This window comes from Lytechinus variegatus, chromosome 5, assembly GCF_018143015.1.
Source record: "Lytechinus variegatus isolate NC3 chromosome 5, Lvar_3.0, whole genome shotgun sequence".
Taxonomy (NCBI): domain Eukaryota; kingdom Metazoa; phylum Echinodermata; class Echinoidea; order Temnopleuroida; family Toxopneustidae; genus Lytechinus; species Lytechinus variegatus.
In genome coordinates this window covers 48130974-48203062 of record NC_054744.1, presented here as the reverse complement: position 1 = coordinate 48203062, position 72089 = coordinate 48130974, and the positions used below count along the sequence as shown (strand labels likewise).

Below are 72089 nucleotides of genomic sequence, written 5' to 3'. Positions count from 1 at the left end.
TCCAGACAGAACAAGTTCGTCAGGCGTGACACGGCTCAGGAAATGCGTTATGAAAAAATAACACATTGTCACCGTACAACATTAGTGCTCTATTACACTTGTGATTATGCAACTATATATATAGGTATTGGTGTTATGGATTAATTTTGATCTGTAAGTGCGTCCTTACCAGGTATCAATGATGACATATTTCTTGGGTTCCCCTCACTGACTGTGACTCTAGTCACTGATCCTTCATCAGTTACGATTGTACTCCGCGTCGACTCTGACGGCGTCGACATGGTGTGTCCCATTGATATCGACGATGTCGTGTTCGTTCTCGAAGGCGTTTCTAAAGTTGATAATACAGTATACTGGTCGACGCTTGGTGTCGAGGGTGAGGAGACACAGTCTCGCCGCACAGGCCAAGAAATCGTCTCACCTAATAGACATAAAAAACCAAAAACAAAGATGAAGTTTGTCCTATAATCCCTATAATTTTTATTTATAATTGGAATGAAGGCTAATAATGATGATGGTAAACCATTCTTTCTATTTTTGAAAGGTGATTTTTAGTATAATCTATATATATGCAGTAGGGAAAATGAATAATCTTAAAGAAGTATACGTATTATACTGTCGGCTGTTTCAAAACTCTCTATTTTACAACTTACTTCTCATTCTTCGTCATATTTTTCTCAAGCTCACTAGAATGCTTCAAAGATTTTCTTCATGCAAAAGGGGTCTTATACTCGAGCCTTTATTCTCATTACAAAACAACAATAATTACTTTGATTTCTGCATCGATCCAGGAGTTGGTTGCCACATGGAAATATCTCCATCAGGATATCATAGAGTTGACGGTCATAGCCATAGAGGGCTTCACGGGTACTGATGTTATTGTGGAGGTCGTCATCGGTATCTTGATGGACGTTGACGTTGAAGAATGACTGCGCACCCTCGGCCAAGTACTCATTGATGTTGGTTCCACCCATATGATTAGACCAAAGCCCTATTAAGGTGTTAATAAACTTGAGTAAATCATTGTGAAATGTATACATGAAAGGGGAATGATAACACGCCATTGATCGCCTGTCATATATATTTCTGGAGCAAACCCTAAAATGGCACCCTTTCTAACGTATACGGTACCAGCTTTTTAGTTGTCCATGCACTTATCATTAAAAATTCGAGTACCTATTCTCGATTTTCTCCTCATTTTTTGTGTGTGTTTCCCCTGACCACACCAGGGAACGTGCCCCCTTACCTCTGTATAGATACACCACGGTCCAAAGAATATCAGCATGGATTCAATTTGGTGCCGGTGTTGGGTTGTGTTAACGTGTTGTCACTTTGATTTTTGAGTAGTGTCAATGAGGTGCCGATGTGGTGTCATATTGTGGAGTATTCGTGTGTCAGTGTGTCGTATCGCTAACACTGTGTCAGCACAACTTCAGTTGTATTGCTATACATGTACAATACCTGAGCGAAATGCATCAAGAAATGCGTTTTTTAGCCTATCCTTAAAGCTTGTATCGATGAAGTCGATAGCGACAAGGTGGATGGCGTGGACGAACTCGTGTACGATGATGTCTTCCTCAGACCATCGATCGATTGATTCATCAGCGCAGATGAGGTTTTCTTCAGCTAGACGGTGCAGAGGGAGATCAAACAAAATGTCTTTTAAACAATATTGGCAATCATTATTCAGTCCTTAATAAGTTAATCTATGCACTTCCTTGCAAATGAATATTTTGGTTTACATTTTTTAATTGCATTTGTTTCTGTTCAATTACATTATATTCCTCGATATTTCTACACAGGGCGCGTAGGAAAATGTTGCAATTTTGGAAAAGCTGTTAAAATTAAATGTCGAAAAGACATATTTTTTTAAACACTAATATTGATGTTCTGAAGTCAACATTGCCTCCAATTAATATGCCTTTAGGTCCTACTATGAAGGTTCAGTTTGAAAGAGATAAAGGGGAAGGGAGATTATTATAATAGTCAAACATCATTACTTCACAAGATAAAAAAAAAAAAGAAATGAAGAGAATAATATAATTCACCTGTCACCGTTACCGGATTTTCAGGTGTTCCTCCGAGACTGCGCGTACGTTCGTTCCAAGAATCATCCAGATATCTATATTCAGGTATCTCATTAGTTAATTCATTAATACCAAGAACGGATACCCGTGCTCCTCCGTTGTGAAGAGCCTCGCGGATATCCGCTCTATCCATCATCAGAAACCGAACAGTGTAGCAGGCTCTTTCAAGCGCGGTATAGGATACCTGCCTGGATGAGATGATGGGTATCCGGTTAGCATGTGTGTATTTCTCATAGAACGGATCCAAATTGTATTTTTCTCGAATAAATCGAGGAATTGCTGAAACGGTCTCGCAACTAGAATGGCCCGTGTTGGGTCGACAATTCGTTGACCTGGTTCGTCGGTGGACGTGTCCTGTCAATAAATGAATAAAATTGATGAATGAATGGCGAAATTAGTGATTACATAATCACATACACAATAATTACAAAATAAACATTCCCAAAGGAGTATCAACAGCTACCCCTAATAAAATTGTACATAGATTCGTTCAGTGTGGTTTGAGTCATTTGAGTCATGATTACCACAGGGGAGCACTTAATAGAATTTATATTTTGAAAAAAATCACTTTTGATTCTGGTCAAGAGGAATAGATTTAATATTTGAAATGACAAGAGTTCGCGTCATCTTGAAACAGCATATCGAATTTGAAACAAATTATACAATGTTCAGAGATACACTCTAAAAACAAATCAGTCAAAAATGACTGGTTAATAGGGTCAGCTGGGAGCAACTGTTATTCCAGTCATATTTGACTATTTTCTAGTCATATTTTACTAGAACAGAGTTATTTCTGACAAGAATTTATGTCAGAAATGTAAATATCAGTGATTGCCATATCAGTTGCTCCCAGCTGACTACTGGTCTAGTCAATTTGACTGATTTGTTTTAAGAGTGTACTTCTTACAAAACAAAATCTTACCTTTTGTAATGAATTTATCGTTATCCAGGTTGTCATGTTCCCAACTTTTGATGAGCGATGAATCATCAGGTGTTGCTCCTACCAAAGCACCACTTCCACTAATGAACAGAATGTAGTAATTTAGACAAGGAAGAGTCAGAATAAAAAGAAATATTGAAATCGACACGGATCCTATCGCTGACATCTCTTCCTAGTAGTCCTTAAATTGACCCTTATCTCCTTTCACTTGCTATATGGAGTCATATTTTGATGATAACGAATGGATGATCGAAATATATTAAAAATAATCCGATACTCTGACTGATTACATGATTCTTCCGACAACAACAACGACGAAGACGACGACAACAACGGACGACGACAATGATGATGATGACGACGACGACGATTGTGTTATGACGTCATAATGAGGCGAATCATTTATGTTTCAAGACGTTACTCTGTTCCTATTTACCAACGTTGTAATTTTAAGCTTTGTTTTTCATTCAATATCAGTCCAAAGTTTTTATTCTGGTCGGGTGAAATCCAATAACACCATTTAACTATATAACCAAGTTTCACCGAATCAGTTCTCCTCATCGAATATTTTACCTCGGGTTTTAAAGGTTTGTGAAGTAATATAGGCCTATCATGGAAACAACAATTTATATATTCCATGAAAGGAATGCCCTTACCTTTTCAAAGACCGGAAATGCAAAAAGATTCAAGGTCAAGAATTTGAATGCTCTTTTTCTCAGTGACGCACAGTCATAACAAAAGATACTTCTTGCGGTTATTGTCATGCACTGTCTTGACAAATATATTATTTTATTACGTCAATCATAAAGTTCAAAGTCGTCTATCACAAAGTTGTTATCAGTTACAAACTTCTGTTATGCTGAAATCCCAAAGTTTGATTGTACGAGAAGGATTTCTTATAGAGAGCATGATATTGGAACTTTTAAGAGAGTCAAAGGCAGGAGTCGCAGAACCAAAGAAGTGGGAGAGGGGGCTTCAGCCAGTGGCATACCTAGGATTTTCCAAAGGGGGGGGGCCGGGGCAAATTCGTCCGCCGAAAAAATTGTGAAAAAATGCCTTCAAATGCAAATAAAGGACATGGCATTAAAAAAAATTACAAGCAAAAAAAAGTCTTCAACTGCAAATATAGGACATTTTGCACCAGAATAAAACTGACAAGCAAAAAAAGGGGGGTTTCAACCACAAGGGAGGCAGGGATACGTCTCTTGCATGTGTTGTGACTCGTCAGGGGGGCAGTCTGCCCCCTGCCCCCTTAGGTACGCTAATGGCTTTGGTCCTATTTTTTCTTTAAACATACAGATATAATAATCTTTATCTAAATGTTTGAACCAAATTACTCAGATAGTGGCATCATGGATGCCACTATCTGAGGAAAATCAGAATGATCAATCGAGTTATGTACGAATATAGACAGATATGCCAATGAGATGTCTACTTGCTAAAAGTCACGATTGCTATACGAGGACAATCCTTGTGAGTTTGCCAACCAATCTTCGTTTGTTATCAACACAAACTCAGTTAGGGATGTAAAGATCGAATTGAATTGGTAAATCTACATTTCAATGTCTTGAATCTTAGATCTTAGGCTGAAAAGTGGTAGAGCGTCCGCATCATGAACGGGAGGTCGTGGGTTCGATCCTCGGCCGAGTCACACCAAAGACTTATAAAAATGGAACCTTTTGCCTTCTTGCTGGGCGCTCAGCTTTTAGATTGGAGAAGGGTAATGATAACATTTTATATTAAGCAGGGCCAGCTGGAAGACCAGTTTTCTAACTGAAGTGACTACCCTGGGTAAATGAAAACGTTATTATTATATCAAGATTTTGAATTCAATACTTTTAGAGTCTACCAAGAGATGATTAATTGATGAAACAGCGCGTCGGCATATGCTGTGCAGGTGTTACATGAGGTTGAATATAATTTTAATAAAAAGTCATGTTCAAAAGAAACAACCATCAAAACTAAGCACCTCGAGTTCAAATGAACGCATCACATTATGATAAATACAATGGAGATGCAAACACAGATCTGTTCGTGGTTGTGTCTCCATGATAATATTCAGTGACAGCATAATTCGATTGTAAGTGTCTCTTGCGGCAAATAAAACATGATTGGCCTTATCGTTTCATTGATACTATTAAATACCAATAAAATGAAATGCATAACAACCTTGACCACAACAAATCATTCTGAATCAACGCATACGATATATAGAGCTTGAAAATGGGGTGATTTCACGGTTCAGAAGTTGAATTTTTAGAATTCTAGAAAAATTGGACCAGAAAACCCCAAACAAAACCAGAGACAGCTCAATCACGGTTTTTATTTTAGATTTGAAAGAAATACAGTACAATGCTACATCTGAAGAATGGAGGATTTTTATTTGTTATTTTACTGATAATAATGCTGAAAAAGATGAGTATTTTGAAGTAATAGAGGGTGGGATGAGAAACAAAGGAGAATGTGTGTGTGTGTGAGAGAGAGAGAGAGAGGGGAGGGGGGAGATGCATGTAGGCAGAGAAAGACATACATGGACATTGATATGATGATAGCTGACAATGATCTGATGGCCTGCATGTATATCATATCCTTATTTAGCATATGGAAACAACATGTCAATAACATTGATAATAAATATGTATTTATGACCAAAAAAAAAATCATCTCAGTGGGAAAGGGAGTTATTAATTTTTCTCTTCTAGAAGTGATGATTTCAAGATGAAGAATGAGATAATACGATTTTCATACCAATTTATGCATAAAAGATGTATTATTCATGGTACAGCACTTGGTACATGGCAATGCATACTTTCTACCAGCTGGAAAGAAGGAATATAATTTTCTCTTCTCGAAATAATAATAACACAAATGAATAATACAATTTTCAGACTAATTACAAAATAATCCTTTTCAGGATTTTAGATGCCGTCTGATCCGGTTACTTCCCTGTAACATTTCGCGATTACAAATCTGGTTATCCGGTTGGAGGCATCACAATCTCCAACAGAATCTGCCCGCTGTCCACGAAAGGTGGCGCTGTTATATGGAAGTACTACACTGTATCAATTTAATTTTTGGATTCTTCTTCTAAATTTATTTATTATTTGTGGGAGCCGAGGCATACAGTGCGATGCAAAACTAAGTTGGCCGCACTCAGGAAATATGATTCGACATCAAGTACTATACTGTACTTTTAACTTTTAACCAACCCTTGGCAACATACTGTCCACACATCTCTTGGTTAAAATCTGCTCAAATTGGGTAATAAAAACTAACAATTTGGTAATAAATTTGCTCAATATTGGATAATAATTGCCCAGAATATAATATATATATTTACCAACATACATTACCCGACACAATGGACAGTTGCCCAACGTTTTAAGTGTGTATGAAAAAAAATGTCTACCAACTCCAATCCGAGTCCTAAAAATAATTCACCTTACTCGAATAAATAATTTCGATATGAATTGTTGGTCTGCTCCCGAACAGGGATCAAGCAGGGTTTCCAATTACTGAGCTCTTCTGCTGGTGGTGACTCTATATCTGACTGATAGTGCAGAGCTGAGATGACTTCATTGCAAAATTATCCATGACGAGTTTTTATCATTATTTTCAGGTTTTATTTTTCAACCATTACTACTGAGTTTGTATTATGAGACTAATATTGTGAAGATAGAATTGCAGTGCGGAGCCGAACAAAAACAAAAACAAAAAACCCATTAAAATGCTCACTTGGACAATATAGAGTCTGTTCGTGTAGACTAAGTTCCACCTGTCAAGCTCAATTACAATGTACCTCGCGAAAAGCATGAGGTCTACATCATGAAAACGGTGGTAGGAGGAATATATACATCAAAAGGAGAAGAGAAGTAACATTTAATTGGGACATCTGCTATGATAGCGAGTTACTTAGGTCACAAGGTCGAGGTCGAATCTGAGGGCAGAGACATTATAGTCTTTTTTCCTATCTTGTCTACTAGGCCTTACTGAAGAAAATAAATATGAAGTTTACCACCTGTAGCCCCTGTAGACGTAAGATCAACAGATGCTCGGAAAATCGTACGTAGTTCCACCAGTCAAAGCCAAATACCAGCGAAGTGGTACAGGATTTTGGAATAGGGAGTCTACATCATTGTTCACTCTCCATATGATCCTACCTCCTTGCTTGGTGCCTTATTCTTTTGATTAACGTTGTGGAATCCTTTGCAAATATGGTGGACCCATCAGAAAAGAACCAACAAGGAGTATAGATAAAACCTGAATCGGAATGAACTCGTGGGGGAATCTCACGCATCTGTCCATGATACTAGACAGAGCTGAGTGTGGCCAAGTCGATATCCTTGGTGTGACATCGAAACGTCATCGGTGGTCATTGGTGGATGTCTTCACAAACTGCTTTTGATGACAGCACCAATTGCACCACCTGTACACATTCTATATGAAGTCACCTCGTCTTAACTCCTTGTATTTGCTGCGCTTGTGAAACAGGGTATTGTTATCATCTTTTTGTGTGTGTGTATCAATGGGATCACGTGAGTTTTCTTTTGTTTCTTAGAACATTCGGACGAATCTGCGAAAGATGTCGTTTTGTTAGATGTCTCTTTTCATTTCTTGGCTCAAAAACATGTTCAATATGTGTTATCCTTGACCTGAATAGAGGATCTTCTTGGAGATGTAACCAAAAGAAGGGGGAAAATGTGCCGGAATCTCCTTATAATTTGGATACTCTCACTTCTCTAAGTAACAATCAGTCGAACATGGACCTGGATTAATACATATAACTTCTATCACAATTTCTCGTTTAATTCGGAAAATGAAATAGTTCATAAAGAATAAACAATCACTGATAATTTCAGTCCATAAATATCGCTTTTTTATGTCTTTAGGTACCCGAATCCTTACACCGACGCTGACGGGACAGTTCTTAGATTATTTATATTTTGTTGAGAGGCCTACTAAATAACATCACTTTAATTGAGCTGAGTGTACGGTAACACCCATAAAACTCGAGACTGGAAATTTGTGGAAGAATATTATCATTCCTGATCTTACTGGTGGAGTTTGGAACAAAATTTGGATAGAATATCAACAAGAAACTAGTTTCTGTGGACAATGAATATGACAGCGTTAAAAAGAGGATGCGTGTTTTCTGTATTACTTGTTATATGTGTCATCGGAGGGTCATCTGCAAGACGGAAACAAAAACAGGTAAGAGAATTTCCGCCGGTATGTTAATAGACAAGATTACTCGGCTAATTAGCGACACACTCTTTCAGCTGTTTAGTGTCTACATTTATAGGCCTACATGAATGAAATGTTGTACAAAGTTGTATGTTGTACCATGGAGGTAGAATGGTTGTACAACGACTAGATTGTCACGAAAGACTTCGTAATGAAAGATCGAATATTATAGGCCTTGATCCACTATGCCCCATACTGTGGTTATATACTATTTTCGGCCACTGAAGTCCTAAATCATATCGCTATTATCCCCTGGATTCGGTGTTTGTGTTGGGTTGTGCTAATGTTAATGGACCAATGTTGGCCCCGAAATGTGACTGAACATGATTTGATCAATACTGTCAATATGAAGCTTAAAAAATATTAAGGATACTTGGTTTGGAATCAAGATGCACTGAAGTACTTGGGATGCTGGGGGTGTCCAGGGGGGGGGGGGTTGAAGAGGCTTTCCCTCGCCGAGCATCAACGAATGCCGACCCGTAGGCTATTAACCCCTTGAGACGTTGCCATAGCGATTAAAACCCAAAGATGATCGTTGGATCTAGAATCTAGATTATATATCAAAACTCTCTCAAAACTTGAAGGGCAATGCCCTCAGTTATATGTTCATTTTTTAATAGTTATCCAGTAATTTAAAATCCATAGCAGCAAAGAAAAACAACCAGAAACAACTTTTGAGTTTGTTCCAGAGTTTGTATCTTCAGACCACTTTAAAATTGGGTTGCTAGGCATACTCGACCATGGAGGCCTAAAAAAACGACCTGACAGCTAGACACGCATGCATATAGACTTTATTCATCAGCTTTTTACTTCTGGTTCGACTCCGAGATTCAAACTCCCAAAAGGACTTATAACCGCTCACCCCGAACACCAAGTTCAAATTGCCTCTATGCATTCAACATGTGTTACATTACTTAATACGTTGTTTGATGTGAAACTGCTGTGCAGGCGATTATTTTTTCTATGAAAACCTCAATTCACTGTGGTCTGTCAACTGGAGTTGTGTTTAGTTTACATGTTTTCAAGTGAAGGTTTACTCTTGCTCCATGCTGCAGCAGGATATAAACAAAATAGGCCTATATTCTATTTGGTGACTTTACTACTAAGATAAAATATGCAATTTCCTTCTTGAAAAAAAGTTATTTATAATACAAGTTATGACAGTAATTACGGAAGACATTCTATGTACTTGAAGTTCTCTTTTCCAAAAGAGCTACTCCACATAAGAGTATACAGGCACGGTGTACAGGGGGGGGGGGGGCAACTGAGAGATGGGACCACCTGTGCCCCCGATAGAACTATATTCGCACCTGTTCGAGGATCGACTCTATATTATAGTTGGAAGCATATTCACCCCTTTCCTCCAAGTTTATAGTCAACTTGAACATCGTAATATTGAGCGAGAAAAATCTCTTCATTTAAGTTATCGATAAACTTCATTTAAGTTATCAATAAACTTGTTTCACATCAAGCCATTTTCACGGGGAACATCCAAACCCAACCTTGATCTGGTCCACTATGTCACTATCAATTTTTTTTTTTGTTTCCTCCATAACCATTGTTATTTTTCTACACTTTCTCTGAACTTGACAAGGAATTCGACATTTGAATTCTTCCTCCATAATGAAATCGTCTTTCGATCCAATCAAATTTTTCCTTTTTAAAGAGGACATGACGCATAATTATTGTGTTGGATGCTAAGCCTCCTCCGTCAGCACATTGAGGGGATGACTCATTTATCTTTCTATCAATGACCACATGGATAAAACTATACCTTAAAGGACAAGTCCACCCAAACAAAAACTTGATTTGAATAAAAAGAGAAAAATTCAACAAGTATTACACTGAAAAGTTCATCAAAATCGGATATAAAATAAGAAAGTTATGGCATTTTAAAGTTTCGCTTCATTTCACAAAACAGTTACATGCACATCTCGGTCAGTATGCAATTGAGGAACTGATGACATCACTCACTCACTATTTCTTTTGGATTTTATTATTTAAAATATGAAATATTTTGATTTTCTCGTCATTGTCATGTGAAATGAAGTTTCATTCCTCCCTGAACACGTGGAATTCCATTATTTTAACATTTTTCCTCTATTGATTCAAATCAACGTTTTTCTGAGGTGGACTTGACCTTTAAAGAATACTCCGGGCTGAAAATATTTATATATAAATAAATAGAGTAAAATTCACAAAGCCAAATGCTGAAAATAGCGAAGTTATTGAACTTTAAACTTTAGCAATACGTTTTGGAAATAATTACAAACACGTCGTCATGAATATTCATTAGGTGAGTTGTTGATGTCACATTCCCACTTTCACTTTTCTTATGTTATTACATGAAATCATATTGTTTCAATTTTTCATTCATGTGTGAATGACAATTATGTCTCCATTGTAATGAAATATGTTGCAGCAGATAATATATAATGCACTAAATCAGTTGTCATTCCTTTTTTTGTTTTTTAGTTCTTGAAGTAAAATTTTGAATTAACCTACAACCTACAAAAGAACACGTGGGGATATGACATCATCAGTTTGCTTATTGAATATTCATGACACATGCCTGGAACTGTTTCACCGGAATATTGCAAATCTTTAAAATGCATAACTTTGTTATTCCTTGTCCGATTTTCATCAACTTTTCAGTGTTTTGTTAGTCTGATTTTTCTTTATCTGTTCAAATCATATTATTTTCAGCCTGGAGTACCCCTTTGAGTGCCCATAATTTTTAATAACAGTAGGTAATGATTCGTTTCTATATAGTTGAGAGGGGTGGATAATAAAAATTGGGATTTACTTTTACACTTTTACACTACAAGCACAAGTGAAATTCCCGTCAAGAATTAAAAATGTACATTGTTTTAATGAGCAGGAATGGCAAACTGGGGCTTAATTAATTTTCTAAAAATGGCCTTTAAGGGCTGATCTCAATCAAATTAGAATTGAAATAATCCTTAGAGGTAGATTTCATTAAATCATCGCCAATTACGAATATGGTTTCGATTCGGGAAAAGCTGAGAAACGTCAGGGTCAGAACACCCGCCTCCCAAATATATATGAATATGAAAAGAATGAATAAATGGAAATAGATTATATAGATAAATGAATAAATTAGTAAAGAAAAATGAATAAAATGAATAATAAAAATGAATGAATTTCTAACTGAACAAAATAATAATGAATCATTTCCCGATGGATATCTTAGCCGCAGATCTAACAAACACCAGTCTCATTTACAGACACAAAAAACTGAATACTTTCACTTGAAAGAGAGTGAATATAATATCTTGTTATTTATTTATCTATTTTCCCCTGTCCTATCTAATTATAATGTTGTGACAATGAATCAACTGGCCATCATGTCAACAATCATCATGTTCATGATTCAGGACTCAGAATTATAGTCTTCCATCCCCGATCCATCCAATCTTCCGATTGTACCTTCACAGCAAAAACTGTGGTGTTAACCGGTGTACATAGAGGACCACACCAGTTATTTTACACCGGTGTTAAATTGGTGGTGTTAGTTTTACACCTATAGGTGTTATTACAACACCTATGGTTGTTACATTTACACTCTTTGGTGTTATGTTCAATCTCTAGGGTGTAATTTTAACACCTCAGGGTGTGATACTCTATTAACACCAACTGGTGTCAATTTTAACACTACAGTTTTTACAGTGTTCATTTGTTTCCCCATGACCAGGGTCATGCCTGTTGTTATAAGCTAGTGAAATCATGCAGCTTAATTGGCTGAAAGTAAATCTATCATTGAAAACAAACCTTTAAAGATTGGGCACAGGAAGTCCCCGGTTAACCTAGATCTGTTAATTAACAAGTCTCTAATGCGAACCATCTGAATACACTTTCTCTGTAGTTGCAAATGACCTTGGCTGTTGCTTTTAATTCTATAGTTATATCTTTCACTGTTGTCATAGAATTTGCTAACAGTTTGATCAAGGCCTACATTTTTTTCTTCAGTACGTTTCCCGTTTCCTGGTTTCAAGGCGGTATAGATACAAGTTATAGGTCGAAATATATTTCGCATTGTTAACGAAATTTGACGAAAGTATTGAATTAAAAAAAAAGCAACAAATACATGAGATTCAAATTCAATATTAGAGAAATGACTTTTTAGAAATGTATGGTAATTCAAGTTAAACTATATTTCTTTGTAATATAGAGATAAATCTAGTTGCAACTGTCTTAGTTTTACCATGGACCTGGTAGGTCCATGGTAAAACCATGGACCATGGACCTACCATGGTTTTACCAAAGAGCTATAGCTCTATGCATGGTTTTACCTTCATTGATAAGAATTAAAAAATATATTTATGTGTTTCATGTATTTTCAATCAACTATTTCAAATCAGTATTTACTAATCATTGGTAATAAAACATCAGTTTGGTTTTATGACAGGAAGATCCTGTCCTTCATATATACTTCCTCTTAACTTCGGTAAACACGCAAGGTTTATTAACATGATTAAGTTGTTAATTGTATGTGTTTTTATATTGAGTACATACATGATATAGGTAACTGTAAAGATAACTTCTCGTGCATTGTTACCTAATAATGAATCGCAATACATTTATACAAATTGAAGTCGAACACCTATTCGTGCATGAATGAAACAAATAAGTGGGTGGTATTTGCAGAGAAAAGGTACTTCAAATTAATGTTAAAAGGTATTCCTTTTGTATTCATTAATTTCTCTTTGATCTTTTCTTACAAAGACCAGACCAAGCCCAGCAAGAATTGATGAGCCATCAGGTAAACTGCCATTTGGTCTAATTCATTGTTTATAATACACTAATCGTCCACATTGTCTAATCTAATTTCACCTACAACCAGTTCGTCTACGGTCTAATGGCATTAGAGCATGAACAATATCGTCAATTTTCCAGTACATATCCATTTTACCCATACTCATAGTACCCCAAATCAGGGAATTTCAAAAGACCCTGGTAATGATCAAGTGGGTTTAACGTAGGCATATATTTATCATGTATATTGTGGTTATATAAATGTGGATATGCTTATGGGTTTGGGTGTGGGCGATTAATAATATAAATATTTCGAACGAAACATGATTAAAACTATAAGTCGTCATGTCAGTATGTATTTCTTTGACGAATCTTGAACAGGCTTATACACCTACATCTGCTACCACGTCTATTGAACCTTTGTTTGTTTTTAACTTTTAACCATTGTAACACCTGTGCCCTTTCTATGTTTCTCTTAGATTCATGCCAAATTACATGCGATAGAAATGAGCATGTGAACACGTCTTTATGCAGGTGTGAATGTGACGAGGGGTACAGACGTTCCAGATATCAAAGATGCGAAGGTATTCTCATAATTTTTGTCAGTGGCGGAATCAAGAGTTTTAAGTTATGCCGAGCACTACAAAGAAAAGAAATGACAGGGATGGGTGGGTGTCGACGCCACTGACGCCACTTGAGGGCGGCGGGGGGGGGGGGGGGGGTGGGGAGGAGGGGGTATTGCCCTACAATGTCTGAAACCTTGGTATACCGCCACTGATCCCTACGACACTGTGCTAGATTGTAACCACGACCATGATGACATCATTGCTAGTTTTATATCTATATTTGCCCTTCTTATTCATGCATTGTTCTATACATTGTTGCCATGATTCTGTCCATCTAGCTTCTTTCCAGCCTCTTCCTCCTTCCTTTGTTGGGGACACCATCATCATCCCCCGCTTTCGAAGAAATTTAGTGTCTTCCCTCCCCACATCTCCTGTGGTTGTAAGGCTCACCCTTTTGAATGTTTTGAATGGAGTTATCCATCTTTCTTGCGTGGGTTTTGACATTGACTGGTTATTACGTGGGTTAATCTCCTCACCTCACAGACCTTGTCTCATCCGCTTTTATGAGATAAACATGACTTCTATAATGTCATAATTCCATTGATAGCATGGACTATACGGCTTCGGAACGGAGCAGTGATGGGGTGGATGCAAATAGGAGAGATGGGGAAGTGGAATACGATGAACTTGACAAGAAGGGGAAGGGTGGGTGGGAATGGCAGAGAGGATTATGGAGGGGAGTGGAAATGGTGGGAGTGGATGTAAGTGGTAGCGGTGTCTATACAACTTCGGTGGGCATACCATTTCAGATACCAATCGTGAAACTTTGACAATATTAAATTAATCTTTAGGCATATATTATGTTAAGTATCTACATTACGTAACCGTGTTATGAAATAAACATTTCAATTTTTATACACTTGTTTTTTCTTTCCAATTTACACTCTTCCCCTTCAATATTATAGATATTAATGAGTGCAGAGAGCACCCTCGACGTTGCAAAGGAACATGTACCAATAATCCTGGTTCTTTTGAATGTAGATGTCGCCATGGATACGTTCTTCATACTAACGGCTGGGATTGTTATTTAGCTCCAAAACCATTATGTAAGTTAAAACTCAGAGTCAGCTTACCTTCAAAATGATAATGATAATAACATGGTTATCTTAATGATAACTTTTCCACAAGATAAAAAGCCTAACCGCATATCATTATTAGCTCGAGATGCCGCCTCTCATAATTAGTGCATTCAAGGAATCAGTCTTGGGGAAAATGTAAATTTATTAATCTATTTGACTAGTGTATTTCAACCATGAATCAATAATCAGTCATTTATTCAATTCAACCTTTGCTTTCATTCTTCCATGTAAATATTTATTTGTTGATTGGTTGATTATTAAAAGAACGGATTAACATCAGAAGCACCACCACCACCATCATCGGTGTTATCATCTTGATTTTAGGCTGCTTGTATTAAGAGCAAACTAGGTTGGAATGAAACAAAAATAGCTTCTTAACATCCCTTTTTTTAATCTTCAGTATGTTCAGGTTTGGCTTGCTATGATAACTCCAGACTAGATATCAATAGATGCGAATGTAGCTGCGGCCATGGAATGAGGTATAATTTCATCACAGAAATTTGCGAAGGTGAGACCCCCCGGTTTATTGTGAAATGATGTCAAATGATCGACAGGTGCCATTATTTAAAATTTATGCAACCCACCCGCCCCTTTGAAATAGTTCCATATTTGAATAATAACAATTATTCATATGTCTTTCCTACGATATATAAAGCGCTTTAAGATGCCATCCCTGCAGCGTAGAACATGTATATAAAAAGATTTACAAATTACCATTAATTGACAGTTTTGTTTTAAGTCCAGTTCATACATGATCTGATGTCAGACAAAGTACGTCTTCACGTTTTGTTTTAAAGTTTTTAAAGTTGTTGAGTATACATTATTGAATTGAATTGAATTATACCACCCAAAAGCGATCTATATAGTTTTCCTAGTTCCCAAAAGATATGAAATTATGTTTAGGATGCATGATCTTCGCCACCACAATCATCTCCACCATCACCATTACCACCACCATTACCACCACCACCACCACCACCACCACCATCATCATCATCACCACCATCACGGGCACCATCATCATCATCATCACCACCACCACCACCACCACCATCATCATCATCATTATCATCATCATCATCATCACCACCATCATCATCATCATCATCGTCATCATCATCATTATCATCATTATCATCATCATCATCATCATTATCAGGAATTAAATCTACATTTCTTCTCTCTTTGAAGATATCAATGAGTGTGCTGAGGGTCTGAATAGCTGTGAGCAAGGTTGTATCAACACCCATAGGAGTTATATATGTTACTGTCACGCGGATTATCTCATTAACCAAGATAATAGAACATGCTCTCGACTCCCTGCTAAACCAGAATCGCTCCGTGAGTTAAAGACCCATTTTTCTTGTACATTTATGATATAAATTCATTTGTAAACAATACTGAAAATAAGAAGGGAACATGAAGCCATGAATCACGTTGGAGTGTTTTCACATCATGCGTACTGGTTATGAGGGCCGAATAAAGAAATTCGAAAAAAATATTTTCTAGTGATGTTTTTTTGCAAGATTGTTACAACAAAAACAAAAGAACGTGTCTTCATCACACAATATAAAATTAATACAATATTATTTTATAAGGTCGATAGGAGAATATGAAAAATGACATTGCATGTTCAGAAAATACTTGATGGTATCCGAACTCATTATTACTAAGCTAGTTGTGACGTTTTTTCCTCAAACGCTGAATAATACGGTCTAAGTATATCTTTGTTTTATATTTTTTCTGGTAATGTTGGTTCTTAAAGGCACTTATTTTTAAAGAAAACCATTATTGGCAGTTGCTTTCCCGCAGTGAAATTAATCGCTCTTGAATTATCAATGAATGAAAGCTTGTCGGGTGCCAAGATTATGTCACAATGATAAGATTTGAATTTTATTATTGATTTTCTACAATATGCTTTTTTTAATAGCTTGTGATGGAATGCAATGTTTGTTTGGAATATCGCTCGATAGATATCACTGTGAATGCATATGTGAAGAAGGTTTTTACTACCATGAACGCCGAGGAACTTGTGAGGGTAAGTCCTTTAACAGTGACAATTCCACAAATAAAAAATATGAATATAATGCCAACATCATGTTTAATGATAGTCCTAATGATAGTCCTAATCCATGTTCATAGGAATATATTTTGAATAATTTGTTGATCTTACATTACTTTATAATGGCTGAATTTTCATGAAGAGATGATGCCCATTATGATAACATATATTTTTTTACATTTCATGGTCAACTCATAATGATCATGGGTTTTTATATGGCATGATTACTTCCTCACCAATATAGAAATGAACTTCAGAGAGATTGAGGAAAGGAGGGAGGAAGGGGAGGAAGGGATAGAAGGAGAGAGACGGGTGGGAGAGAGGGAGAAAAAGGAGAAGGGGGGGGGTAGGTGCCGATAGAAGAGGAATTCAATTCAATTGTTTTGATGCATGTAGACTATGCTTGGTCTTTTTGGACTGTACGGTTTCATTATGCATCATTTGCTTTTCTTTTACCTTTTAATTTTAATAACTATATAGCCTTTTATCTTATCTCATTCTTCCATTGGGGCCTATAACTCACAAGCTTTGCTTTCAACTTAGGTCCCTCCATTTTTCACTGATTTAAATTCTTATTGCGTATAAATTTTGTCTCAAGAACCATTTATTTCAACTGAAGATAATTATGTCATACTCATGTCAAGCATGTAAATGTCTGTATATGAATAATGGAAAATAAACTGAAACTAATCTGAAACTGAAATTAACAAAATACATACCTTCATATTTCTACAGATATAGATGAATGCCTAGAATACGATGATTGGTGCGATGGTCCATGTGTTAACGAACCCCATGGCTCCTACACATGTTCGTGTCCTAGTGGTCAGGACCTTGATAAAGATGGATGGACCTGCAAGGATATAGAACCGCCTCCTAAAGGTATATGTGAACGGATAGCCGAACCGATATATGCCATTCAAAATAACGGTTTAACCCATTCCCTTCTGGAACCGGGTGATCTCTGTAGGCCTCTAGGACTTAAAGAACTCAGCAATCCAGATATTAAATTTGATCGGTCGGGAGTCGGGTTGGTTGATGTGACGAGGCACAAGCATTTTGATTCTTGAGAAAAGATCAACAAACGATCTATCTTATACTTCTGAATTTTAAGCCTTGTACCTCTTACTATATTTTGCAAGAAATGCAATATATGTACACACATGCATGTATTTGTGGTATAATACTTCATGGCATGATTTTGGCTCCACCTAAACCAAAGTAGATATAATTTCTGCTGAAAGGCTGATGTCATTTCAATGTCTGTTCAGCAATATTTTGAAGAAGAAACTTTACAAAATTCTGTATGCTTATTTGTAGTAAATGTTATGAATAATATGAATATTCTGAAGAAAAGTCGTATCAGTCATTCTCATTAATGAACTAATATCATGATAGAGATGTATAAATAATTGAATCGTTTATCGAACCCTCCAACTAGGAGCCATCTTGGATGACTGTACGGATCAACATTTCATGTGCAAGAGCAGAATGCAATGTATGCCAGACGAACTGGTGTGCGATGGATATGGCGATTGCGGTGACCGCTCCGATGAGAAAGACTGTAAGTATGATGACGACATCGACGAGGACGACCATAATTTATTGACAAATAAGTAAATGATACCTGTGATAATTACGATGACCTCGACGACTATGATGATGATAAAGAGGTTAATATCATACTGATGAAATGGATGTCGGTGACGCTATGATGGATAAATTGTTGCTACATCACAGCATCTTGACCAAATTTATTGAGTAATATCTCATTTTGAAGCTAGAACTATAGGCTAAATATATTACTATGAATTAGATCAATACAATATCAGGAACAAAAACTATAGCACATTAAGTTTGAAGTAACAGGGGTGGTGGAGCCGGTGGATGCGGAGCCGGTGGATGCGGTAAATGATAAAATATTAATTAAACCTAATTAACAACTTACTATAATCTGTAATATGACTGTTATCCTCATATTTCTGGGTGTTTTAAAGCAGGGAACAACTAAATGTCATAAAAATTTGACAATTTTGAAAATATGCAGCAATTGAATACATGTGTATGTCAGCTCTGATCTGCAACCTAATCAATTAGTAAACTGGAGAGATTTGGTTAATTATCTAATTTGTAATCTAAATTTTTAGCACAAATGTTGTGTATCATTGCAACAAACATTTCTACCCATGATGTTGTTGTTTTGCCAAGCATATAAATACAGTGACAGGTATTTTGGGGGCAAAAATGTGAAATTGAATACTGTTAATTAATTAGTATAATTAATATGCATACAATAATAGATAATTATTCGATTTTTTGTACAGATTTAATCATTGATGTTTCAAGATTATAACTGCAATTTACTAGGCTGATCCAATGTTGCATTAACTTTTGACACCATTTTATGTGCAGCAGGTCCAATTTGAGAAAAACACATTTCAAAATTCACATTTACATTGATGTCTATGTAATAATTAGCTGTTAATTAGTCATTTTAAGGAGAAATAAAGGTAGTCGAGACTTCAAACTTCTTTATTATTTAGAGAATGGTAATAGCTATAACATATCAAAAAATAAAATTTTTGACCATTTTTACCCTGTTCGCGAAATTGGACCACCTTATGACATGCGACCATATATAACCTCTGTAGGCCTAAACTCCTCTTCAACTCTTGATTCTGAGTGTCTAACTAAAAAAATCTTCATAGCGATATTTAAGTATTTATGCTAGATCTGTTATTTATTCATTTATACTTACTACAGACAACTGGATTAGTACCCCCCCCGCCCCTGTTTTGTCGTGTGTACTTACCTTCCTCTACCCTACTCTAGTTAGTTGTTCTTTTTTGTTATTACTGTATATATATGTATATATACTTTTTTTCTTGCTTCTTATCTGCTTTTTTTTCAATGCAGACGTTTAATTATATTGTATCATACATATTTTGTTGTTGTATCAAAGGTGATCTGTGCTTAACAAGCGTTGCTTCTATACAGACCACCTCTTTCCCATATTTTCGATATCTTTTTAGCTCATTGTCCACAAGCTTTTATTCCTGTTGTGTTTTTTTTCTTTTAACCTTATTGATATCGTACATGTATGCATTGTATTTTGGTTGTGGAAAGAAATAAATGAACTTGAACTTGAACTTGATGGTGATATTGTGATGAACATCATGACAATGTTGACAAGGATGATAATGATGACACTATCATAGCAACTATCATGAAAGGTATACGACTATAGGGCAATGATGAGGAGGAGGATGGAGCTCTGATGACGCTATGAATACGATGATGACAAGGATGATGATGGGGCTATAATGACGCTAACCATAAGGGAAGGTTCGAAGATTTTAGGCCTAAAAATGTTTTTTTGCTCTCATAATTAAGGCCAAATGTGAAAATTTGATCCGTCGGTCGGTTTTCTTGTTGTCTTTATTTTTTAACCTTTGCTTTTGCCCCTACAGATAAAATCACGTTTGGGATGATTTATTCATGCAGTCATTTTGTCAAGACACATATCAAAGTGCTTTGAATAAAAATTTTAGCAACTTCTTCACCCAAAATCTGACATTTTCTCACAAAAACACTTCATTTGAATATTTTGGGTGTACTAAAAAAAAAATTGTGACCGCGTTTTCTCTTTCAGCGGTCAGATAGGGTCAACACATTAGTTTTTGAAGGTCTTATAATGTTACACGTCACGTGACAAATCGTGGGATCAGATGGACCTGCTGAAACACATGCGTGCAGTCGATAGAAAATCAATCATATTGATGTTTAATATATATTTTGACGACATCACTTGAATTCATTGGAAAAATTGACGAACGAAATTATATGATAAAAGAAGTTCCATTTTTTGATACCGAAATTATTGAGACTGTAATGTGGTTTAGTGAATTGAAACTAAGTGTGTTTAGCCACCTTTTGTCGTAAGGTATGAGTGTCAGAGTGTGTGTTATGGTATGGTGTGTGTGCGTTAGAAGTCTCATTTTAATAATAGCTAATTATGTTCGGTCGATTTTTAAACTTGACAGGCAAACAATCGTGCAATTCTCAGGATTTTCCATGTGCCAATGGAGAAAAATGCATCCACAGAGATTCAGCCTGTGATTCAACTAACGACTGCGGTGATTGGTCAGACGAGCTAGAGTGTGGTAAGTATCAACCAATCAGCACAATCCTATTATCATTATATTCTACATCATTTTCTATAGGTTCTGTAACTTGAGATAAATGAGACGATTCATGAAAGCAAATTACCATCCCCTAAACTTTAATAGGCCTTTCATGAGTATAATTCGGGAAAAATCTTACAAAAATTTAAATTCTTTACCTTTATGCGCACTTAATGCAAGATTCGTAAAGATAAAAAATGAAATTGAAATAAATTGTAATATCAAGTTGATATTGTAAGATTTCTTAAATTTTAGATTTGTTATTTCCTCTTTGTCCTGATACAAATGACAATTTTCATTTGATTTGCAATCACTTTTGTGAGAGTTGGTGTGTTCAACTGTTGAAACAGATATCTCGCTATAGAATTAAGCTAATCATTGCCATAATTGTAATCACCATCCTCATCATCATCATAATCATCGTCATCATCATTATCATCAACATCATCAGCATCATCATCTTTATCATCATCATCATAACTGTCTTTTCAGCACCATCATCATCACCATCACCATCATCATCATCATCATCATCATCACCATCATCATCATCATCACCATCATCATCATCACCATCATCATCATCATCACCAACATCATCACCATCATCATCATCATCACCATCATCATCATCATCATCATCATCATCATCATCATCATCGTAATCACCAACATCATCATCATCATCATCACCATCATCATCATCTTCATCACCATCATCACCATCATCATCATCATCATCATCATCACCACCAACACCGACGTCGTAGTGTCATCATCACTCTCATTTGTTGTTTTTTATCATTTAGGATGTCGAGATGAGAGGGATGAATGCAGTGCTTGGCAGTTCCGAGGAGAATGTGAAAGCAACCCTGGTTGGATGAACTGGCATTGTCGTATGAGCTGTGGACAATGTACAGAGGGGGATGGAACCCGTAAGTTAACCCATCTTTACACTTGAATATTTGTTTAATTTTTGTATGATCAAGATAAAAATCACCAAACCCGGATATAAACTTATCATTTAATTGTCAATCTTTTCTTTTCACCCTTGTAATTAAAGCTAATGGAACACTATCAGAGGAAACAGAGACTGGAGCTTACTTTATCAGAAATTCAGCACAATATTGTAAGTATGAGATATAAATATCATGAGACAGGGGTAGATAAAAAGAGCAAGTATTTTTTTAACAAGAATAAGAAGAAAGTTTATTACAATGATCCTATAATTCTTATATCAACTAGTACTAGTGCACTAACGATTTTAGATTGTGCTTTTGAAAACAGATCCATGAATCTAATCTTATACCCATCTTCTAAGGGTTTCTTAATGCCTATATTGTGTTCATATCAGCTATCACACACCAGAAAAAATGAATGTGGATTAAGAAGCCGCCCTTGATTAACCCTATATTGTCTTCTCAAACTCTTTGCGAATGAAAATAGGGTATATTATTCATATTTTTTTATTTATTTATTTGTAACCTTTTCATGTTTTACTTTGTTGTTGATATTCAGCTACGTATCTTCAGTATACGAGACGTAATAAGGGCGATCGACATGGTTCTGCACTCAACTCATGGCGATGTGATCATGTAGGTCCAGTGCCTGCACATGTAAGGGTCAACATGGGTCTAAGGTTAGTATCACAGGTCAGAGATCAAATGTCAAAGGTCCGTTGCAATCAAATGCATCTCTAAAAATCATGCACAACTTCATTTTCAACCAATCAACAGCGCGCATTTTGGACTTACGATTGATTTTTTGACTTGCGTTTAAACGCAACTCTTTCTGCAACGGGCCCCAGATGTAAATGAACGCGGGTCAGAATTCCATCAGTCATCGAAAAGCAAACAGCATTTCATGTGTGAATATTCTGATCTGCTGTTCGGTTGAAAATAATATTCGTGTCCAGTGGCGTAACTACGGGGGGGGGGGGCATGGGGGGGCACGTGCCCCCCCAATCGGCTGGCAAAAAAAAACGGGGAAAAGGAGAAAAAGAGGGAAAAAGGAAGAGAAACGTATAGTGGGGGAAAGAAGAATTTGTTGTTTATCATAGTGTTATATTATGTTATATAACATAAGAAGCATTTTTTCACAACTTTATTTGCTTAATTGTGTCTTCATTGTTCCTGGCGCTCACATAGACTTTTTAACGAGATATATAAAACTGCTGTACTAAAGCCTCCGGTTTTCAAATCAATATACAACAAAATAATATATTTCCTCGCAATTAGAGTCATTATTGTTTTAAGTAGTGATATATTCTTCTTTTTCATGACTACTGAAAGTTATTGCCCTATTTTAAGGTGTTGATATAAAACATTTCCTGTCCGTGCTAACGTTCGCATTACTAGTGGATTGGTGAGATTTCTGCTCTTCATGAACTCCTGAAATCAGTCCTTAAAATGTCAATTTTTCTGATCTGAATATCAAAAAATTTTAGCTCGCGCTTCGCGCTCGCAGTGTTTCATTAGTGAGATGCGTATGATAATCATGATTACAATGACTTAAAAAAGTGCTCCATGTGTTTAGATGTAATTCTAACAAAATCAGCAAGCGCTTGGCACTCGCATTAGATTACTATGATGAGATATGTATACTCTGACTTAATGGATTCGTAACTATAGTCCTTAAAATATCCATGTTTGGGGTCAATATATACAAAAATTTCAGCTCGCGCTTCGCGCTCGCATCATTTGGTTAGTCAAATACGTAGGGTCTTAGAGAATTCCTACAAACAACTCTTACAAGGCCCCTCTTCAGGTCTATATTTCCTAAATTTTCAGCTCGCGCTTTCAGTATTTGATTAGTAAGATACGTATGATAATCATTACATGACTACAAAAGGTGCTTCATGACTGTGTTTAGATGTAATTCTAACAAAATTAGCAAAGGATGGCACTAGCATTCGATGACTATATAATCCTTAAAATGTCCTTGTTTAGGGTCAGTATATACAAAAGTTTTAGCTCGCGCTTCGCGCTCGCATTGTTTGTTTAACGAGACAGTTAAGTATCATGATCACAAAACAATTTGCTTATAATGTCAATTTTTAGCCCTCAATATCAAAAATTTTCAGCTCGCGCTTCGCGCTCGCATTATTTAATCAGTGAGATACATATTCGTTTGATGGCACTGCATGTCCTTAAAATATCTCTATTAGGTCAGTATACCTGACAACTGAGCGCGCTTCGCGCGCTCCCTAAGTGACCCGAAATTTTTGCTGGTGCCCCCCCCCCAATGCCGTGACCCACGGTACGCCACTGTTCGTGTCCATCTGAAACCAGTGGCGGACCGTGACCCGAGGAGACAAAGCATTGGAGGGGCACTGCATTGTTTGTGAACAATGCTGTGCCCCTCCAATGCTTTGTTTCCTCCAGGTCACGGTCTGCCACTGTCTGAAACAGATTACATTAATGTACCATAACAAATGAAATATGACAATATACAGGGGTGGTGCTACAAGGGGAAGCCCCCCACCATGATTTTTTTTGTTCAAGTATTAAAAAGGGGAGACGAGGGGGATAAAGAAGCAAAAAAGGAACAAATTGGAGAGTGAAGAAAGAACCCAAGAAAGAAGTTCATAAAAATGAGCAATCATTAATTTTTTTGAGCAATTACAAACATTTAGATTATTTACGCAGACAGTCAAATTATGATTCATAAATTGGTAATTTCATGTTTCCTCCTTTGCAGTCCCTTCTATCAGAAGTACACGAACGCTTACGCAATCCCAATAGTGGCGTCATCACGTGTGTCTGACGCTGCAATCAAACGTGCATGTTACGTCGTACGCGTCATGTTGGCAGATCGGAGAGACCTCAGGCAAGAGATGTATAAGAAATTCATGCGTGTCGCCATCTTAGCAGAGAATGAACTCACCATTCATTTGCCTGAACACTCGCATCTCGATGAAAGTTATAACGATCGTATTCGATCATTAGGAGGTAAGGGCGCTATTCATTTAAATGACGATTAGACGTTGAGCATATCACCAGTCCAGTATTATTACGATCCTGTCTGAGTGTGATCTCCCTCACTTTTTTTTTTTGGGGGGGGGGGCTCGGTATACTATGGGAGGTTGATAAAGCTTCCTGGGATCATCCAAAAAATTGTTAGTACTTGACCATCTCTGCAGGTTTATTATCAAATTAGAATGAATTTTGTAGGATGCTTTTGAACTCAAACCTGTGTGTGAGTTTTGAAAAATAAATGACTCCATTTTGTCATGGGCATTTTAATATTAAAAACCCGTCTGTCTGTCAGAATTTATTAAATTTGTTGATTATCTGTCTATTGACTTAAATGGAATAAAGGGACCTATCGGTATTTTCTCTTACATATAACTATGCATTGTTCTAAGCCCAAAAATATTTTCCCCTCTTCTAATCCAAAGAGCGGAATGGAAATATATAAACATTATTTTGACTGTTTCTGTTTCATTTTTTTTCCTCATTATTCAATTTCTAACGTTTTTGCAGAAGAATTTTTCCTTATTTAATAAATATAACAATGCTCTCAATAATTAATTCCACACAGGTACATTATATATCCCCCTTGCGTCAGCTGCTGAGGAGAATCTATTGTGTCGTGACAGTGACCGGTGGTTTGATGAGGATACATTTGTTCATTCACTTGCACATAGCATCTTAAAGATAGGTCTTGCGTCAGACAGGGTGTTTAGTCGTAAGCTTGGCGCAGCCTACTACCATGCACGACGGGAACATCTCTGGGCTAATTCACGCTCTGACGACTCTATGGATGAGTGAGTTATGTCCGTTGTATTATACCTTGACGTAGAGATCAATTCGAGTGCGTTATACCTGCGCTAATCTATGAAAGCCTTAAATTGCTATCGTTATAAATGCGTTATTATGTAAACATGACGAGATAATCTTTCTTTTGACTTATCAAATATTATAGTTTATGTTAATAATAACTTGGCAAGATCTGTCCACCAAGGAGACGTATCTCTCCAAGTTGACAATGACAAAAAACTGTTTATGAGTGGACTTGGCATTTCATCAAGTCGACATACAACCCTGTGGGGTCGAATCGGCCAGATAGTGTCTTGCAGAGTGATTTTGTAATTCTTATCAGATTCTTTGGGTAATGAAAGTATAAGTTCGACATGATTTCTAATTTTTTTTGATCAGGTACTTTGCCGACGGAGTTCAGAGTTACTTCAATGTGTTAGCACCGTATAGATATGGAGTTCATACAGGAGTAGACAGGAGAGAGAAATTAGCTAGATATGATCACGCCCTCTATAAGGTCATGTTAGAAGTCTTCCCATGTCAAAATAAGATGATAGATCGCTGTAGTTTTAATCCAGGTAAGGAAAATCATTCAATATTTATTTCATATTATATTCACATACTCCCAAATAATTGTAATAAGGATATGTATAATACAATTTCATTTTATAATGTTTATAAGGTTCTGATACCATGTCTCCTTCAGTAATTTGAGGGTTTTTCCCCCTTTCTTATAGATCCCAAGCTTTTTCTAATGTTTACCAACATCAACAGTCTAATATGATATAAAGTGCTACCACTGGGTTTCAAAGTAATATGAATCGTATAATCATATATTTTGGTTACCATTCATTACGATAATTTTCAAGCGAAACCTCACGAGCATGCAGCAAACTATAAACCAAGAAAAATTATACCTGTTGGATCGTGTGATAATTGATAGATATTTATGTCGAATTTCTAAAATCAATATAATTCTCATTTCTTGGTTAGATGTATACTTTTGCGAGTACGTGACCTATATCTTATCTCTTCAACCGTATATACACAATGGTTATTGTTTTTTAATGAATTAAACAATCAATCAAGGTTTTATTTCCTTTTATTTTTTTCAGAATCTTTATCTGAGATGGACCAATTATTTGTGAATTGCCAGATAGATGAACCAGAAGGTATAATGTTTCGCCTAATGTTTATTAGCACGTAAAGTATGCACTGTTAGTTAAATTTTTACTCAAATGAACTCTCTAGTGCAACATTAATTTTACTAAGTATGCTGTACAAGCCAGGTTGTAAATATTGTTCCAAACATGCATATCGTTCGCGACATGATGAAATCTACTAAAATACAACTATATTGCATATTTTATTTACAGAATATCGTTATTACAGCAGTAGATCCCTCTTTAGATATTCAGCTTTCTTTACTCTTCATCCCTTAACTCCCATTTCACTACATGAAAATCATAGCGAGGGAGGAGGTGGGGCTGGGGGTTCAAATTAAATCATAATTTTTGTGATAATATGGATGTATTTTTATTTGATCAACATGAATGATAGGATAATTATACTTGTACTTGCGTGACTTATTTTTATACTCGAAATAATGGGATTCTTATTGAAGTGTGGTTTTGAGAGATCTATATCTAATTATTAGTAACTAAAATATTTTTGCACAAAAATAAATAAATACGAAATAACGACATACCAGCTTCACTCAAAAGCTGCTCATTACAGAATACAGTTTACGAGTTTACGGTTATTTCCCATTTTAAGTGTTCGAAATAAAAGCACTGATCTTTCACAAAAAATTTATTTGGCTAGTTCTTCCTGAATGTATTTATTTTATCAGTTTATATCACGTGATATATAGGTGTAATGATAAGAAATTATTTTTTTTATTCTCTACAGAACCAGAAGTGACAGACACACCTACCACAGCGGCACCACAATCTCGTATGTTTACCATTCATTGATTTTACTTTTAGTTTTGGTATATTACTGCAATGAATAAAAAGTAGGATTAATCCCGGTAGGATTTATTCCTTGAACGCTTTTGCGCTATATTAATATGGCGGCTTAGCTACAGCCGGGGTAATAATATGATATCAAGTATCAAAGCGCAGTTGAGTATATGCACATAGTAACTGCGCTATATAAATGGACATATTATTTACAATAATGGTATGAGATGGGGGATGGGGGGTCCTCTCTTGGTGAGTTGTGCTCTCTTTGTGACTAAAGTTAATGATAATCCTCCTTAACAATAAGCCTTCACAAAATGATAACGATGTTCCTGTTTAAAGTGCTATATACATTCCATAGAAACACATACATGTAAAGACGGTCAATGAAATATATGGACCTCTAAAAATTATAAAATCTTGATATTATTCTCTATTCTGCTAATACAGAGTGTGTAGATAAAAATGAAGATTGTGCAGCTTGGGCGGAGAGGGGTGAGTGTACTGCAAACAAGCGGTACATGAAGAAGAATTGTCGGTTGAGCTGTGGAGTGTGCACCCGACCAGAACCTGAACCTGAGGTAGACGTGGTTCCACAAGAACCAGATCCTCCTACTCATCCCATAGATGTACCACATAGAGGTAAGAAAAATACTGATAGTGATGATGATGATGTTGCTGCAGATAATAATAATCATCATCATCATCGTCATAATATTATTATTAATAATAATTATAATGATAATGATGATAATAATTTTAATGATAATAATGATGATAATAATAATAATAACAATAATAATAATAATAGATTCAAGATTCAAGATATATTTTATTCAATTTAGCAGCTACGAAGGCTGAATTGACATTGAATTTTCAATAATAATAATTATTATATTAATAATAATAGTAATAATAATGATAATAATAATAATGGTAGAAGATCTCAAATAAGGTTATGATAGGAAATTTGAACCCTTTGTAAGCTACATTCCAGCAATCCCGTGTCCGCTTGTTGTTAAACGCTTAAAACCGCGCCACCAATGTTTGTGCTACGTTTAATCACCGCCCGTGCAAAGCTGGCGAAGCAGCGGTTGTCCAGCGTTTAAGATCTTTGCGTTGGCCTAGCGGACCCAAACGTCCACGGACTTACGTCTAGTGGTGCAAATCTTTGACTTGTTGGAGCGGTGATGAAATTTGCCGGAGAGGAGCTCAAAACTTTTGGAGCGGTATAGGGGGACCATTAGCGGTGGCCGAGCGTATATACAGACGTTGCCTTAACGGGGCCAACTTATGTTAAACGGTGGTGAACGGCAACGAGCGGGGATGATTTTTTTTCACCGCTCCAGGAACGCTCCAGCAAGTTCTGGCGGTGTGACCGAGCCTTTAATAATCAGTTTTAGCAAGGAAGTTAATTGGCTACAGCGAGAAATTGGTTCGTCGCACCATACTGAGATTTGAATTAGATGGCCAATCATCGATTACGTAACATTCCTAATTAAATAACCTTGTCAAATCTGCGCGTAATTTTTTATGCCTATACTTTACCACGATATGAAGTGTCCAATTTTCTTTACGCCCTGTGTGTGTCTGGCGCAGTTATCTAATTTGTTTTGCTGATGAGTTGTCAGGAACAAAATTACGTTAATTATACCTCGCGGAGATATCCTCCAAATATGGTCATCCTCCCAAGAGCGACTATTAAATGATATTTTCTATCAAATTTAATGAAATAATGATCATCTGAAGGAAAATTCATATAATGCCCTCTTGAAGAAAACCGTATGGTTTATTTGGCACTTTATTTTTCAAGTGTGCAGAAATGACATACTCGCTCAAACACTGCCCTACAGCAAACCAATTATAAGAATAATCTCCTTTGTAAAGAAATAGAAAAGAAAATGAATGATTTTTTGCGGAGGTAATTAAGGTCATCGTGATTTAAAAAAAAATAAGCATTTGGGTGATCACCATGTTGACGTCAAAGAAATAATTATTATATTTACAATATTGTGATAATGAATCTTGTAAAGTTATTATTCGGGTAATACTAACTTTGATGGCAGAGATGTGATGGTAGCGATGAGGCTGGGAATGAATATGATGGTGGTGATGATGATAATGATGATGATGATGATGGTGGTGATTACGATGATGATGATGATGATGATGGTGACGATGAGGATGATGAGGATGATGATGATGATGGTGGTGGTGGTGGTGGTGATGGTGATGATGATAATGATGGTAATGATGGTGATGATGATGATGATGATAATAATGATGATAATGATGGTAATGATGGCGATGATAATGATGGTGATAATGATGATGATGATAATGATGATGGTGATGATGATGATGATGATAGTGATGATGACAACGACGGTAATGATGATGATAGTAACGATGATAACAGAATCATGAACATGATGAATCTGACTAGACATGCTAGAAGTCTGATATTGATCCCCACCAACCATCTTACCAACCCGTTTTGATTATTTAATCTGATAGTATGTGAAGATCAAGAGGGTCATTGTCAAGACTGGGCTAGACGAGGAGAATGTGAGATTAACCCAACATGGATGAGACCAAACTGTAGAAGATCATGTAACGCGTGTGATGGTAAGATGTCATTCACTCTACTCCCTCTGTCAGTGGCGTACCTACGATTTTCCACAGGGGAGGGGGGCACATTTCAACCACAAATAAAGGATTTCGAACCAGAAAAGAAATTGACAAGCAAAAAAAAAAGGTCTTCAACCAAAAATAGGGATTTCATACCAGAAAAAAGTCTTCAAGTTCAAAAGAACGGGCCAGGGATCAGTTGTGACTCGTCAGGGGGGGGGCAGGGATACGTCCCTTTCATGGGTTGTGACTCGTCATGGGGGCAGGCTACCCCCTCTGCCCCCCGTAGGTACGCTAGTGCCCTCTCTCTCTCAAAAGCATGACAGATTTAAATAGTTTATGTCTGGGCGCATACACGTGAAAAAGCATAACACGGATTGTATAATGCCCAGGAATTAATATCGATAACGATCTCGAGAAATTGGTCTGAACTGAGTTCCGCCTAGCTCATTATCTATCTCGTAAGGGATTCTCTTTATTTCTTCATATTGCGTATAGGACACTTATGGAAACTATTTTAAAACATAGCGTTACATTAAAGATGCAATGCACACTTATCAGGGTATGACACAGAAAGTAGTCGGCGTTTATTGCCGCATAGAAAATGTCATTATACATGTAAAGATTTTTTTTCTTGAAATATATTTACGTTACATAAATTTCAGTATGCAGACATGTACCGGCATATCTATGAGCCATCAAAAGAAACAGTTTTGTATACATTTCGATTAGCAAAAATAGTCATAGGTACATCATTGCGTCTTTCCCGTCAAAAATTGATTTACAAGCGGCAGAAAGATAAAACAGTCATTACCCCACTCACATCCACCCTTTGACGCCATTTTTCTTTTTTTTAATACTTTATATCTACTAGCCCCCTTTATAAATTTATTAATTCAGTTGTTTACTCACTTTCATTTATTTATTTCCCTTGTTAGATGATCCTAATTGTTATGACAGTAGCAACAACTGTGCTGAATGGGCGTCTGACGGAGAATGCGGTAAAAATGAAAGTTATATGACAACCCACTGCAGAATGAGCTGTGGTTTATGCTGAGCAGCTAACTACATTCCGGAAAGTACTTCTAAATCATGGAAAGGGAATGTTCATTTCACATTATTTAGGGACTAACACGACGGTTACTCAGGAGGACAGTGGGGAGTTCAACGAAGCACGATGAATTCTACAACACAGAAAATCTATTGCCAAATACCCTTCTTGACAATGATAAACCAAGAAATCTTTGTCGAAAAATGATGAATCAATGCAGCAGTTTCGTCCTGTGGACTCTGGACAAACGGCATATTTGCAATATTTCGCCATCTCCGAAACTTAGGACGAAACTGTTGTTCCGGTTCACCAATTTTCGACAAAGACCTCCCAGCTGTTCATTGTCATTACACAGGCATTTTCAGTACATTTAATGTGTTCTTGAATCTGTTATTCACCGCATTAGCGAGAAATCCCTACTAGCTCAAAAGGGAACGCGAATCCAAACGAATAGTCCGTCTGCGCATAACCGAATATTCGAGCGCATTCCATCTTAACGTATTTCATGACATGGATCAATTAAAGCACAGCGGAGACAATTATTCTCTGTTAAATCCCTGCGATGACACTGTGTGCCATGTGGGTATAATGTTGGTTGGTGCGATGATCCAGGGGGGGGGTCAAATGTATTGCTGTAAACATGCGTTACCAAATTATTTCCAAACACCCCCTAAACGAGTTTTTTATCTGTGTGCAAAATAACCCCCTAAAAAGTTTTTGTCGGCCTTATTTACACATTTTGGCTCCTAAACAAGTTGTCGCTAGAATATGACCCCGGGGAAAAAGCTTGTGGAAAAGACATACCCTAAACATGTTTGGCGAGTCTTAAACAAAGAACTTTTGGAAAAAAATACCCTAAATACGTTTGACCCCGCGATTGACCATCGACCAATCTTTCAAAACCACTTTTTTTTTTAAATCGGTGTTTTGATATACTAGTACCCTTAACGAGTGCACCCGCGGCTCGCGTCCTGTCCAAAACTGAAAAAACCCACCCCTTTCAACGCGTTTTTTTTTTGCCACGCAGGTGTACAAGAATATATTTGACTGCCCCCCCCCCCCCGGCGACGATATGCTCACCAGTCGCCAGGATTCCCATGCTGTCTATCAAGCTTTTTTTTTCAGAAAGAAATACCATTATCATGATCTATCGAGCGGTATTTAATAACATACATTATGGTGCCGATGTCTATGGATAGGACGTTTTCATGCGAAGATGGATATCCTATAAGTCTCTACAAATGTAATTTAGATAAAAGCACCTCTTTTCAACGCAGAAGACTAATGCTCAAAACAAGTTTGGATTTAAATTTTGAAATTTTCAGCCCATACGAGTATTTTAATGAGTTCCCCAAAAAAATGTTTTGTGTTTTATGACTCTTTGATGTGAAAAATATAATGTCCGTATTTTTTTTTTTGGGGGGGGCGAGAAATTGCTCGTTAGTGAAATGTGACAACTTTGTTACCAGAGCTTTGGCCCCATAAAATTTATATAAATTAGAAATCTTCTTATGTGTTTTCTATAGACTTGAGAGTAATATCACAATCGTGATATTTATTGCCTCGTCAACTTTGGAGAGCAGTGGCCTCGTGCTTTAGTGGTCTTAGTGGTCAAGATATTAAATTTCAATGCAGTTTCTAAATTATTTTGAGCGCCAAAGCACTGATAAATCTGGCATTGACAATCTGAGATATTTTGGGCACCCACAGTTGATCACTATATGGAACGATGTGTTTGTAAAAATATCCAGATATCATATTGATATCTTCATTACAAATTTTACCAACTTTAAATGATGATTATGTATGACTGGTGATAGTTGAGAGAGTTCTCATTAAGTTCTGTATAATTTTATCGTAACTTTCAACACTAATAGATGACATTTAATGAGCTGTATAGTCCCAATATACAAAGTAAAGAAGAAAGAAAGGTTCCCGGGGAAATATATGCATCACAGTGTACAGTTTTTATGTAAGCAACAAAAAGAGAAAAATACCTGAATTTCCGGATACCATAATTAGGATCTTTAGCTTTTTACAGTGAGAATATTATTTTGAAAATATCCAGGAAAGATAAATATATCTGTTAAGAATTAAAAACAATAACTTTAAAAGGTAGACATAACTTGTCCTTGTGAAGAAGTATATATGCAATTTTAGATTTTAATGGATATGAATAAAACAAATATTGGTGAAATAGACTTTTTCGAACAGATTTGTACATTTATTCCTTATTTTGTGTGATTTCTTTTTTTTATTTGTTGGGCAACACCTGGCTTAATCCACTGCAAAAACTCCGGTGTTGATTTAACACCAGCTCGGAATCTATATATGTCCACATCAGAGAAGTATTGAAATAACACCAGCTTGGAATCAAACCGATGCTGTTTTTATACTAATTGGTGTTGTATAAACACCTATCTGGTGTTAGACCAGAACGAAATTGGTGTCGTTTAACACTTCTCTGGTGTGGACATACATAGATTCCGGGCTGGTGTTAAATAAACACCGGCATTTTTGCAGTATATGCACAAATTAATTTAAAGTGTTTTGGGAATAGGTAAGGTGTATATGAATTTATACTATTTTGTAGTCTATCCAAAATAGAAACTGTCAACATTTCAATTCATTAGCTTTAAACACATGTCTGCACTTCTGATATTTTATAAACCATGTGTTCGCCTTTTCATAGAATGTACCAGTGGTGAAATGATTAAAACCATTTTTAAGGAAAACAGTTGGAAAAAGTCGTTTCAATTTTATCTGTTCTTGTTAAGGTTATTCCCTCTAAACATTAATTTTATTCGTTATTCTTTTTCCGGGTTCTTTTCTCAGAGATGGGGTCCGTTCCATGGCGTTTTCTTCGTTTTTTTTTAAATGGAATTCATTAATATGTCAGTCTATTTTATCCACGTTTTGTAAATTTTCTGTTGATGAAATTAAAAAGACATAAAAAAGTCATCATGTCACTAAGTTGCACCATAGACCTATAATAGGTCCATGGTTGCACACATTGCAAAGTGGAAGAGTAGAATGAGAGGAACAATTTTTAAAAAGTTTCATCAAAATCGGTTATGAAATAAGAAAGCTATGGATGATTAAAAAGTCTGGTTGTACTTACTATGTGGATCCTCAAATTGACAAACGTGCTTCAAAATGGCTGATTTTGTGGACAACTCTCCATTTGTTTTGTATATATATTTTCAGATTTTCCCCTTCAATTTACATAGTTCATATCATCTCCTCCTGACCTTGACATATATGGTGTGGATTATATTTTCCCATGACATATGCTGCGCTCAGTAGAAGGCAAGATGCAATTTGAAAGATAATGAGGAAAATCTGAAAATTTGTGTACAAAACAAATGGAGAGTTGTCCACAAAATCAGCCATTTTGAAGCACGTTTGTGAATTTGAGGATGCCCCGGCAAAGAAAGTACAAAAAAGAGTTTTCAAACTCTCATAACTTGCTTATTTCATAACCGATTTTGATGAAACTTTTTTTTTAATTGTTCCTCTCATTTTACTCTTTCCAACAAGATTACTTCTCTTCTTGGGTTTTGGTTTCCTTTAACTCTCTCTTTCTCACTTCAAGACGAGAGAGGGCGTCCTTCGCAGCTGGCTCCTGTCAAGCGAAGCCTTCGCTTGACAGGAGCCAGGGTCGCATCTTGTGTTTTTGAGATTTGGGAGTCATCCCTGGGAGTCATCCTTCATTCTCTCTCTCTACAGTGTCTTCCTTTCCCTCCATCCATTCCTTCTCCTCTATCTTTCTATTTTGAACTGTTCACCAGGGAGCGTTTCATCAACGTTTTCGTCCGACAAGTTGTCAGATCTGAAAACTTTCCTTGATTCTAATTGGCCGAAAGGCACTGTAACTATGGTAACTGTTGGATATAACAGTATAGGGGAAGGCGGGGTAAGTTGAGCATAGGGGCAAGTTGAGCTACCACCCCCAGGCCAATAATGAATGAGTCAGACATTGTAGTGGTGTCATGTATTGATGACCCGTTACATAACCCTTAGCCACATTGTTTCTGAACTTTGAAACAAAAAGTAGTTTTTTAGAGGGAAAAATACAAATTTCAGCCAAAAAAGTAAGAAAGGGTGTGAAATAGATTAGTGCTTTTACCCACACATGTCTTTAAATATAATAAAGAAATAAGAACAATGTTGTTAGCCCAGGTTCTCACTCTTGTCATAGTCTTTTACATGATGGATGGTTATTAAATGTGTGGATGTTTGGACTGGGGAAATTTGAGCACGCCAACATGGGGCAAGTTTAGCCATGGTAATGTATAATAAAATTAAAAAAAAACATTAAAAGGCCATTGATATGCAGGCAGAAAGGACCAAATTCACATGACAGTTCTTTAACTTTTAGAGAATGTTGGTTCATATAAACTAAAGAATTAACAAGTGAAAAGACTTTAGATAAAAAAAATGCATGCTGGTTCTTCCCGCATACATTTGTACATTGTGGCTCAACTTACCCCAGAAGGTGGCACAATTAACACTTACCCCACAGATGTGGCAAGTTGAGCCATTTGACATCGTTTTTTTTTCAAAGATCACAGTGACTTTCGGCGTGGGGGTAGAAAAGTATATATAAGTGAAAAATATTACCCAAGAATCAAATCTAAAGGCAAGGTACTTAATACTGCAATATTACTAGTCATATCAATTCTAACATGCAAAATGCAAAAAAATAGTGTCATAACTTACCCCGCCTTCCCCTACTTGTCAGATGAAACGTCTGGCAAGTCCTTTCATGAAATTATCCTCAGAAAAAGAATCGCATGCAATTTTGTGTAAAATAAAAAAAATCCTTCTGTGTCTTCCTCCTTCCCGTCACATTCAAACTTTTCTTCACCTCTTTCTCGCTCCAGATAAACTTGTTCAGATTTACTTCGATTTTATACTCATGGTGAGTTAAGTTCTTTGTATCTGTATATAATCACAACTTCTTCACATTTTCTTACAGTTTGTTCCATTGCTTTCTACCAATCAAATGTTGCCATAATGACAACTACCACCACCACCACGCCAATCCCAAACACCTCTATCATCACTATCACAACCACAATCATTACTACAACTACCACCACCACCGTTATCAACACCACCACCATTATCAACACCACCACCATTGTCAACACCACCACCACCATTATCAACATCACCACCATTATCAACACCATTATAAACACCACCACCACCATTATCAACACCACCACCATCACTATCAACACCACCACCACCATTATCAACACCACCATCACCATTATCAACACCAACACCACCATTATCAACACCAACACCACCATTATCAACACCAACACCACCATTATCAACACCACCACCATCACCATTATCAACACCAACACCACCACCACCACCATTATCAACACCACCAACACCACCATTATCAACACCACAACCAACACCTATATCAAGCGCATAGGGAATGCTCTGCTATGTGTGATGCGCTATACAAGAATTGAGCATTATTATTATCAACACCACCACCATTACCATCACCTCTATCTCCTTGATATTTCTCCCAATCCCCCTTATTTGTTTCATCCCAATAACTTTCTTCTACCCATTCTCACGTGTCTCACCCCATCACTTCAGTTAACATCATCTTCCCTATTTTCTTCAATTAATTTTGGTAAAATTGCCCATTGGTCTTCATCCACTATGTCTACTTTCCATTTGGTCTCATCCCACATGGTCTAATCCAAGTACCTCCATCCAAACCATTTGGTCTAATTATGTAGCCCATTTACCGTCCAATTTTCAATCAGCCTACTTGGTCTGACACCACATAGTCTACATGTATACATGGCAAAATAAACTGCTTATAAACCAAATTTGACATCATAAAAACAAGTCAATGAAATGGAAATGAGACCAACTGGTCATTAGACTGAGGATTAGACTAAGTGGGAATAAGACCAAGTGTAGTGTAGACCAAACAGTAATTAGACCACATTGATGGTAGACTAAATGGCTTTAGTCTATGTGGTACTGGACTATCTGAGAAGTAAAATGTAGACCGATTGCTCTTGGACAAATTAATGTACATTGTAAAATGACAAGAAGAATCACACAAAATAACTGAAAATCAGACCCAGAAATACTTTGTAGTGCCGTGTTGTCTTTTTAAAACACCAAGAACAAAAGGTTAACATATAGGTACTTTCAATAACAAGTCTTTACATTTTATCCTATTGATCGATCATAATACATGTACAACCTCAATAACTTACAAAAAATAATAAAAACGTCATGCTACTTTCTATGTACACGCACTGTAATATAAAAAGTTAAGTTCGCAACATTCAAAAGAGAGGAATAAAAAGTGGTGTGAACAATGATATAGGTTTACTTGTTGCTTGCTAGGATCAATAAAAATCTTAAGATTTAGAAGAAATGGAATAGACTAAGAAATATGCGTCTTAATACCCAGGTATCCACCGTCTTGTACTGGACACAAAGCATATACGATGACTACCTGATTCACCTGTTCCAGAAGTATTGATGTGCTATATTGTTTTTAATAAACAGATATATTTTGTGTCCATATTTATAGGGCTGCTTTAAGTGGCAAAGATTACAACTTTCATCCTAAATCCTCAGGAACGAAACAAACACAATACAAGAGAAAATAGAATATTGTTTAATCATGGAAACTTCTCTTTAAATAATCGCTTTGTTGACATCTCATAATTTTTCTTCCACAAGTTAATAATAATAATATACACCCTACAAAAACATCTTCAGTAGACTTGTCTATTGTCTCCATTCATGGATGTTTTTACATGTATTAGAAATTAAAAATAAAAACAATAGAATGTGGTTGTTTTTCCACAAACATTACAGATGCTGGAATTTAAATAATATTTTTGCAAATATGTCAAAGATCAATATGCATGTCACACATGATGGTACATGGTCATGAATGTATAGGTTGAAGAGAGAAAGAGAGAGACGGGGGGGGGGGGGGGGGGGAAAGGGGGATACATATACACCACACTATGGATAAATGCACATAAACTACATGTACAAGCAAAGTCTCAATGATTTAAAAAAAAAAACAAGGAAAATTACAAATTGCATACTAACAAAAAAATAAAACATACAAACCCTGACAGAGCTGAATAATACAATGGACAAAAACATGTATGGAATACATTAAACGTAGATCAATGAACACATTTATAATATATAAGTGAAAAGGAATCCTTTTGACAAAACAAATCATTAAAACATTTTACAATAATTTCTTATAGCTTTACAGGAATAGCTATGGTATCATTCAATTTCATGTTTCATAGTTTGGAGAAAAAAATTCTCTTTACCTAAAAATGATCTTCATATATGAATGTACATTTCATCACAGTTGCATAATTTACATTTAGGACTTTTGAGACATGAATCTCACACTTGATCTTTTTAAGTCAATAATTCTTTATCATTTGTCCAATATATATATTTTTTTGCATTCGTAGATTACCTGTAGACTTTTGAACTGAATAACACCCAGCTACAGATACCAAATATGATCAAAATCAAAGTCTAAGCCAGCATTGTCAAATGTTGAACGAAGTGCAAGCATGTCACTTTGTATCCCCATATTTTCCATGCTTTTGGAAAATTGTACAACCTCTCCTCTTAGTCCTGTAAATAAATTACAATCATTGAATCATATACAAAGCACCCATTCTTATCTGGGATAAAATTATAACACTGAAACATTTATTATTGTGAGCTTAATCATAAGAAATCATTATCAGTTCATTCTCATTTATGGCAGTCCAAACAAAACACCAATTTTTGGTGTCTACTTCACTTTCATTTACCAGGGCCAGACCTTACAATCAACAAATCCAACAAGAAAATAATAATATAGGTGTATTTACCCAGGGAAGCCACTTCAGTTTCAAAAACTGTTCTCCCAGTGGACCCTGCTATTATTAAACATAAAAAGTTAACAGAAGAAATGCTGTACATTTGAAAAGCATATGATTTTTTTTTCTGAATGCTACATGTAGTTGGACCAACCAAAACTATAATCAGGCAATCATACAACACGGAATCAAGACAAGTTTTACAACAACACATACTAGCAATTCATAGATTTGGCACATTTTCTTACTTTGAGGTGCATTCTTTTCTTTTCAATTTCTAACTTCTACCAAAGTCTTTAGTGATTTTTGATTTGCACAAATTACAGCACTTTTATACTACTGTATATCTGTAAAAAAAGGAAGTACTGTACTTGAAGAACCACATCTGAAGGAAATGTGTTATGATATCTTAAGTAAATAAAACATAGATGTAAATTGGGCTGCTTCCTAGAAACATGGACAATCAAATATACATGCACGAAAGTGTTATAACTTCGGTACCGTACATGTAACTTAGTAACCTTAGTAACGGTCTAGATAATCTTGTCATACAGGTTTCTTGTCGCACTTCCTTTAATTCTCTTCATCTACCGATTAAAATGCACACTTTGTTCTTTTTTTCGATTTTTTTAACACATAAAAAAACCATTTGTCTACTATTCTGGAAACCAGATACATGTATTTCCATATATCTCCAAATGGAAATTAACATTGTATTCCAAGAGTGACTATTCTGTCAATGACATGCTTTGTGAGAGCATAAATAATCATGTTGTTTATACATGTATGTACACCTGGGGAGCGTTTCATCAATATTTTCATCCGACAAGTTGTCAGATCTGACATCTTTCCATGATTTTGATTGGCTGAGAGGCACTGTTCCTATGGTAACTGTCGGATAAAACGAGACTTGTCGGATAAAACGCCCGACAAGTCCTTTCATGAAACACCCCCCTGAAGGTTGTTTATTCTAACTTGCTGTAGAGTTTCAATTATTGCCCTCCTCCTGTCTCAGAAAAGGACCCAGTTTCATAAATCTTACTATGATTCACAAATGATGCAAAAAGTATGTACCGGGGGTACAAGTAATTTATCCTTGGCAAATCAAATGCACCATTTCTGTAGTATACCAGTATAAACATTAACTTGTAACATACCATCAATGAGACATTTTTCATAACTTGCTTGCTTCAAGCCATTCAGATTGATTTCACTTCAGTATACCTGTACCTGTACATGTGTATAACAGAAAATTAACTTTAACTGTAAAATTGATACCAAACTGTACAAGTATCTGCTGCAGTCTTCGACATACAGCAAGTGTACACAGTTCCTACGTGTAGACACATGTAGCTGGAACATCATCTGATTCAAATTGCAGAATTACATATGTAGAGTCGGATAAAAAGTTAGTCTCTCAATCAACAGAATCTGCAAACAATACTAGAATCTAGAAATAAATACTGGGTTACTACTTAATACTGGGCTATATTTCCAAACATTGCACTAATATAAGATGATTTACAAGGTCTCAATTTAAGTCAATGTTGTATTTTGACCCTTGGTTTATCATGCTGGATTAGTCTTGTCTTTAGAATCGATAGGTAAGGACATCACTTTAATATTTGTGGACTTCATGTTATAATGTAGAGCTCTAGATCTAGAAGTGCATCACATCAAATTGCATAGCTCTGATGGTCAGCTGTTTGATGAATGGAAACTTTCAAAAATTTCACTAAAATCCTAAAATCACACAAAATTACACTTTGTACAGCAAAAGTAAAATATATCTGTAAACCAAACATACTTTGGTGGATATTAATAAATATACTATGTCTATGTCACAACCATAATATCCCCTCACATAATTTTCACTTTTAACAATCTGCTGACATGGAATGATATTTTCAAAAAACAGTAAAATAGTAATTTACATGTATAAAATAAATGCAGGGCTTATCAATATAAAGCAAAGCCTTTATGATTTGCAAAGATAAATAATAAAAGTACATTAAAACACAGAGGTAAACAAAATATTCAAGACTGAAAAATAATCAGAATAAATTTTCAATTTTGTATTATTAGTAAACCAATGACATACTGTAATGTATTGAATAATTTCAACCAAACAACATAAAACTCTACTCTTTTTCTTTTTTACATACATGTACTTAACAAGATTCATGGAAGTTGTATTTGTAGACAGATATTAATTTCTCAAACTATTATTTCTTTTGTCTCAGATTTCTCTATTAAAGGATTTTTTACTTTGACAACTTTATGACAATCACACATGACTCCATGTTCATGAATTAAACAATTCATGATTTTTTTTCTCAGGTCTTTACTTTTTGTGGATTATGATTCCCTCCTATTGATGACATGTGCTCTTTTGACATTCTTTGAATAAAAAAAGAAAAAAGTGAAAAAGAGAAATACATTTTTGGAGCCAATGATAAATGTATTGCACAAGTTCATGCACAGTATGTAAATTAGGCATAAAATAAATTTCAAATTGAGAGTAGAAATAACACTTATCTGTAGTACATTAATATGTTTAATTCCTTGGCTCAGTCTAAAGAATGAATACCAAATTCTTCAATATTTTTCACATCCATTGGAAAATGCAGTATAGATGGTGCTGCTGTGCAGTGCATACAAATAATATGTTGAATAAACTAATTTGAACGTCAGGGAATTTATAAGGAGTTTGTATATATCAAGCTTTACAAAACTGCAGTAGTACATGTAGTTTCTTACACTCTACTAAAAGCAATCCCTGTTACATGTACTTTTTCAGTAAAACTGGTGATTTCAAAAACATGAAACTGTTAAAATTCTATTCAAAGTTAAAATTTGAATAAGAACGTCAAACTGAATATAGTATTCGTTTTGATAGATACATGTATTTGATAGATTTTCTGTTACCCTACACGTATTCCACTTTTGCAAAAACTGTACAATGTATACACAGTAAAGCACTAAAAACTCTGCCCTACATGTTGTACATACACTGTAATACTGTATACATGCCTACATAGTTTTGACCATTATTTCCAGTTTTACAAGTACATGTACATTACTGTGTGCATGTAGAATTGTCCATTGCATGTACATGTTTGTATAATTGTTGATGTTTTGGAAACTGAAACTCATCACAGCATCCTCTTTCAAACAAACACTGTAACCTACATGTGTATGCACTTGGAAAGATACGTACATGTACAATTGTAATTCCCTTGGAATTGAAGTTATGTTAGTATACATGTAGTCATGTACTACATGTAGTACCATAGCATATCGTGACCATACATGTACATGTATGATGACAAAGTTGGATGTACATACATGTACATGTAGTGAACATCATTCCATAAAACTAGTGATGTACATGTACATGTACTTCATAAAATCTACATGCAATAACTCAAAACTTGTTCGATGCAGAGCAGGCATTGTAAATCATTTCTATTATATGTACATGTATCTTAACTGTTTATATGTGTGCAAGGCAGTGCAGTAAACGCAGACAACTATTTAGGATAGGAGAGTGACTGGAAATTGAAAAAGTCTTGTTTTACTATAATCATTTAAGGTTCATGGTCACATCCATATTTACATGTATGTCCATTTTGAGATGGAACTTTCCAAGGTACATGTACATATAGTTGGAATGAATTAAAATCTTTTTCTTAGCAAGGACTTGGCAGTTCTCTTTCCAATGAATTTAGCCATAATAAAGGTTTTTACAATGAAACAATGAAAAAAATATCCAAACAAACATTCAAGGAAAGAGTCTGAAGTTAGGCCTACATGTACATGTATGGTATATTGGTATACATGTACATGTAGTCTTCATACTCTCCACTGCTGATTTATATTTTTGTAAACATATGTATATCTTATGAGTAGGTATAACTTTGTTTTTCAACCCCAAAAAATCTCTAGTTGGGCAAACCCTAAGGCTCATTAAGTGGTTTACCTCGACCTTTGCCCCCGTAAAAGGCAGACACACCTCCTGGGCCATGAGGACTACGTATAATACCAGCAGCATCGGCCATCTGGCGGCGTCCAAGCATAGGGCTTCCACAGGGACTGCTACCAGCTGCCAGAGGACTCTTATCTTGGCTAGAAAGAAGCATGCGACGACGAACCCATGGACTGGAATTGCTGCTGTCCGAGTGATCGCCACCACCACTGCCTCTCCTGTCATAGTTCTTACGGCTCATCTCTGGGCTGCACCTGGGGCTACCCTTAGGACTGTTGCGAACACCTGAAGCTGCAAGGGGTGACTTGCCATGTTTTCGCTGGCTACGTGGACTCCCGTGAGGACTAGGACAAGGGCTGGATTTAGGGGTGGTTGCAGGACTCAAATGGTTGGGACTGCGTTGTTGTTGAATGGGGATAGGCTTGCTTGCATTTTTGTGCTCCGAAGGATTGTCAACATCTGATGAACTAGGGGTCCCAGTGACTCCACTCCCATCACACGATAGCTCATCTAAACGGTTGCTGTTCCTTTTCTTCTTACGGCGACGTTTCTTCTTCTTGGCATCCCCATCACCATCCACTGAGGCTGCATCATCAGCTGGCTGTGTCTGAGGGGAGAGACTCTCTTTATGGGACTTGCGTTCCTTTTTCTCTTTCTGCTTTGGTCGGTTAATGAGAAGAGAAACATGTAGACCTGTGCGCCAATTATCTTCATCACTCATGATCTTAGCAGCTTTATGGGCACTCTCTGTCTTTTCAAACTCGACCAGGGCACAAGCTTTTTTCTGGCTATATGCTGTATGTGATTCTACCTGTTTGCGCACATCTTGGGGAATGGGGTTTCCAGGCCTGATGATACGTATAAGGGATATTTCACCACATGGCTGAAATAAGTGAGATATCTTTTCCACAGAAGGGTTTTCCATTGGCAGATTAACAGCGACTACTGTACGAGAGTTTGTGGTTTCATCATACTCAGGTAAGGGTGCCTTTCGCTTGACCTTTGTTCCTTCATTGTTGACTATCAGTTTCTCAGATTGTTGAAGACTATATCTCACAGACTTCCAATCCTTTGACAAACCTCGTACCTTCTTGAATGAAGCGATCAATTTGATGCTGACAAATCCTTGCTTATTTCGTCTCAAATGTTTCAATAAGAACGTATCTTTCACGATGTTGGCATCTGAAAAGTAGAATTCAACTTGTTCAACAATTTTTTGAACCAAATCTGCATCTGGAGGTTTCCAATCTTTAACAGGCGACGACTCTTCATTTTGATCGTCATCCCCCGGGTCTGATTTAGCGCCATCAATTCCATCAGCATGTTGCACTCTTTCATCACGCTCATCACTGCTCCTGCCATCAGCATGATCAGAACTGTCATCTCCGCTTTCTTCAAGACCTGATCCATCTGCCTCAGATGGTCTGGAAATATGCACGACTGGTGGAGGGGGAATTGTTGGAGGTAGGTTCGCCCGGTCACTGCCATTTGGATTGTGGCCTGCCACGGAACGAGAACACTCATCCGATTTGAGTACGTGGGACTGGATGGTCCCACCTGCTGGATTGGTGTGGCCCGGAGTGCCGTTTTCCATCTTTTCGATCAATTCTACTTGACTCATCTTCGACTAGAAGGTCGGCTACAATCTCCCAAACGAGATGATTTCAGTCTTATTTGCCGTTAATAAGATCAAACTCCAGAAAAACGCACAAGATGTTGACGGGGCCACACAGAACGTGCATAGGGAATACACGCCACAGCTCAAGTATTTCTGTGTTTCGCAAGGTCGCTATGCTATTGCATAATGCATGCATTATGGACACACCGGTTGCTGGAGTGTTGACCAGCGTCTTTGTGTTATGGTAAAAAAAAAAGGTCTTTAATATCGAAAGAGGGGGCACACCGATGCCATTTTTACATAATTTTTTTAAATTTTCCTTCTCAAGGGGGGGGGGGCTGTGGATCCGCGTCTGGGTGAGTGGCCATGCATGCAAGGCTCGAATCTCGAACCTCTGCATCAATCCGACAATATGTTGCTTCGGAATGAGTGAAGCGAGTGAGCAAAAATTACAATCATTTCCAATACTAAAATCTAATTTATCCTAATCTATCAATCTAATCTAATAAATTTAGCCATTATATTTCATCCTTTACTTTCCCAATTTTTCATTTTTCTCTATATTTATTTCTTGGCCAGACGTATTTACTTATTTATTTATTTATTTATTTATAAATTTATTTATTTATTTATTTATTTATTTATTTATTTATTTATTCATTCATTCATTTATCCATCCATCCATCCATCCATCCACCCACCCATCCATCCATCCATCCATCCATCGATCCATCCATCTATCTATCTATCTATCTATCTATCTATTTATCTATCTATTTATGTATGTATTTATTTATTTACGCCTGAGTATGATTATAATGTTCGTAAATGTCAATGGTTTTATAATGAATAGGCCCTAAATATTTTTTTCCGTTTCATTTTTAATAAGAAGGGGAAAAATCAGAGGAGAAGCTGTATAGGGAAAGCGTCTATCAATCAGGAGCAGAGGCGTCGATCCTGGGGGGGCAGGGGGGGGGGGCGATCGCCCCACCAATGAAAATATGGGGGGGGGGGCAAACATATCATTTTGCCCCCCCCCCCCAATAATTCCAGATGCGCCCCCCCAAAAAAAACAAACAAACAAGATTGTAATGTTTAGCAAGCGAGATTGAGATACACAACTCTTTCTTTATTTAAAATCGTGCTCAAAATGTCCGCTTTTCAGATTGGAATATAAAATTTTTCAGCTCGCGCTTCGCGCTCGCATCATTTCTGTAGCAAAAACCCATACTTTTCATAATTAAATAGGTGAATGTAAATATCCCGTTTTCAGTTCTAAGCCACAAAAGAACTCCTGCTTGATTTGCAATCATCTTTTCTTGGATATATCTTGTTCTTTATATAAAAAAACGTCCATAAAACTGACATTGTTTCAGATCGAAATATCAAAATTTTCAGCTCGCGCTTCGCGCTCGCATCTATACTTCTTTTAGATACCAATCTTAATCATTGGTACCAAAAATGCTTAAAATATCAAGTTTTCAGGTCAGAATATAAAGAAATTTCTGCTTACTCTCGGCACTCGTACTATCTGTGTAGTGAGCTATATATCCTCCTCATGAATTACTACAAACAGTCATAAACAGGCACGCTTTTCCTGTCAGTATACTAAAAAAAAAAATCAGCTCGCGCTCCGCGCTCGCATTAATTTGTTGGTGAGATACGTGTCTGTGTCTCATGAGTCATATATATATATATATATATATATAGAAAGATAAATGTGTGTGTGTGTGTTTTGTACGATCGACCGCCTTTGAAACATAATGATTTTGCCCCCCCCCCCAATCTGAAAAATGGATCGACGCCCCTGATCAGGAGTAAAGGTTATGAGATCAGAAAGCCTGTAATAGTAGACTTGTTAAGAGGTTGAACGGAGCATTTTTTATTGTACAAATGTCTCACTTGGCACAAATGTTCCTTGAGTAAAAAAAAAAAAAAGAGACACGCTGTATCTCTGCAAATAAGCAAGTAATTTGTATAAATTTTCACATTATGTCGATATAGTGAAAAAAGTATTTAAGAATATATATTTAACCAGAACTGCCCTAAAATTGGAAATAAAGACTTAGTGTACGAAAGAGAAGAAACTTGTCATAAAATGATTAGGATATCCTTTTTTATTATTTCCTAAATTACATAAATTATGCAAATTATAATCTAAAACAGAGTATTCTTTTCTTGAATCGTGAACTGTTTTATAAATAACAGGAATTAATACACAATGTCAACATTGTACATGAAAGAGAATATATTAGTGAAAACATCCATATGCAAATTGCGTTTTTTTTTATAATAAAGCAACTTCTATATTCTTATATTTACATTCATCATTATTAATATTATCATAATTTTTTTTAATATCATTATAATTATTCTAATCATTATTATTGTTATTATTATTGCTGTTCTGCCGTTCGTAATAATGCTCTAGCACAATAAAGGCTATAACCAAACAGGATCATGCCAAGGATAACCTTTCCACTTTTGGTTTTATGTATTAAAAAATAGTTTATTGTCTTTAGATCTCTTAAACATGTTAAAAGATTACTTTTGTTTGTATTGACATCGTGGAATAGATTGAGGAGAAAATACTTTACCATTGACATGTAGAAGAGCTGTGGTACATTGAAGAACAGATACTCAAACCCCTTTATTGATTCCACTCTATGTTGAATTCAAATATTTTTAGAGCCCAATCGGAAGAAAGATGCATTTCTACTACTCACCGTAAAGACTCTTTACGTTTTCCTCTTGGAAAAAACAAACAAACATAGAAGGCATTGTTTTATATCGCATAAAATAAGTTCGTGTACATGACGGTGGCCTGTCGAAGTTGCCCAACCCTTTATTTTGTTTTGACAATATATATTTAGAATATCGTCTAAATGAAGCCCTCATCTGGAAAAGAACGCTTATTAAAGGCAGCATCTACATAATATATAGACGAGGCCCCTGGAATTCCGGCAGATGTGACAAAACGATTGGGCTCTAAAATATTTAAATTTAACATAGAGTGGAATCAATTAAGGGGTTTGAGTAGTTTAGAGCTTACGTGTGGCTTTTCTTCAGTGTACCACAGTACTTCTACATGTCAGTTGTAGAGTATTTTCTCCTCAATCTATTCCAAGATATCAATACAGACAAAAGTAATCTTTTAAGAGTTCTAAAGACAATAAACTATTTTGAAAACATAAAATCAAAATTATATGCGTAAGAAAGATAAAAGAGGAAAGAGGCGAAGAAAGTGGATATCAGACATTGGCCCGCGGAAACGGGGGGGGGGGGGGGGGGTAGCCCCCCACCTTTTTTTCAAAAACTGTGTACCAAAACGTGAAATGACAATCTGATCGCGATTTTTGAATGTTGAGCCTGGCCCACCCCCCCCCCCCCACTGAAACAGTATGCCTATAAAGAATTCATACAGACAATTATGATATACAGTACACAGATTACATGGCTTGTGATTTTTAGAATAAAGAAAAATGGACTTGTTCTATAAACAGATAATGAAAAATATAGCTTATTGTTTCAAAAAAGCATTGGGTTCAATTTAATAGATCTACAATGTTAATAATCAAGGAACTGCACCAAAAAAAGACACTGGAATGGATTAAAATGCGACATTTTTCAAAGACAAGGACATTTGTATTATCATTCTATGTCTCCCGCGTATGCTCAAACCATGGACATGGACCTAGTCTGCTAGTAGGTCCATGCTCAAACTAACTGCACGCTCTGCTTATTAAATAGGTCAACCTGCTCTAGCTGGACATTCCATGCGGCTTTTTATAACATTTAAAATCTACCTGGACATTTTGAACCGCATATAATTACTCATCTACATGGATATATAAACCAACCGCTGATGATTAGTTCCAGCCAATGGATATTTGACCTGGAAAACGAGTGTATATGCATATATATAAATGGTAACCATAGTAATCATGGACGCCAAGGCTTTGGCTACCATTGCTTTTGTCATTTATTGAACGGCCAGTTTGTAACCTTCGCATTTATTGACCTCCTATCGGCCATTGGTGGACTCACTGATGGACTCACTGTGTAGGCTTTTCAAGTGCCACCTGGAAAAAGTATCTGGCTCCTTTGCTGTTAACAGGTAAGCATTATTCTATCTCGACCTAGGGCTATGTGATATCAAATTTCAAATAAAACATTTATTTTCTTCCCTGTCATTACATTTTTCGTAAACATAATTTCGTACATAAATCGATATATTGTTTTAAAAAAATATAAATATATAGGCCTACATGGGTTTAAGGAAGAAGGCGTATACCCTAAAAGCTGAGGCTTGTGGCGGGATACGCCTGTATAGACAAAATACAAAAATACAATACAATACAATGCAATACAATATATATACCTCTATTCCGAGTTTTTTATTAATTACCGGTATATTCGTCTGTATCATATGTTAATTATGTCGGTCGGTATATCTCCTTGGTTTAGTCTGTCTAGGTCTATGATGTCCAGTGTTAGTGTATATCAACCCCGGGGCCTCTTTTATTGACGAGTGGATACCACGGGTGAACCCCCCCAAAAAAAAAATGTAAAAAAGATCTCTTTTTTAAGATAGGGCACGTTACGTAATAAGGGTGTAAAAAACACTACAATCATGAAAAAAATGTATATATTTGCTAGGATAACTGGGGGGGGGGGGGGTAGTCGAATGTATTGCTGTACAAACACATGCGTGACCAAGTCATTTTCAAACACACCCTAAACGATTTTTTTTTCTTTGTATGCAAAATAACCCCCTAAACAAGTTTTTCGCGGGCTTTATTTACACATTTTGACCCTTAAACAAATTGTCGTCAGAATACGACCCTGGAGAAAACGTTTTGGGGAAAAACATACCCTAAACACGTTTGGCTAGATCTAGTCTTAAAAAAAAACTTTGGAAAAACAAAACAAAGGCCTACTACTACACTAAATACGTTTAACCCCGCGATTGACTATTGTGCAGTCTTTCAAAACCACCTTTTTCTCTAAAAAAAAATAGGTGTTGATACCCATAACAGCCCGCGTCCAAAACTGAAGAAACAACGACACCCCTTAAAGGATGTTCCACTGTTAAAATGAAGTCCATGTCATTTTCACCAAATTTTGCAGAGAGTTACTTTGGTATCTATGCATTATGAAAATGCAAAAAAAATGTAGATTCAATTGTGCTTATCATGTTTTCTACGAGATTTCAAAGTCGCCGTATTAAATGTTGCGCAATCAAGATAATTATTGTGCCCCTCTTAGACCCCACAAATTCACCAAATGAGTTTATATCATCTTTTCTCTGTCGATATCGCATCAAAATGTCAGGATATGTAACTAAGTAGATTATTGTGGATACCAAATAAGGAAAATGTCTATTAATTAGCAAAACTATAATCTCTTTGGAGTCAGCAGCGCCCTCATTTGACAAGAATGGTGCATAAACTTCCAAAAAAAACCCCAAATCTTCAAAAAGACATGAATGTACTAGAAACTTTAAAAAGAGTATAGTTTAAGCTGCACTTTATTCAAAATCCATGTCATTTTCATCAAATTCGGAAAAAATGTAGAGGAATGCATTGCAAAGGAGTAGTAGGGAAGTAAAAAACATGGGGTCCATGTGCTCGTTTTTAAACTATCAGTGCCCAAAGTATTGCGAGTTGGCTTGAATAAAAAATGCGCAGAAAACGTGCAATAGTCTAATACCGTCTACAATGTATAAAATGCGAATGGTTCCGGGGTTCTCCTCTCAAAATTTCAAAATCAATGTCATTTTATGATGGTATTTTATTTCAATAAGTAATTGCAGAAGTTTCAAAATTTGCTTAAAAGATAGTATACGAGAAGGTTGAAGGGAATGATTTATGATGTAAGGGGCAAAAAAAGAAGGGAGGAAAAAAACCAAAACGGGAGAGAAGAGAAAGAGAAAAGGGAAAGAAAGATAGATAGATAGAAGGAAGGAAGGAAGGAAGGAAGGAAGAAAGAAAGAAAAAATGAAAGAAAGAAATAAAGAAAGAAATAAAGAAAGAAATAAAGAAAGAAATAAAGAAAGAAAGAAAGAAAGAAAGAAAGAGAGAAAGAAAGAAATAAAGAAAGAAATTACAGAAAGAAATAAAGAAAGAATAAAGAAATAAAGAAAGAATAAAGAAAAAAGGAATTTGAGGAAGGAAGGAAGAGAGAGAGAGAGAGAGATAGAAGGATGAAAACAAAAGCAAACCAAAAGGAAGCTTTACAAAATGTACATGTATGGTCTTTAACAGCATTCTCATTCATTGAATTCACCTTCAAGGAGGGGGGGGGGGGGGGGCGAAATCCTCTATATAATTATTCCCATTTCTTTCACTTTTGTGTTTGTGCGGCTCTTTCCAACATTTCCAATGCAAGTACGCACCATGCACTAGATACGCAACTGATTATCTTTAATTGGAAATGTGTAAAATTAAATCACTCTGATAATCTAAGTTGGTGAACACAGAAAGAAAATTAGGCCAATAAGGAAACAAAACACGGAAATGATATATTCTTTTATATATAATATGAGATGTACAAATAAATTCATTTGGATTATTCTTAATCGGTGATTAAGGTCAAGTCCACCCCATGAAAATGAATAAAATAATAGAAAAAATCAAACTAACATAGTGATGAAAATTTCATCAAAATCGGATGTAAAATAAGAAAGTTATGACATTTTAAAGTTTCGCTTATTTTTCACAAAACAATTGTATGCACATCCTGGCTGGTACGCAAATGAGGAGACTATGACGTCATCCACTCACTATCTGTTTTTTTTATTGTTTGAATTATGCAATATTTAATTTTTTTATAGATTTGACAATAAGGACCAACTTGACTGAACCATATAGTATCAAAATATGCTAATTCCACATGTTCAGGGAGGAATTAATCGTTGTATCACTTGACAATGAGGAGAAAATTAGAATATTTCATATAATAAAATACAACAGAAATAGTGAGTGGATGACGTCATAATCTCCTCATTTGCATACCAGCCATATAATTGCTTTGCGAAATCAAGAGAAATTTTAAAATGTCATAACTTTCTTATTTTACATCCGATTTTGATCAAATTTTCAGTGTTGTGCTTTTTGGATTTTTATCTTTTTATTCAAATCAACTTTTTGTTGGGGTGGACTTGTCCTTTAAGAAAAGAAGAATAGGTCGGAAACCAAATGAGGAAGCAAGGCATTATTTTATTGTAAGTGAAAGGACAACCTCTTCTGTGAAATGTAGGCCTATATATTACTATCAAAATAGCAATCTTTTTTATGTCAATGACAGACAATTATGAGATTGAAATAAGGAACACAAATTAATAGAGAAATAAGATATTATGTGGTGTAAGACAATGGAACAAAATAAAGTTTTGTCTAGCAGATAAGTAATATATTTACTTTCAGCATGTTTAGCATCATGGAGCCAGATGAAATCAGGAAAAAATTATCTTGTTAGCTGTACTCAATCACAAAACATTTTCAATGAATGAATTATAGAAAGAGCAAAGGATATCCAATTTCAAGTTGATATCCTATGGTTTAGTATTTTATATTAATGGAAAGATAATAAGGATATAAAAGTTGTTTTGCTTTGTTCGGTTCACTGCTAATGGAATTAAAGTTGTTTGGGACAAAAAATCGGTAGAAACCAGTTTCTAAAATACGATCGGAGGGTTGTTGTTAGAAAACAACAACCTTCTGACTTTTCCTCCTTTACAAAAAAATACTTATTTTGTCATTATCTTGTCTTGTCTTGTACTGTCCTGTCTCTTGTTTTGTCTTGTCTTCTATGTCCTGTCATCCCCTCTCTCTTTCTGCTTTTTCTTCTGTCTTGCGCAATATATCCTTCACAGCGAAGACCTCTTTGTGTGAATTGCTTTAATTATTTTGTTCAGTAATTATGTTTACATCAATATGATTTCGACTTTTTTCTTCCTTCTTTTTTTTTTCTTTCCTTTATATACGCATATAAGTCGACTATATTTTCTTCATTTCCAAGAGGGATCCACAATTTACAAGCTTTGCTTTTTAGTGGACCCCCTCATTTCCATTTATACTCTATCATGTCTATATTATACTGTTTTTGTTGTTGTTTGTTTTACGAAGTAAAAATGCTCATCTGTAAAATTATATTTGATTTGTATTACTTTATATTATTTTGTATTATGTTTTGAATGGAAATGGAATAAAGAATTGAATTGAATTGAATTGTAAAAGTGCCTATGTGAATATTGTTTAGATCTCTGACCAATAATGCCTTTAATGTATGTTTATCATAGCAAAGTTCAGCAGAAATTAAGCTAGCACGCTTCGCTCCCCTGCTCACAGAGCATAATATGGGTGGTTGATTTAATTTACAATTTTCAAATTAAAACTAAAAGTCCACTTAAATATCAAATGAAATTTATTTTTTGTTTGTTATATTTTCAGGCAAAAGAATATGGACAAGAGGAAGAAATTAACCACCGACTAGTGCCTGAGGATGACGAAAAGAAAAACTAGTTTATGTTGTTCTCCTCACTAGTCGGGGTTTACAAATATACAAAAAAATAAAATCGGTATAAAATGGCAATATATTATGTTTAGATGCATTACCTATTAAAACAAGAACCCAGTAATAAAGAGTATTTGTTTCCATGTGCATTTATGATATCCAGTCAATATGAAATGTTTATGTATTTGAATAAACAGCGTTATGCTATTATCAGATAGCAAAACCTGAGCTTGAGTGGCATATCAGATATCAGATCAGATAATACACAAGATATCAAATAATATACAGAGAATTTGAACTACACCATTTTCACGCCTAGTTACTGTTATGATTCACCAGAATATATGACAGGGGCAGCAAAATAAGCTCCAATTCTTGTCTGATGAAGAATGATCGAAATTTCCGCATACATTCGTAATTTCGAAGCTTCGTTATTCCGAAGGGTTCGGATATTCCGAAGGTTCGTATTTCCGAAGGTTCGTAATTCCGAAGGTTCGTATTTCCGAAGGTTCGTAATTCCGAAGGTTCGTGAGTCCGAAAACGAAATGATTAACGAACGTTATTTCGTTTTCGGACTAACGAACCTTCGAAACAACGAACCTTATTTCGTTTTCGGATTATCGAACCTTCGTAATAACGCCACAAATGTTCGGATTATTGAACGCTTTTACGTTTTCGGATTAACGAACGCAATTTACCTGTTTCGGAATTACGAACCTTCGGAATTACGAAGTGTAACCGAAATTTCATGGTAAAAAAATGCCATCATTTTGAGTTCATCAGATCACTCATGATTGGCAGAGGAACGTTTAAGGAGGCAATCGCCCAACAAGACCGCTATTTCAGTACGCCAGTGATTGTTTTTTTTTACACATTTCATAATCACCCACATATTTGTAGCGATCTTTCTGCTTGTTCTGACGAAATCAAGAGTTTACTTTTCTTCAGATATTGTTGTCATATTTATACTTTCAAGGAAGTGAATGTCGTGACATAGCAAAAGAATCTTAACAGTTTCTATTCTGGAAAAAAAAGAATTGAACAAAATCAATAAACGTTATACAAAGTCACAAAATATAAGAAATATATTTTTTCCGTCGAGTAAGTTGTACAACTTATACGCAAAGGAAAATATTTGGTCAAGTTCAGTGGCATAATGAGCCAACAATTTTGAGGGGGCCTGACTAGATTGGAGCAAAATTTCTGAAAGTCGCGAGCGAGCGAACCGACTGTGGAAAAAATTCAAACGTTTCTAAACAAAAATATACATAGTATCAGATTTGCCCCCTTTCCCTTTTATTTCCTCCTATGGGGGGGGGGGGTTATTGCCCCCATTCCCTCAATCTGTACGCCCGTGGTCACCTTATTGGTGCCTGAACTACTCTGTCTACTCTAAAATTGATAGTGAAAGTAAATTGGGATTAACATTAATTACTCTTCCGGAAATGGAACCCTTTCGATGCTTCTTCTGGAAGTCGTAAAAAAATGTTTCATTTTTACCACTCCATTTGGCAATGATATGTACTTCGTGAGCCATCAAACATGCACCAAGATCTTGTCAATTCCGTTTAATTCTATACAACAGGAAGTCAGTAAAACAAATACAGGCCCTTCTCTAAATAAACAGACTTTTTTCTTATTTTAAATGATTGAGGTATTATAAGGAAATGTTTTCAGGGGTTGTTTCAGAAAGCTTTTCGTACGTTACACACAAATAATTCGACCGACAGGTGACCCTTTCTTGTGGGATATGAAATACTCCGAATTGTCACTATGTGCATTGCTGCTCCCGCCCAAGAAAGGATCACCAGTAGTGCAATGTTATTTTTCATTTTAAATTCAGATACCCTGTCTAACGACTTCCTCTAATACGAGCGAACGCAGCGAGTGAGCTTCAAAGTTGTGTGTTTTGTATATAACATGATGACTGAGCCACCAGGATGATTGCTCCTGACTGGATTCTACATTATTCAAAATTCTGTATCATTCAAGTAATATATGACTGCGGAAAAAATAAAAAGCCTGCAGAATGGATGAGTGTGCGTCTAATTTTCATATCTTTATGTAATAATCCTTATGAACAGTATCGGGGAAACCCAATCGGATTAGGAATATCTTTTTTTCATTAAGAAAGGGGGGGGGGGGGTTGTCATGAGTCACTTTGCCCCTGCCCCCCTCAGGTCCGCGGATAGGCCTACTTCTGAGACTGGCACGTTCTTTCCCGGTTTCGCGTACCCAGCATCTATAGTGTTTATACGAAACAAACCAGATCATTTCCGATTATAGGCATCGTCTTCGTCCAACAGAAACTTTGTTGCAACGTTGTCATTTCGGAGGAACTACTGTATAGGCGTTACGTGTTTTTTCTCATTTGATTTTTAGAGAGTTCCAGGAACGGCTGTAAACACAAAAATCCTTGAACATGTTGAAAAAGACTGAAACGAGTCAGAGGAATAGATGTATCGTCGCGTAATAGGTGTATAAGACTATAAAAGCTACTGATTATCTGAACAAAATATAACCACAAACGTTTAGATCTATAGACTCACAATAATCAGATGTAGGTGGATCTCATTGGATCTGAGCAAGAAGCGTAGTCTTCAATCGTCTATGTCTGCAGCGTCAAGGTATTTTCAATTTTCAGCAAAGGGAATTAAACTTTTTAAGCTGATGGTTGTGAGTACTGTTGCTTTCATATGCGAAAATCGATAGTAAAACTATAATCATCATAACTTCAGTCATGCAACTGCTTTCTGGGGTCTAGAAATCAATTTCATTTCACAGACGAGATCTTTACTGATTACGTAAGTAGTAACAATTTGTTTGGTGTTTTTTTTTGCTTTTGCATCTTTTTTTGGATAAAAAAGTAATAGTAAAGGCGCAAAGAAATGTGGTAATGCCTTGACAATTTTACTTAGTCCGGGCATACACTTTTCATTTGAATAGCGTATAAGTTGAATCATTAGAGTTATTCAGCATGGACATACTTTCAATATTAAAACAGTGAACTTGAATTGAATACTATTTTTAAGGAAACTATTAACAAATATTATTTTATTTTACTTTATTGTATTTTTTATTTCCACATTCCAACAATAAAAATCATGACATTTAAAGTATACTGCCACTTCATAAAATAATCGTACTTATTAATAATTTATTTATTTGCTTATTTATTCAACATACACATGAATAATTTATGCAGGATAAAAATAAATAATCGAATCAGTAGAGATAGAGATCTAAGTAACAGTATGGTATAGTATAAAGAAATAAAAACTATTAAAAGTCAATTAGGATTATGTCAGACCAGTGTGAGATTAAAAGAAGAAAAACAGGACAGCGAAAAAAAACCCACGAACAATACACACATTCTCTAACACATACCGTCACGGAACATTAAATTTAGTAAACAGTATTTTTAGAGACAGTACTAGATAAAGAAAATTATTGAGATTCTTATTTTTAAACAGTTTCGTGAAATACTTTACTATGCGCATCATATTTATATTAAGCTCTTATGGTTGATACAAAATCAATGGTTCATTCTAAGTTATACAGTTGTGTCAGGGTCTTGTGACATAAAGGTGTTAAAAATGGAGAAATGTAACCGAAATGACCTTCCCCCTTTTTTATTTTGGATTGTCAACTTTATTTGGATTAAAAGATCCTTCATTTTGTAGTGTGAACCCCTTTATTTATTTATTTATTTATGTATTTATTTATTCATTTATTTATTCATTTATTTATTTATTTATTTATCTATTTATTTATTTATTTATTTATTCTTGTTAAATTTCTCTCGACCAAAATAACCTAAACTTTTCATTTTGTAGTGTAAAACCCTTTTTGGGGTCTAATTTACATCAGAACTCCCATTAAAAAAAAAACGTTCCAAGGGCCCTGATTCAGACTACTGTCGCAGCGTCCTGTCACATTAAAAGACAAGTCCACCCCAACTAAAGCATAACACTGTGATAATAACATCAAAAAACGGATATAAAATAAGAAAATTATGACATTTATACATTTAGTTTTCATTTAATACTTAAAAACAGTTATATTATGTGGTATCTCTTCCATTTTCTAGAACATGTACCTGTGAGAAATCTTCATATTTAGATTAAGAGATTATGTGATAGGTATTTTTTCACTTTTGGATCGAAACTTCGTAATATTCTCGAACTATTCCATTGGCATACAATCATTCTATCAATTTTCTTCCTGCTTTTTGTCTATATGAAAAATGGTCAAAGTGTTGATCTAAGACACGTAAGAGGTTATGTTATTCACAGGTTTATTGGAGTGGGTAAACATGTAGTATACTATACAGTAATTACTATATGGTAAAGCATTGAAGGGGATTGCAATGTCATTCTCCTCCATATAAAAACTCTGATTAGGAAACTCACTAGATTCATTAAAGATACTGCAAATCACACAGATATGTTTTTAAGATTCCCATGAATACTTAATGTTTTTTTTTTAGTCTATTAGTGATTTTCATTTCTTTTTGTAATATTTTTTTCTCCTTGATTATTATGTTATTTTGTTGACTATTGTATGTATAATTGTTTTGTTGTTTTTAATTTTTGATTATTATGTTATTTTGTTGACTATTGTATGTATAATTGTTTTGTTGTTTTTAATTCATGTTGACACAGGGCCCCTTGGTTGAGCAGTTTTTATAACTGATAGGCTACCCTCATAAAATAAAGCGACCAAAAAACACATTTTCACGCGAGGGAGCGTAGCGACAAAGCAAAACCTAAATATGCGAATGCGAGATGATTATTCTTTAATATACTGACCTAATATTTTACGTCCCATGTGAATTGCGAATAGGATACAAATCTTAATAATCAAAAGAATGCAAGCTTATCATTTTTCTTTTTCAAATACTGAACTGAAAAGGGAAAATCTTATTCGAAGAAATGGAAAGAACGCTTCCGGTTTTCGAACTATAGTAGCAATTTATTGGTCAAAAGGATCTATCATACTTGATTGCTTGGGATTTGCTTATCCGTGTTATCGGGCTGAGTTTCATTCTACTATCCTACATTCGTACATGGACCTATACTACTCTTGGTTCATGATTTGTACAACTAGATTTCAAACAAATTTTCAATTTGCTTTTCAACGTTTGCTACGCTCACTCGTAATAATATAGGATTTTGGGGGAATCAAGCAATTTGTAGAAACAAATTTTTGAAGTACAATATTGAAAGCAAGTTTGCAAATGATACTTCGCTTGCATACAAATATTTTCTAGAGAGCTGACCAAATAAAACTTTCTTTTTTTATTTATAAAGCCAAAAGTTCAGCCCCCCAAAAAGATTTTTAGCATGCTTCATTCCTCTGTTTGCAGAGTAATAAAAATGGTACGCTCCCTCGCGTACGATATTACGGTGCACCTTGAATGGTGAACTTATCCGTTTCATTGCTATACCCGACCATATATAACGACTGTGATATAGGTTTTAATATGCCAAATTTTACCGTAAAATGTAGTAAATTCTTTGGCACTAATAGGTGTCGTTTGTGGAAAGTGAGGTCACAATTAAAACCGACAATGGTGGATGCTATTCCCCCTTTTGAAACAAACTTAAAGGACAAGTCCACCCCAACAAAAACTGGATTTGAATAAAAAGAGAAAATTTCAACAAGCATAACACTGAAAATTTCATAAAAATCGGATGTAAAATAAAAAAGTTATGGCATTTTAAAGTTTCGCTTATTTTCAACAAAATAGTTATATGAACGAGCCAGTTACATCCAAATGAGAGTTGATGACATCACTCACTCACTATTTCTTTTGTAATTTATTATATGAAATATGAAATATTTTTATTTTCTCGTCATTGTCATGTGAAATGAAGTTTCATTCCTCCCTGAACACATGGAATTCCATTATTTTAATATTTTATGCTTCAGGCAAGGAGGTCCTAATCGTCAAGTTCGTAAAAATTGAAATATTGTATTATTCAAACAATAAAAAAACAAAAGAAATAGTGAGTGAGTGATGTCATCAACACTCTCATTTGGATGTAAGTGGCTCGTTCATATAACTATTTTGTTGAAAATAAGCGAAACTTTGAAATGTCATAGCTTTCTTATTTTACATCCGATTTTGATGAAATTTTCAGCATTGTGCTTGTCTGATTTTTCTCTATTGATTCAAATCAACATTTTTCTGGGGTGGACTTGACCTTTAAGTTAATATTTGTTAGTCTTCTAATGTCATTTTGCCTCCCTGACAGGGAATGCCAGTGATAATTACCATGAGTATCGCCATCGATCCCCACCACTGTCACCATCACCACCCTCATCATCACCATCATCATCCTCACCATTATCCTCATCACCATCATCCTCCTCCTCCTCATCATCATCATCTCCATCATCCTCCTCATCATCATCGTCCTCTTCACCATCATCATCTTCATCATAATCATCATCATGATCATCAAAATCACCATTATCACCAAAATCACCACCACCACTACCATCATCACCATCATCATCACCACCACCACCACCACCACCATCATCATCATCACCGTCCTCATCATTCTCATCATCATCATCCTCATCATCCTCGTCATCATCATCACCATCATCATCATCATCCTCCACCTCCTCCTCATCATCATCATCCTCGTTATCATCATCACCATCATCATCATCATCACCACCACCAACAGCACCACCACCATCATCATCATCATCATCATCATCATCATCATTATCATCATCATCATCATCATCACCATCATCATTATCATCACCACCACCAACAGCACCACCATCATCATCATCATCACCGTCATCATCATCATCATCATTATCATCATCAGTTCATCACCACAATCATGTTATCATTACTATTTGATGTAGTTTGCTTGCCTATGTTTATATTTTAACAGCCATACTATCTTTGAACAATACCGTCATCACTGATCATCAGCATGGGAACCGGAATTTCCAGGGCGACCACCAAACACACCTTGTACGTCAAAACGGGTGACCGATTTGGTATGGGAACAGACGCCACAGTCTCTGTTGCGTTTTACAACGACAAGGGACATCGTTCTCGTCAATTCAAGCTCGATAGAATCTTTCATGATGACTTGCGAACTGGTCACATGGACAAGATACAGGTTGGTCTGGAGAATAGCTTTGGATATCCCGTCTGCATAGAGCTGTCTCGGAACAATGTAGGGCTAGGGGCAGCCTGGTTTTGTGAATTTATTCAAATTGTGAACACCAAGACCAAGAAGGAACACACGTTTCCAGTTGATCGCTGGGTGAATCCGAACCCTCCTATCAAATTGAAGGAATACGATACTGTTCTCCCACAGGATGACGAGAACAAAGCTCAGAGACAGAACGAACTACAGAGAAAGAAGGATCTTTATGTCCCGATCATCAATCAAATGACTGGCACGCTCACCGTAAGTCATTCAATTTAATCCATTTCGCAAAAAAGGACACAAAAATAATAGGAAAATCACTTGAAGGTTACATCACTGATGACCGATACGTCCATTGACTTTTTTTATTTTATGAAAACTTTAAAATGATTATTGTGAATTTTTCAGTATTGATTGTATTTTAGACCACACCTTTCACAATCATGTTCCGTTAACCTTATTTCTTATGACATAATATTGCAATTTTGACTATATTTCGTTTTTATTCGTTATCATTTTTCAGGTTTTTAGTCAATTTCCATTTGTGTTCTCATTATTCATGTTATTTATTATTAAAAATTTGAACAAAACTGAAATGAATAAAGAAAATAAAAACAATTCATTACTACAAAGTCCAAGAGATATAGGTGCATAACAGTAATAGGGACATGTACCAGTATAGCGTAGTGATACAAATTCTAAAGGCAATTTTGTATTTTCGTTGGTTGAGAACATTTAAATTTTTGCTTGATTTCAAGAAAATTCTGAAGTGTTCGATCCACTTTCTGTGACTCACTCATTACCCATCCCTGCTGTATTTCTAAAACCATACACCGAATATAAAATAATTTTGTAAGCTTGGTATGTATCATCATTTATTTTGATTGCCCAGATGATCTGACAAAAAAGAACCGAATAACAAAAATACTGATGACTTATTCCTTCTTGATTTTTATCTTTCAGTACAAGGACCTTCCTCCTGACGAAAACTTCACCATCAGATCAACAGTAAGTGTTTTGAAAAATTACAAAATTTTATTTTGGGTTATTATGGATCCAAAATGTCCCTTCAAAAATATGAGTTACATTTTTAAATTTGAAGGGAGGGTGTGGTATTAAGTTTCACCATCATGACGTGGATTAAAAAAAAGGTCACTATGACTAAGTAGATTTTCAAATGAATAAATTGCGTGTCTAGGTCGCAGGTTGGAGGAGACCTGATCCGCAATTATAGTCTTGTGAAACTGACTCAGCAGAGGTGATATCTCTTTGATCAAAGTACCGCAATGACATCGGTTTATCATAATTGTGGGCGGTAGTGTAAATGTGCCTCGGTGTCTGAATTCCCAGAAATATCTCTCTTGGTGTATATTATAATTTTTGTAAAAATTGTCACTCTTCTTAATGTGCGGACCCAATTCATTTATTCTGCGATAGAAAAGGGAGTCTCCGAGGAGTAGCATTTACTTCGTAAAATGCGCAACAATTTTAGTTTAAATGGTTGAATACTTTCGTTGCAAAGGTTCAATTTTCATGTTTGAAATGACAGAGTGAGTTGAACAGGCCTAATTTAGAATTTCTCATTTTGTTCCAGTTTCAGCTTCTTGCAAATGGAGTGAAGCTCCTTAGAGAAGCGGCGCTGTTGGATATCACCTTAGATAACTGGACATCGTTGAAAGAGATAGAGGAAATCTATCGAGAACCTCACTTCCCAGTACCGATGGTGAGCGGTGTGGGTAGGGGTCAGGCTCTTTGATTTGATGTCAGCATGTCTGGCATTAATGATAAGACAAAAATAAAAACCGAGTATACTGAAAACGAATTTGGGATTCTTTGTGTATTATTTTGCTGGGCAAACCAAATAAATTTATTGGTAAAACTAGCTCAATGTGGTAACTTGATAAACCCTCGATTATGACCAAGTATTTGGTGGAACTTTTATCATTCTATTTTAAGGTCAAGTCCGCGTCAGGAAAAATGTCGATTTGAATCAACAGAGAAAATCAAAGAATCATAATGCTGAAAATGATGATATTTTCAAATTTTGCTTATTTTTCACACAATGATATATGCACAACTCATTGATATGATAACGAGAACGTCAGTGATGTTTTTTACTTACTACTCTCCTTTTCTCATTATTTTGAATTATAAAGTATTTAATTGTTACAGTATTGACAATGATCAACTTAACTGAACTACAATGTTAAATCCTCATAATTAGGGAGAAATGAAACTTTGAACATTTGTTCAATATCTCGACCAACGATTCGTCATAATCTTGGCAAACCCTTGTCGATCAAATTTTCGACTTCATGCAGTTATGCAGTTATACAAGTTTGACCAAAATTTGTCATTTTCGAACAATAATTTTTCACGCTTAAATTAGTTGAACACCAATACATTCAGTGGAGTTTTACTTCCTCAGATTACTACAATGAGTTTTAAGACAAATGTGTGAGGAAATCAATCTCGATTTCTTGTTTTCTTCAAATCTTGATATTGAAGGGAGTGCAGTGTTGGAGGTCAGACAAAGAATTCGGCAACCAGAGACTGGCGGGGTGCAACCCAGCAATGATTCGACGGTGTACTTCAATACCAGTGAAGTAATATTCTGATCCCCATTCCCTTTTGAATGTTTATACTCACTAAAATAAAAGGAAGATAAAAACTTTTTAAATCTGCACCCAACTGCAACAGTGATAGAACTTGTCTTGGTGAATAAGGTGCCAAAACCACCTTTCTGTTTCTCTTTTCATCCTGAAATACCCACCAACATCCCCGATGTGCAACGCTTTGAGATAATACAGGTTCACTTAAATAATGAATAATAGATTTTGGTACTCTTTACAAATCCTTCCCGCAATAATCTACCGGAATAAGGAACATAAAAAAATGTTTCCCGAATGTTTCCATTTAACAGTCACGGGGTTTGTGATCAATAGCAAAATTTGACATCATATTTCAATCATTATGAAAGGCTGCATGTTTCCAAGAGTCATAATAAAACGCATTAGTTACATTGTATAACACGAACTCTCCTCACTTAAAAATAAGATTTTATTTTAAGTTTGTATCTTAAGTACGTAGATTCTGTTCGGTTTTCGTATTCCAGACACATAATAAACAAATTATTAAGGAAAAATCGTTTCTCCTTCCTTTTTTCCCTCCATAAAGTTTTGCCGTGGATGAGAAAGAGCTCGAACCCCTGATCGAAGGATTTACAATTCAAGATGCTATCGATCAAAAACGTCTCTTCATAATAGACTATAATTTTCTTCAAGGTTTACCTTGTACGGAAAACAGAGAGGTATGTCTTAATTTATAATTCCATCCCAATGATAAATTGATTAGAATTACCAAAAAGCAGTTTCTATAAAGTTTCATAAGATAAATTAAAATTCTTCACTTAATTTCATAATTTGATTCTTAATTTCTTATCTGCAGAACACAGGTCGTAAGCAAATGAGGAAAACAATGACATTAAATAAGTATCACACACCATTTATTTAATCGTAATAATTTTGTGAATTTAGGAAATTTTTCATGTTTAAAATGTTTGTTTTGCTTTGAAACTTATCAAACATGGAACATGATATGTCTTGAATCCTCCTGGAACAAGTGCAATTATAATTTTTGCTTGCTGATTCGATGAAAATCTTTTTTTCAAACATTAATCCATTCAGACTGATTAATTTGGAAATCATGTGATTATAGCTTTCTTAATGTGAATTATTCTGGAGTATATATTCTAAGCCACACTTTGACTTGGGAAAGCCCTCACATTACTTTCAAATTCTTGAACGTACTTTTGAAAACAAATGGCTTATATTCTCATCTTTGATTTTTTAAATTTTATTTTAGATATGTGCTCCTTTAGCCCTTTTCTTCGTCAACAAGGAGAAATATTTGATGCCAATTGCAATTCAGATCAATCAAGACCCAGCACCAGATAATCCGGTATTTGTCCATATTCCGCTTCATATTTTCAAAGAATGAGTTTAATTAATTTGCAGTAAACATTTAAATAATTTTAATGAGTACGAGCAAGAGAACACCTCTTTGGGCGCCCAAACTATTAAACTGGGGGGGGGGGGTATTTAAGCTAGTCGTAAGTTACGCACGATTCGACCACTGGACCTCGAGGAAGAACAGAGCCATTATATCAATGGCTCTGAATAGAGTGATCCATCCGTATATTTTTATGTGCATGTTTATCTATTTATATTTAATATCATATCTTGTGCAATGTATTTTATTGTGATTTTTATACGGTAAATAAAACCAAACCAAACCAATTCGACTTTCGAGTCGCGCGATTGTTGAACCATATTGTTGTAAATTATGTAATCCTAATTTTAATTAGAGTTGATTGAGCTCCCAGGATAGGGTCACCAGTCGTTCGTAAAGTCGTTTATAACTCACGAACAGCTTTATGAAATATCCACCTGGTGTATACCTGACTTGTATATTTACTTGTTAGGTATTACATCTTCTTTTCAGCGAAATAAAAGGAACATTTTTCCGTTTAATGATGAAAAAAACAATATTTCATTAGATATTGCTGATTGACTAAAATGAGAAAGAATTCAAATTGCGACAGTTTAACAATTTTTGATAACATATGTTACACGGAGGCATTGGGTTACAACCAGGGGCCTGGATGATTTTTTAAAGGGATGCTGGTATGTTAAAAAGCAGCCCACCCTCAAAAAGGGTTTTTAATCCAAATTAAAGGAGATTTCGTTAAAAAAAAGACAAACAAGCAACAAAAAGTGGTTTGCACTAAAAAAAAATGAAGGGGATATTTATCAGATAAAAAACACAAGCAAAACAAAAACAAGGTTTTCTTTCTCAATTGGAGTAGATTTGGGTCAGGTCATTTGAGCTTACCAACCTAATTTCAAGGATTGTGAGCTCCCCCAGAAAATTCTTGGGGTGATTCAGCATCCCCAGTACCCTTGATTCTCAGGGCTACGTTATCGTTAGATGACATGCAGTATACCATGTTAGCAGTCGATTTAGAACAATAGTTCGGGTATAAGCAATCAGGCGATGACGAAACAGGTTCCGGTGTGGTGTTCCAGTAAGAAGCTGTTACGTGCTGAAACGTGCTGAAACGTGCAAGCAATTGATGGCAAGAACAGGGGCACGTTTCATAAACTATTTATAATAACAAATTTGCAATAACAGTTAAAAGCTACTGAAATCCTACAGTCTGATTGGCTAATAGTTAACTAGCGACAAACACTAAAATTGTCTCTTAAATGACACACACAGGTGTTTTATCCGACGGATCCCGAATATACTTGGCTAATGGCAAAATGTTACTTCAACTTGGCTGATTCATCGGTTCATGAGTCAGCTAGTCATCTTGGATTCACACATCTCTTCGGTGAATCAGTTGTCATAGCAACGCATCGTTACCTATCTCAGTCTCATCCTCTATTTCGTCTTCTTGCTCCTCACTTCTTGTATCTTCTAGCCATCAATAGGTAAGAATCGTGTCTTTAAAGAAATATAATTTAAAACCAAATTAAGGTAGAATATATATTTCTAAAAACAGCTATATGCAATCAAATTGCAGATTCTGATAAAACTTTAGTTTATTCTCATTACCTTTATGTCGTTGATACAAGTATTAATAAAACAATAATGACTTAATAATAACACATATGATTTATATAGCGTCTTTTTCATTTTGATTAATAGCTCAAGGCGCTTATAGAGAGCAATACATAAAAGTATAAAGAGAACCAAAAGAAATACAAGAAAGGGTAAATTACAAATGAGGAAAGATGTCTGTCTTCAAAATAAATAAAATTTATCCTTTTCGAAGTCAAATGTTGATATGTAACGAATTTACAAAATTATGCTGTACTTTATAATATAGAACGTAAAATAAGCTATATTTACAAAGTTTTATACTTGCTGAATAAAACCATGTTGTGTATGCAGATTTTTTCTCTAAAAATATTTAATTTTGATTGCTGGGTCTCGGATCAGATTTCAGGTTTTAACAATGGATGAATTATGCTCATTTTTTAAAATATCATTTTAGTAAGGCCATGTCTGATTTGATTGGAGAGGGCGGTTTTGCTGATGAAAATATGAACATAGGAAGGATTGGCATGGCGGAAATCGTCAAACGTGCTTCTGCAACTTGGCGGTTGAACGTAGAGGGCTCTCTCCACGCTGACCTTGAAGAGAGAGGAGTCTCTGATCCTGAGGTTTTACCCAACTACCACTATCGTGATGACGCCATACTCCTACACAGAGCAATACACAGCTATGTGGAAGAGGTGGTGGGACATCATTATGGTAAGACAAGGCCCTAATTTTTTTCATAAACATTCGAAATTATCAAGTTCATTTATTTCATTCACCATAAAAAAACACAAGTACATAAACAAGAGAATATTAAAAACAATTAAAGGTAAGAAATAATAAATACAACTAAATAACAAACGGTTTTATGGGAATTGACAAAAAGAGCTAGAATCCTTAAGAATGTCGACCGCTTTGTACATAGTTTAAAGCAAATACATTATCACAGAAGGAAACAATAAAAAACAAAAACAAAAGATGGATGGGGAGGGAGTGAAAACATTTGCTATCTCATTTCTACAAAATTCTTTTCAAATATTCGATTTTATTGTCATCGATTGTGAATAATGCAAAATCCTGCATACAAAATGTGTATCATTCGTGAAAATTTTTTATATTTATTTATTTATTCATGATTGATTGATTGATTATGCAAATTTATACACGTTTTGCAACATTATGCTATAATTTGATTAATTCAGCTCAAAGGTTTATTGTTTTTGGCACAGATAGCCCCGCATCATTATTACATTCCCTAGCCAGCCTCACTTGAAGCTGAGGCCGATGATCTTTTTTACGACGAGAAGACAAATAAGATACTGCCCCATCATCGATGTAACCTCATTACCGTAATTTACAAACGTTCTTACGATGCTGGGTCAGCAATCCTATGTTTTGTTATCCAAAATAATATGTAGGTTTCGCACCAAAAAAGTGCATTGAAAATTTGATATTTTTATTATGTCAAAAACAAGTTCCAGAACATCTATTAATGAGTTTAAATGCCGTAAAAGGGATCCCTCATAAAGATTTGCATTTTGTTTTGTTATATTTATAATCTTTTATTAATCTCGAAATGAGTGTGCATTCGGATTAAAACATAGATCTCTGCACAAATCATTTATCATATGCCTTTGTAATATGCCTGTGTAAATGATTCACTGCATGCACTGTTAGAAAATTTATCCTTAAAATAAAAAAGTTCCTGCAGCAGAGTCTCGAGAACACCTGTAATCTTTAATTAATCATGTAAAATTACAGGAAATTGGTATTTGGTGTATGGAACCTTACAAATTTCCTGAAATGAAACATCCTTTCCCCTTTTTTAAAGAGACCTGTTCTATTAAATTGCAGACAAAATCCCGTTTTATCAATTTACAGAATGATTCTGTTATTGCTTTCTGCAAAATATTATTTTTTTCCTGTAAAATCTTTTTTTTTTTAACAGTGAGAGTATTTGGTGACTTTGGTCTTAAACCATAGAAGAGCTATATTTATTATTGCCTATAGTCTCAAGCCTATAATCACAACACACCTTTTGTCATGTTTGTTGGACACACTGTTTATCTTTTTTAATCAGATACCCCCCAGAAGATTTCTGATGATTATGAACTTCAAGAATGGGCGTGGTTCTTGGGTGGTCAACCAAAGAGTGACGGGGAAATCACAGCTGGAATAAAGGTATTCTGCTTTTATTTCCACTTTGCTTCTCTTTCGATCTTCGGTGGAAATCCTGTAGTGCCCTTTTTGAATTTAACTTAGTTTATGAATAAACTCAATGCAGCAATACACCAAATGCACAAACTCAATACACCAACTGAAATCCGAACGTAGATGGCGTAAATATGAAAGCCAACAAAACTCAATTAGCAAAAACAACACCATATTTATTTAAAGAGTTAGTTAATTTAGAATTACAACTGATGTTAGCAGTTACGTATAATGAGCCACACATTTCGAGAAGACATGACATGATGCCGTATGGGACAAAATTCATGAAAAGTTGCAAGGGGGCGAAATTATGAATATCTCGTTTTCTGATAGATTTTGAGATAATATTCAGTAAATGATATACTTGCATCTCCTTTATCCTTCATTTTTCTTATTGAATAATCAAATACAAAAACGATTTTCTTTGTATTTTCTAAAGGGATTTCCAAACGGAGGACAATTAAAGACGTCAAAGGAGATCACTATGGTTGTCACTGACTTGATATTCTTGCTCAGCGCTGGTCATGCCGCTGTGAATTTTGGTCAGTATGATAATTTCGGATTCCCTCCAGCCTACCCAGCTTGGTTAAATGGCAAACCACCGCAGGACAAGGTAAGAGTTATGTTTTCGATACATCCTCGCATCATAAAAAAATTGTTTTAATTGTCCAGGTCTTAGGTCTTAATCTTCAAAGAATTAAGCTTTGCATTCGCATAATTCATTTACGTTAGTAAAAACGTTTACGTTTACGTATGACTTCGTGATTTTCTTAAATGTCAGGCAGTGCTTACATTTTTAAGGTCTACATCTCCCAGTTTTTCAGCTTGCATCATAAAACAGCTTATTTTGTAAAATAATGGATGAAAAAAATAATCTCATTTTAATAACGCATGTGAGTTTTCAATAACTCACGAAGACTGCACCATTCAGACGTATCAAAAATCCAAGCTATACGCGTGTGGGGTTGGGTGGGTGTGTGAACGTATCCTTTCATCTACGTGCTTTACCTAAATAACTGATCTACATTTTTTACATTTTCGTATTATTAGACTGCATTATGTGAAAAGGATATCATCGACAAGTTAGCCAGCAAGAAACAAACTTTACAGACCATGTCTATCACCAAACTGCTTAGCACACGTGATAACAATCCAATAGGAGACTTCGAGCTTCAGTACATGTATTATCCCGCAGACCTCGAAGCATTGGATAGGTAAGATATTTGTAATCACCTTCTTTAAAATCTGTTTTTTGGGGATCTCCTTTTATCATATCAATAAATTGATAGCTCTTAGCGCATAAAAGGTGACTAATCGTCACGGCGTCTCATCAGTAAATTTATTTTGCTGCTAGATTAGTAACTCTTATACCCTCTCGTTACTCATTGAATAATAACAATAAAAATAATAACGCAGTTCTGAGCCCTGTTGTACAAAGAGTTACGATTGATCCGATCAATCGTAACTCTATGGAAATCCACCAGTGTGATTATTTTTTCTACGAAAAAATTGCACAATGTCCTTATGGAAAGAGAAACACAGTGAATTTCAAGAAAACAATGAACATGATGAATGCATGAACATACATCATAGCTAGAAAATATTTTGAACAAACATGCATAATAGATGTTTACGTTGCTGGCCGTCCATAGTTGCGATTGATCGGATCAATCGTAACTCTTTGTACAACAGGCCCTGGAATAGCGCATATCACATTGGCCCGAATTCACAAAGGTGGTTTCATTTTAAAACCATGGTTTTGAAAAACCACCGTTCTGAATTCGGGCAATTATGTCATAACGTCCGCTTCCAAAGGATTGGATATCATTACCCTGGCTTTAGCCCCGCAGCCTTTTACAGCGCGGTGGCATTTCAAGAAATATAGATTCCTTCCATGTACCCATTCATCTCACCTGGGTTAAGTGCAGCACAATGTGGATGAATTTTTTGCTGAAAGAAATCATGCTATGGCTGGGATTCGAACCCACAACCCTCTGTTTCAAAGTCAGAAGACTAATCCACTGGGCCACAACGCTCCTTGTTATTTACGCTCAACTTCCATATGTATATTTTCAACAAGTGTGATCGTTGTTTAGAACAAGATCGCATTTATTGACATGATGAAGTTGTTGATGTCAAAAACAAACCACTAACCATGCTTTAAGTGCTCATATTGTGTACTTGGAAGACTGTACTTCCGAAGTTAATTGCTTGTATAAAATTGTAATGATTATTTGTTTTTTAGTACGTCCATAGATATCTGTTTCAACATTTGTTCTTGCATTTTTTATGGGTCTCGTTAAGAAAAAAGAGGAAATATATGAAACTACCAATGTTAAACATAATTTCTATTATGTCTTCAGATTCCGTGCTGAGCTGAAAAGAATCGGTACCATTATTGATGAAAGGAACAAGACAAGAGAAGAGAAATATCTTTGGTTACATCCATCTGAAGTACCCAATTCCATATCAATCTAACAAGTTTCAACGTGAAGACATCATGCAAAACGAAAACTAGGTACATGACCATGTGCAGCGGGGACCAAGGGGGCAGTTGCCCCCCCCCCATAAATTGTGATAACTTACATTTTCTCTGAAAATTTCCACAAAATTCAACAAAAGTTTGACTGAAGTCCTTTAGTTTCACTCTACAAGCTCTATACAAAATGCAATGAACGCTCCAATGACAAGCTCGGCCGCTTCGCTCCCTCGCTTCTAAGGTTTTCGAAAAAAAGTTTACTCTGACTCGTCCTGCCCCCGAACAAAATATTTCTGGGTACGGTCATGACTATGCTCAAATAGTTTTTGTTTTATCATATTTATTGGAACACTGTGAAAAACTTACAACTTATAAACGATTAGAATGACAAAGATTCACAATTTATAAAGTATAATACGAGGTAAGGTGTGGTTTTCCTTTACTTTCGTTTTATGATAAGCCAAATTATTTATAGGAATGACACCTTGATTAGAAACATAAAAGTAAGCGACACAGAAATCATTGCCAATGGCTATACTGAACAGAATTGAATCTTGACGGTTGTGGCAATCTGTAGGTTTATCTTTTGTATGATATTAATAAAATATTTTTATATTCCTTTTCTTGCATTATGCTTGCTCATTTGTATATATGTTTTGTTTAGTAGTTGTCTCCCTGGATAATTATTCTTCTTGAATATAAGAATAAATCAATGCTAGTTTATGTCAATTTAATTTTTGACAAGTAAGAAATCTACGTCACACAAGTCTATCTTTTCTGTATAAATCTCTTCTTTCTATTGTTGTATTATATCGAAGTCCGATTTATGCTCATAAAGTAATAATTTGACAAAACTATATTATAAAGACCATTCTGGGATTGCTCAATAGACAGATAGAGATTCTATAACCAATGTGTAACAAATTCAATTTAGGAGATAATAATATTAATAGCCAATTTTTATAAAGCGCTTTTCCCAGAATGTCCTAAAGCGCGTTACAGCTATTACCCCGGTCATTGGATGAATTTCAATCAAGCACGAAAAGTGCACAATTTCCACTCCCTTGGGAGCATTCCTTGCATTCATCGCAGCCACATTATGGCGCTGGCAAAATCAAACATACGTCTTTCGCATCCTACCGGGTACCCATTTAGCACC

The 72089-nt window shown here is 35.6% G+C and overlaps 4 protein-coding genes across 4 annotated transcripts in view; 2 read left to right on the top strand and 2 right to left on the bottom strand.

Annotated features, from left to right (window-relative positions):
• LOC121415496 overlaps nucleotides 1–3193 on the bottom strand; it is a 7291-nt gene extending 4098 nt beyond the window's left edge. Inside the window, exons 1-5 of the mRNA XM_041608696.1 lie at nucleotides 3010–3193; nucleotides 2049–2441; nucleotides 1462–1626; nucleotides 770–991; nucleotides 170–421 (exon numbers count right to left, since the gene is read on the bottom strand). Of these exons, the coding sequence (XP_041464630.1) occupies nucleotides 170–421; nucleotides 770–991; nucleotides 1462–1626; nucleotides 2049–2441; nucleotides 3010–3193 (1216 nt within the window). The remainder of the gene's footprint in view (nucleotides 1–169; nucleotides 422–769; nucleotides 992–1461; nucleotides 1627–2048; nucleotides 2442–3009) is intronic.
• A 3940-nt stretch (nucleotides 3194–7133) lies between these two features.
• Nucleotides 7134–31625, top strand: LOC121416343 (fibrillin-2-like). The gene is made up of 22 exons (XM_041609909.1): nucleotides 7134–7562; nucleotides 7917–8238; nucleotides 13018–13054; nucleotides 13527–13631; nucleotides 14579–14719; nucleotides 15153–15260; nucleotides 15944–16093; nucleotides 16683–16790; nucleotides 17550–17696; nucleotides 18256–18378; nucleotides 20858–20977; nucleotides 21808–21933; nucleotides 22062–22127; nucleotides 22517–22637; nucleotides 24698–24948; nucleotides 25541–25766; nucleotides 26158–26336; nucleotides 26874–26930; nucleotides 27670–27714; nucleotides 28173–28364; nucleotides 30240–30350; nucleotides 31292–31625. Exons 2-22 carry the CDS (start codon nucleotides 8143–8145, stop codon nucleotides 31408–31410), a joined length of 2628 nt encoding a protein of 875 aa, XP_041465843.1. The 5' UTR covers nucleotides 7134–7562; nucleotides 7917–8142; the 3' UTR covers nucleotides 31411–31625.
• Nucleotides 31626–42892: 11267 nt separating this feature from the next.
• Nucleotides 42893–45070, bottom strand: LOC121416341 (la-related protein 6-like). The gene has a single exon (XM_041609908.1). It carries the CDS (start codon nucleotides 44924–44926, stop codon nucleotides 43277–43279), a length of 1650 nt encoding a protein of 549 aa, XP_041465842.1. The 5' UTR covers nucleotides 44927–45070; the 3' UTR covers nucleotides 42893–43276.
• Nucleotides 45071–48820: 3750 nt separating this feature from the next.
• LOC121416340 (allene oxide synthase-lipoxygenase protein-like) lies at nucleotides 48821–71814 on the top strand. The gene is made up of 13 exons (XM_041609907.1): nucleotides 48821–49040; nucleotides 60367–60894; nucleotides 61597–61641; nucleotides 62228–62356; nucleotides 63142–63239; nucleotides 63811–63943; nucleotides 64498–64593; nucleotides 65914–66128; nucleotides 66695–66954; nucleotides 68321–68421; nucleotides 68891–69064; nucleotides 69502–69665; nucleotides 70815–71814. The coding sequence occupies exons 2-13, from the start codon at nucleotides 60409–60411 to the stop codon at nucleotides 70927–70929; spliced, it is 2016 nt and encodes a 671-aa protein (XP_041465841.1). The 5' UTR covers nucleotides 48821–49040; nucleotides 60367–60408; the 3' UTR covers nucleotides 70930–71814.
• The last annotated feature ends 275 nt before the right edge of the window (nucleotides 71815–72089 follow it).

What these genes read in the sequence shown, in the direction of transcription:
- LOC121416343 (XM_041609909.1), top strand. Translation starts at nt 8,143, where the DNA reads ATGAATATGACAGCGTTAAAAAGAGGATGCGTGTTTTCTGTATTACTT. An exon ending in GTCAGACGAGCTAGAGTGTG is followed by an intron (nt 20,978 to 21,807) that starts GTAAGTATCAAC and finishes TTTATCATTTAG; the next exon opens with GATGTCGAGATGAGAGGGAT. An exon ending in TACAGAGGGGGATGGAACCC is followed by an intron (nt 21,934 to 22,061) that starts GTAAGTTAACCC and finishes TTGTAATTAAAG; the next exon opens with CTAATGGAACACTATCAGAG.
- LOC121416340 (XM_041609907.1), top strand. Translation starts at nt 60,409, where the DNA reads ATGGGAACCGGAATTTCCAGGGCGACCACCAAACACACCTTGTACGTC. An exon ending in TATCTTCTAGCCATCAATAG is followed by an intron (nt 66,129 to 66,694) that starts GTAAGAATCGTG and finishes ATATCATTTTAG; the next exon opens with TAAGGCCATGTCTGATTTGA. An exon ending in GCAAACCACCGCAGGACAAG is followed by an intron (nt 69,065 to 69,501) that starts GTAAGAGTTATG and finishes TCGTATTATTAG; the next exon opens with ACTGCATTATGTGAAAAGGA.
- LOC121416341 (XM_041609908.1), bottom strand. Translation starts at nt 44,926, where the DNA reads ATGAGTCAAGTAGAATTGATCGAAAAGATGGAAAACGGCACTCCGGGC.